The sequence below is a fragment of the Balearica regulorum genome, chromosome 23 (assembly GCF_011004875.1).
Source record: "Balearica regulorum gibbericeps isolate bBalReg1 chromosome 23, bBalReg1.pri, whole genome shotgun sequence".
In the NCBI taxonomy this organism is placed as follows: Eukaryota; Metazoa; Chordata; class Aves; order Gruiformes; family Gruidae; genus Balearica; species Balearica regulorum.
Window position 1 is genome coordinate 2,392,108 of NC_046206.1, and position 64,067 is coordinate 2,456,174.

The 64,067-nt window shown below is 59.2% G+C and overlaps 6 protein-coding genes across 10 annotated transcripts in view; 4 read left to right on the forward strand and 2 right to left on the reverse strand.

Moving 5' to 3' along the window:
• Positions 1-370: 370 nt before the first annotated feature.
• Positions 371-8,951, forward strand: SCN4B (sodium voltage-gated channel beta subunit 4). 2 transcript variants are annotated; one of them, XM_075774536.1, is made up of 5 exons: positions 371-543; positions 4,456-4,619; positions 5,344-5,569; positions 5,816-5,945; positions 6,079-8,951. In XM_075774536.1, the coding sequence occupies exons 1-5, from the start codon at positions 480-482 to the stop codon at positions 6,170-6,172; spliced, it is 678 nt and encodes a 225-aa protein (XP_075630651.1). In that variant the 5' UTR covers positions 371-479; the 3' UTR covers positions 6,173-8,951. The 2 variants fall into 2 exon arrangements, with proteins under 2 accessions (XP_075630651.1, XP_075630652.1); XM_075774537.1 differs by lacking the exon at positions 371-543 and adding an exon at positions 996-1,190.
• Positions 8,952-9,360: 409 nt separating this feature from the next.
• TMPRSS4 (transmembrane serine protease 4) lies at positions 9,361-18,556 on the reverse strand. 2 transcript variants are annotated; one of them, XM_075774381.1, is made up of 13 exons: positions 18,373-18,556; positions 14,494-14,524; positions 14,300-14,413; positions 14,036-14,062; positions 13,714-13,843; positions 12,399-12,500; positions 12,233-12,273; positions 11,486-11,648; positions 11,037-11,203; positions 10,674-10,769; positions 10,358-10,497; positions 10,034-10,183; positions 9,361-9,775 (listed from the first exon to the last, which is right to left on the reverse strand). In XM_075774381.1, the coding sequence occupies exons 1-13, from the start codon at positions 18,379-18,381 to the stop codon at positions 9,764-9,766; spliced, it is 1,182 nt and encodes a 393-aa protein (XP_075630496.1). In that variant the 5' UTR covers positions 18,382-18,556; the 3' UTR covers positions 9,361-9,763. The 2 variants fall into 2 exon arrangements, with proteins under 2 accessions (XP_075630496.1, XP_075630495.1); XM_075774380.1 differs by having other exon boundaries at positions 13,951-14,103; positions 18,373-18,555.
• A 3,099-nt stretch (positions 18,557-21,655) lies between these two features.
• Positions 21,656-26,089, forward strand: SMIM35 (small integral membrane protein 35). The gene is made up of 4 exons (XM_075774382.1): positions 21,656-24,590; positions 24,906-24,939; positions 25,164-25,296; positions 25,953-26,089. Exons 1-3 carry the CDS (start codon positions 24,371-24,373, stop codon positions 25,270-25,272), a joined length of 363 nt encoding a protein of 120 aa, XP_075630497.1. The 5' UTR covers positions 21,656-24,370; the 3' UTR covers positions 25,273-25,296; positions 25,953-26,089.
• A 1,807-nt stretch (positions 26,090-27,896) lies between these two features.
• IL10RA (interleukin 10 receptor subunit alpha) lies at positions 27,897-32,714 on the reverse strand. The gene is made up of 7 exons (XM_010302078.2): positions 32,538-32,714; positions 31,423-31,543; positions 31,123-31,301; positions 30,661-30,827; positions 30,176-30,326; positions 29,871-29,995; positions 27,897-29,740 (listed from the first exon to the last, which is right to left on the reverse strand). The coding sequence occupies exons 1-7, from the start codon at positions 32,599-32,601 to the stop codon at positions 28,751-28,753; spliced, it is 1,797 nt and encodes a 598-aa protein (XP_010300380.2). The 5' UTR covers positions 32,602-32,714; the 3' UTR covers positions 27,897-28,750.
• A 5,295-nt stretch (positions 32,715-38,009) lies between these two features.
• On the forward strand, positions 38,010-49,018 carry TMPRSS13 (transmembrane serine protease 13). The gene is made up of 13 exons (XM_075774379.1): positions 38,010-38,180; positions 43,160-43,331; positions 43,709-43,810; positions 44,614-44,736; positions 44,824-44,953; positions 45,241-45,333; positions 45,416-45,459; positions 45,747-45,906; positions 46,051-46,223; positions 46,696-46,794; positions 47,078-47,220; positions 47,369-47,521; positions 47,654-49,018. The coding sequence occupies exons 1-13, from the start codon at positions 38,160-38,162 to the stop codon at positions 47,666-47,668; spliced, it is 1,428 nt and encodes a 475-aa protein (XP_075630494.1). The 5' UTR covers positions 38,010-38,159; the 3' UTR covers positions 47,669-49,018.
• A 6,675-nt stretch (positions 49,019-55,693) lies between these two features.
• FXYD6 (FXYD domain containing ion transport regulator 6) overlaps positions 55,694-64,067 on the forward strand; it is an 11,733-nt gene continuing 3,359 nt past the window's right edge. The window contains exons 1-3 of one of the 3 annotated variants that reach the window (XM_075774792.1): positions 55,694-56,157; positions 63,757-63,819; positions 64,057-64,067. The exon at positions 64,057-64,067 is cut by the window's right edge and continues 28 nt beyond it. In XM_075774792.1, the coding sequence (XP_075630907.1) occupies positions 55,695-56,157; positions 63,757-63,819; positions 64,057-64,067 (537 nt within the window). In that variant the 5' untranslated portion in view covers position 55,694. Of the gene's footprint in view, positions 56,158-59,230; positions 59,841-62,561; positions 62,859-63,756; positions 63,820-64,056 lie in introns of those variants that run through there. The other 2 variants (XM_075774795.1, XM_075774793.1) reach the window with 2 other exon arrangements.

Here is a 64,067-nt window from a genome sequence, read left to right on the forward strand (position 1 = left end):
ACGGTGCTTTGGCCCGTTCCAAAGCTGGCCCGGGGGCAGCACCGTCCCCACAGGGAGCTTTCCCCCGAGCCCACCCTGCGGCCCCGGCTGCCGCCCCGCCACGCCACGACGCTGGGGCCAAACCCCGCGCGAGGGCAGAAAAAGGTGCCACCGCCGGGGCGCGGAGCTGGGCCGGCCCGGGGGTGTGCGAGGGCAACAGCCCGAGTGCGGGGAGGACGAGCCGGGGTGCGCAGGGGACACGGCGGGGCAGCTGTGACCGAACACCCCCGCGGGCGGGCGGGGCGGCGGGAGGATGCGCGGTGCGGAGGGGCGCGGGGCGGGGGGAGGGGGGCCGCGGAGGAGCGCGGAGGAGGGCGCAGCGCGGCCCCGCCCGGCGCGGCCCCCGCCCGGCGCCGCTCGGCCTCCGCGGGGGCGACCAGAGCCGGGCCGCTGCGGGCCAGCACGGACCGCCGCGCCCCGCCCCGCTCCGCGCCGCAGCCATGGCCCGGGGCTCGCCCGCCGCCCGCCGCCGCGCCGCGCCGCGCCTGCTGGCAGCGCTCCTGGGTAAGGGGCGCGGGGGGGGGCACCGGGCAGCCGGGGGGCTGCGGGGCCCCGCTCCTCCCCGGGTACCGCCGGCGTCCTGCTGCCCCCCCACCCCCGCCGGCTGCCCCCGGGGTGCGCCCTGGGGACCCGCGGGCACCTCCGGCGGCCCGGTGGGGGGTGGCTCCGCGGGCTTCCCCCGGCTTCCAGCCGCCCCCTCGTCTTCCCGAGGCGGGGTGACCCTCGCTAAGCCGCCCTCCCTTCGCGCTCAGCTGCTTTGCATCTGGCCCGCCTGCACCGCAAGGAATCGGACGCTGCCGCTCAGAGGAATTTCCCGTCCACAGGCGCTAATGCAATTATCTCATCTCTGCTCTGCAGACGGAGAGTCCGAAGCACTGAGGATAAGTGACTTGTCCAAGGTGACTTCGCAGCCGAGTTCAAGAGCGGACTCTGAAGTCCTGGGTCCAGCCCCCTGCCCTGCCTGCATCAGTCGCTAACATCGCCAGAGCTTTCTTCTGTGAGCACTGCGGCTGCATCCTGCTTTGCCCTGCTCCGCTCTGCTGCTCTGTGAGCAGGGACCGCTGCTACCTGCCTGCTAACACGAACTGAGAAAATAGCCGTAGGGACGCAATGCACTGCTTCAACGCAGCCACCGGCACGCCTGCCGACAGGTCTTTTTTTTTTTTTTTTTTTTTTTTTACAGTTCATTTTGTAAAACAACCATTTGCATGCGCTTCTCCCCAGCGCGGGGACAAACCCATACTGCAGGGCTGCTGCTTGGAGCATGATGCCCAGACCTGTGTCTGGGGATGCCTGATGTCCCCCAGCTCCAGGGTGGAGGAACGAGTTTGCAGCCGTCCCCTCCCCGCTGCGGCCCCTGGGGCTGGTTCCAAGTGACCTGCATCAGTCCTCATGCACTGGCTCCACTTCTGCTCGTGTAGGTCATCCTTGTGTCAATGGGCATCCAGAGCCTGAAACCAAGGGCTGTCTTTGCAGCACTTGCTGTTGGGAAACTCCCTTGAGAGGCATTTTAGAGGGCATAGTTCTTAAGTTTGTTTTAAGTGAGCTGCAGACACAAAAAGACATGTAAGTACCTGACTCCCTGCAGGATTTGGGTGCTGGTCCCTGGTTGGACGTGCCTCCTCAGATAGATGCACTGCAAGCTGCTTTTGGCATGGGGCTGGCAGTGGGGTGGTAGGAGAGACTTGGAGACGTTGGAGACCGGGGCACTTGAGGGTCTGGGGTCCAGGGCTTGGTGGTGGAAACCTTGTCCCACAGGTTGCTCAGGTGGGCTGGAAGCCTGGAGGGGGAGGTGGGAAGGGGAGAGTTTCTGGGCAGGTCTCTGTTTGTGTGTTTTGGGGATGCCGTGCTCTCCAGGGAGTGGCAGTGGGCTCCTGGCTGCACCAGGGAGCCACAGCACAGCTTTTTCCATGCGAGCCTGGGTGTCCTGTCCCAGAGCACATCATGCCTGGGCTCAGACTGGCCTGGATGCTCCACCCTTCTCACCTCGGTGGAGAGGAGCCTGGCCAGCCTGCCAGGCATGGCGTGCTGTCTGTGCCAGGAAGTCCCATTGATTTTTATGGGCAATGAAAGTTTTTATGGAGCAGCTTTCTCACAGATGGTGGAGGCATCCTGTGGCTTTTCCATTAGGGCACTAGTTCCCAGAGTGGGTTCCTGGCAGGAGGCTGCTGGCAGTCCGTGGGGGGTAAGTCCCAGGCTGCACGCCCAGCCCTACGGCACATAGCTCAGTGGCTCTGGGACCCCTCGTAAGGGGGGTTTGCCCCAGGGGCTCACCCTCTGCGAGAGCAAAGAGCAGACAGCCGAGGGTCTGGCAGCAGCAAGAGTGGCTGCTCCCTGGTCCCCCTTCCCTGTCTGTTGGGGAAAGCTTGTGCCTGCAGGTATGGGAGGTAGCCTGGAGCCCCCAGGAGGGGCTTGTCCTGCACACTGACGGTTGGGTCTCTGGTGGTGCAAAGTGCAGCCGCTTTGGGCATGCAGAAAAGTAACGGTGGCAGCTGGTGTGGCAGGTTCAGTCAGTAATCTCCCAGTGTCTTTTCCTCTGTGCTTTATTTAGTGGTAACATATCACTTCTGTCTTCCTGAGACCACAGCATGACAGGAACAAGATCAGCCTCTGTTTACCCCACACATTCAATTCGGGTTACGTTCATGACATCGTAACAGTGGTAGACAGGATTAAAAGTTTTACAAGCTGCAAGGAATCGTCTTTCCTGTAAGTAACTGTCCCCTTGCAGTACAGTGCCTGCTCAGGCATACCTGCAGAGCCAGGCAGCCCTCTGCTAAGTCTTACTCCAGGTAGCAGCATGATTCCCCGGGGACAATCCTGGCTGCAAAGTCCCCTCTGTAGCATCCCCGAGGCTGGTCTTTGAGCCTGACAATTGCAGGAGACCTCCATCTGGTGGGAACCACTCCCTGACGTTAGCTAAAGCCTCAAGCAAAATGAAAAGTGCTTCTTGGTAAAGTTAAATAACTCGTTCCCTGCAGTGCTTGCAATGCAGTACTGCAGCAGGGCCCGAAGCCCAGGATGCAGGGCTCTCGGGCTTGGCTTGGTCTGCGATGTGCCTGGGGAGTTGTTAGCATGGGCATGTGTGGAAGAATAAATCCGCATCTGAAGCGGCTGCAGAGAGACGCGAATCTGAAGCTGAGGGCAGTGTATCCAAGTTAAGGTGTCAGTGGAGTTGGGGGCCAGCTTGTAGCTGTGGGAACAGCTGTATCCCCTTGTTTTGGTTGTCGGAGTGCCCAGGGAAAGCTCTGTAAGGATGTCTGGGTTCCTTTGGTGGCTGTCCCGTGTGATGGGGATGGGGAGTGGAGCTGCTCCCCTGGCCCGGGGCAGAGCATCCCTGTGTCCTCTGGAAAGGTTCATGTGGACATTGGTGGCTCAGCCCAGTGTGCAGGAGTGCAGTGCCAGTCCCCTGCATGGGACCCTGGGAGCTTTCGGGCATGCCCTCTGCTCTTGCAGCTGGGCTCGTACCTGCTCCTCAATGCATTTCTCCCTGCTGACGGGGAGGAGAGGAGCGGGAGAACTGTTCTGCAGTTTGAAGGTCATCTGTCAGCTACAGCGGGAAGCCAAGCTCTCTGCAAGGCAGGCGTGAGGGGATGCCGCTCCCGATGTCCGCACAGGCGCTGCAAGGAGCCTGCTGCACGGGCTGGCTGAGAGAGCCCGTGGCTGGGGTGGGGGACGGGCAGAGTGGCCGGCGTCCAGGACAGCAATGCTAATTAGTGCTCGAACTCCCTGCTTGAAGAACAGACAGCTCTGCTTTTGCTTTGGGCTTTTTTCCCCCCTCCTTTAAGGTTTAGCTGAAAGTCTTGCGGATAACATGCAAATCAGGGCTTTCATTTGCATACTTTATTTGTGGTGCTATTATGGTTCCCTTTGAATCCGTGCTGTCTCTGTGCATGCCAGCCAGCCCCTGCCCTTCCTCCAGGAGCCAGTCCGCCATCTCTGCCGAGCTGTCCTGGGGCCGGGGACAGGCCCGTTTGCTCCTGCCATGGCAGCCTGCCATGCCAAAGGGGACGAGGGGTAACAAACCCATCCCTGGGCTCTGGGAGGGGAGGAGAGCTGGGCTCATGACCCCTGGGCTGAGGCTGTGGGGAGGAGAAGGATGCTGTGGGCACCTGGCAGAGCCGGGAGCGGGACCGGGGGCGGGGGGGCGATGGCTGAGTCCCACTTCCCCCCCCATGTGCTCCCTGGGACGGGATGCCCACTGTGGCTGATGCTCCAGCCAGAGGCTGGGCTGCAGGGGAGAGAAGTGGTCCTTCCCATGCGCCGTTCTTCTCCCTGCCCCAGCTGCCTTGACGGTGCACGTCTGCAGCAGAGCCCGGTGGCAGGCTGGGCTGCATCATGGCCCCGGGAAGGACGGGTCTGCAGCAAGATGGGCTGCGTCCATGTCCTCACTCTGTCCTCCCCACTCTCTGCCAGGTTTGCATGTCTTTGCCATTGCCTTCGCCTTGGAGGTGTCGGTGGGGAAGACCAACACTGTGATGGCTCTGAACAACTCCAACGTCCTGCTGCCCTGCACCTTCACCACCTGCATAGGCTTTCACAACCTGGTCTTCACATGGCATTTCAACTCGACAGAGATGGTGGGTGGCTCTCTGGGCTTCGCCTCTTTTCCTGGCAGTCCTTTTGTACTTTTCCAGTGCAGACCAGCACTGCAGTTCTCAAGGAGCTCCCTTTCTCCTCTTGCAGGATGCCAGTCCCTCCGAGTGTCTCCAGCTCTGGGGGGGAAGTGGCTGTGCAAACAGGGTGACTCAAATACCCTGGCACATTTGTGCTTTTGGCATAAAGCTGCTCTGGATTTTCTGCTGCCCACAGGCTCATTTCTTTTCATAAATCGGCTGTTTGGGCGTAAGGCTGCACTTTGGGCAAAATAGAGTTAATTTCCTCCTCCTGCGCTTGCTCTGAAATACTGAAGGTATAGATTTGCTTCCTGCTGGGAATATTCTGCTCTTCAACTCTGTAGCAGGAGGGCTGGTTTAGAGCAGGTCTGTCCTCACAGGCTGGCTGGCCCTGGATTGCCCTAGAGCAAAGGGACTCTCTCTGCCCAGGGGTTCTCCCATTGTTTGCGTGGTCTGTAACATTGCTGCAGGGCAAGTAATATTGATAGGTTGCTTCCCCGGCGGGCTGTGCGTCAGGTCCCTCTCCGCAGCCATTTCTGCTTTAGTGGGGTGTGCTCAGATGCTTGGCCATGCGTATCTGTGCGTGCAGAGATGGGGCAGGGCACTGGCAGGACAACTCGAGCCTTTCCCTCACCTGGGGTTGTCGAGAGCCCAGCTGACCCTGTGTCCTGCATCCCTGGCTCTGCAGATTTACCACGGCAAGATAAAGAACAAAGCCTCAGAGCCCTTCCTCGTGGGACGCAACCCACGGGTTGAGTTTGTCGGCTCGACGACCGGGAAGGACAACAATATCTCCATCGTCCTGAAGAACGTGGAGTTCAGCGACGCTGGGAAATACACCTGCCATGTCAAGAACCCCAGGGAGAAGGATGCAGAGCACAACGCCACCATCTTCCTCACGGTGGTCCAGAAGAGTAAGTGCCGTCCGCAGGTCCTGTGCCCCGCGAATGGCACCGGGGCAGTAGGGATGCAAACCTGTGCTGACTCCACCTTGGCTGATGGTTGTGATGGCACACGGGGTGCCCTGGCCTCTTGGAGGTAGTTGGCATCGGTGAAGGGCAAGGCCTCATGCCCCTCTGTGCTGTGTGGAGGGGGTCGCTGCTTTGCGGGGGGGGTCCCTGCTCCCCTCCTGAGGCCCCTCAGCACCTTCTCTCCTGCAGTGGTGGAGGCAGACAACACCGTGACGCTCATCATCGTGGGCGTTGTGGGGGGGCTCATTGGCCTCCTCATCCTCTTCATGCTCGTCAAGAGGGTTGTCCTGTTCATCATCAAGAAGACCCAGGATGGGAAGTGAGTGTGGGTGCTGGTCCTGGCACCCTTTGGCATGTGCTGCCACAGGGCAGGGCTGCACGGGGCCGGGGTCGTGGCGAGAGGGGCTGGGGGGGGGCCGGGAGCTGTCAGCTGGCTGTGTGCTCTCCCCCAGGAAGGAATGTCTCGTGAGCTCATCAGGGAACGACAACACTGAGAATGGCTTGGCCGGCTCCAAGGCGGAACAAAAAGCACCACCAAAGGCATGAAGCAGCGGCGCCCTGAGCCCCGACCCGCCCAGCAGCGGGGAGGGTGGCCGGGGGACAAGCCTTTCCCTTTTGTTTTCTTTCCAAACTGCCAATGCTTGAGACATGTTTCTATTACACACGTGCCTGCAACCTGCACTGCTTCTTGGAAAAGACTTCGGCTGCCGTGGGGACTGGGAGCTTCTTGTGGACTTGGACTGGGATGTCGCTGGGACAGAGGGAGCTGTCTGCTCTGCTCTGAGTGAAGGCAAGAGGGTGCTGGGTGGGCAGGGAAGGGGCCAGGTGCTGGGCAGTACCTGGTCTGCAGCTGGGCAGGGGCCGTGCTGCACACGCTGCGCTCCTGAGGGTGCGGGGTGGTGGGTGGTCAGGGGTCCCGGCATGCCTGGGGTAGAGGCTGCGAGGAGCTTGGGGCGTCTTGTCGACTCTGTTGGTGCTGAGCTGGGCGGGCAGGAGCTGCCTGCCTCACGCGGAAGGTTTCTGGAGCAGAGCAAGGATGCACAAAACGCGCTGTAGAGATAGAGGCTCCTGCCTTTGCTGCATTTCTCGTGGGTCCGGCACAGGAGGAAGGGAGGAAGCAGGGCTGTTGCGACAGGGCTTGGCTTCAGCTCTGCTGTTAAGCACACTTGAAAACCAAATCAGCGAAAGGGCCATTGCTGTCAGGGCCGTCGTCTCTTCCCAGCAGGGGCTGGGTGCCATGCTCCCGCAGGCCTCGAGGTGCTTCGGTTCCTCCTGTGGCAGGGCTCGGGGGACCAGCAGCCAGGGATGGCCATGTCCTGGGGTCACCGCTGGCCAGCAGCGGGAGCAAGGCGGGGTGGAGCTCCATGTTTCGCACGCACTTTGCCCCCGCACAGGGCCGTCCCCTGGGAGCAGTGGGGGGCTTCTCCCCCAGACAGCCTTTTCGCGGGGCACTCCCTGGGTTTGTGCTGCTGCTCCTCTTACTCCTCCTCCCCTCTTTTTAAAGCTCAGCACGCAGAGCAGTGATGCTTTCGATGCTGACTCGTCAAGGCTTAACTCGTTACGTGGATCTTTTTTATATTAGACTCCAGTGGGAAAATGGCTGACTGTGTTTCCCTTTCACCCGAGGAGAACTGTGGCACTCCATCCACGATGCAGGGAGGGAGCACGGTCGAGCCCTGCCAAGGGGAGCCGGGCTAGGGCTGTGCCAGCCCCTTCTCGGGCCTGCCACCAGCCCGCTGGGTGACCCTGGGCAAGTTGCTCTGCCTCTCCATGCCTCAGTTTCCCCATCTGTAAAATGGGGATAATAATACTGCTCTACCTCACAGGGGTTATTGTGAGGCTTCCTCGGCTAACATTTGTGAAGTGCTTGGAGATCCTCAGATGAGGGGTGCCACAGAAAGGGTCTTTGCAGAGGGTACCCACAATGGGGACTCGGGCAACCCAGCCCCCTTCCCAAGGGCTGCAGCAGGTCGTGAGACATGAAGGGAACGAGCTGATCCTACAACTGAAGTTGACAATGTCCTTTACAATGTGATTTGTTCCCTGTTTCTCCTTTATTTGTGGGTATCTGTCAGTGAAGCTGCAGGACTGGCAGCTCCCCCGTCCCCACTCGAAACTGGGAATCAAAGCTGAGCCCCAGCTTCCGCGGCTGTGGGGGCTTGCACCTGGACAGAGGTGCCGGAGTGGAAGGTAGGCGAGGATTTGGTGGGCAAGGCAGACGAGGAAGGGTTAGGAGCTACCTTCTGTGGAGCCTGGTGTCGGAGAGGTCGGACCCCACCTGCCCGCTTGTGTGGGTGGTGGTACAGAGAGCACCTTGCAGCCTTTGCCCGGGTGCACGGGCAGCTGGCCATGCCCAGGCTGGGCTCAGGGGCACCCACCGGAGTGGGGCCTGCGTTTGGGACAGGAGACACGTACAGGCATCTGGCTCCAGGCGGGTTTCCTTGGCTGCTGGTTAGACCAGCAAGTGGGAGTCAGGACCCCGGGATTCCGGTCCCCTCTCTGAGGATCCATGGGACCCTCAGGCAAATCACTTGACTTCTCTGTGCTTCTGTTCCCCCATCTGTAGAATGGGGACGGTAAATCCGACCTACCTCACAGGAGGTGTGAGGCTCCCTGCATCGCTTTGCAAAGCGCCCCAAGATCCTGGGGCGAAAGGCACTCTGTAAATGCAAAGTATTGTTAATGTACCATTGTCACACATGAGAGTCTGGGCAGGAAGGTGTGAGACCTCCCAGTTGCCCCAAGAGACCCCCCAGTCCATCCTTGGAGGTGACCTCCCATGGGAGAGGACAGCGAGGGGAGGAAGGGATTTTTTTTTTTTTTTTAAAAGAACTATTTTTAGCTGTCCTAACCTGTTGGCCTTTTTTAGACGGTATCTGGACACAGTTCCACTTACCACAGGATATGCAATGCTGTACTATGCATGGATTACTCCTCTGGCTTGATGGAAAAAGTCACCATAACCAGTTTTTGAAATGTAACTATATGCATATGTGTGCGGGTGCTGTACGCAGCGCTGGGGGCTCCGGGGGAATAGGCTGGCTTGGGAGCTTGTGCCAGCTCCTGCGGGGTCCCTGCTGTCACAAGGGCTTTGGGGGGGCTGCAGAGGCTTTCCAGGGCACGCGGGGGAGAAGGCCCTGCTGGAGGCGCGGGCTGCAACAGACGCATATGTGTATAAGCATATATAAATACACGTAGGACATACCTGCAAATAAACACAGGATGTGTACAACATGCTGTGTGATGACTTACAGCACATTTTTGCACTGTAGAGGTTTAGTTAGCTTTGCCTTGAATGAAATAAAGTTTATGTTTACTAGAGAAACTCGCTGTAGTGTGGGTTGCTGTGGGCATCTATTTAGGCTTGCCATGAACCCCCTGGGCAGGACTGCTGCATTGCAAGCCCTGCGCCCAGGCAAAGAGCAGCAGCGTTTCCCTTGTGTGCAGAGCGTGGTCTCTGTAGCTGCTTGTCCCGGGTGGATGAGTGCCGCCACGCTGCCTGCATCCTGCTGGAGACCCTGGGGCGAGGCCAGGGTGCTGCTTCCCAGCACCCATGGGCGTGCATTGCCCACTCAAGTCCAGGGGCTGTGGGTGCCTGGAGCAGGCAACATCCACGCAACGCTTTCTGCCTTGTGCACAGGAACGATGTGTTCACAGGAGCCAACAGCTCTGGCACAGCACAGGATATTGCAAAAAATACCCCTGTAAGCAAGAGGGACAAAGCCTTCAGAGGCTGCGTGAAAAAACAAATACTTTCTTTTAATGGGGATACTCCGCAGCACAAACATCTTTGCTCTCTGTATAACAGTAGTGAGCAAACAGCAGCTTCGCCCCACAGGAGCCTTCCTGCCACAGCAGGAGTGGCACAGGGCAATAAATTAATCTCTCTCCGGAAGGGAGCTTGAGCCGGTCAGATTCCTTCACAGTATCAGTGGTCGTCGCTCCGAGCTGCCCTTTGCCTCCTTGGCTGGGCTCTGGCACGCTAAATCACCACCTGCCAGTGAGGGTTTGAGAGGCACCGCTCACCTTCCGTGGCTTGAGATCCATTTCCCAGCTGCTGCCGGAGAAGAGACAGCCAAGTGCGTAGGGACGGGGAGGGAGGCTTGTGGAGAGGGGAGGGTACTGTCCCGGCAGGTCTCAGAGCTCCGACTGGAAAAAAGAAATTGCAAGCTTTCAAAGGGCAGCTGAAACCAGGAGGCAGAGAGTCACATGCTGAAGGAGCCGGCTCAGCTCCCATGCTGCAGTCCCACAGCCCCATCCTCGCAGCGATGCTGTGCTCTGCCGGTGCGGTTCCCCTCTGTGCAGATCCGCCGAGGGGGCCCTGACCCTTCCCCACCGCCCCCCGAAACCTGTGTGATAGAGCAGCCGCGCGCGTTGTTGCGGCGGTATTGGCAGTACGGCACTGACCCTCCGGACGGCGTAGATCCAGTTGAGGTAGGCACGGACGCTGGTGTAGACTCCAGGCGTGCTGGGGGTCCCGCAGCCCTGGCCCCAGCTGACGATGCCCACCACCTGCCAGTGCCCACCTGAGTACAGCAGGGGCCCACCGCTGTCCCCCTGCAGAGGACAAACCGTCTGGGCTGGGGCTGCGGAGCCCCTGGCCCCTGGCACGGTCTGTGCCGGTGCTCACAGCTGCAGCTTGCAGCCATTTCCAGGACAGCTCTTCCCTAAAAGGGGCATGGATAGGTGCGGACCCACCCTCCCCCTGTTTCTGGACCAGCTGCCCCCCACCTGGCAGGTGTCCACCCCGCCTTGCAGCAGGCCAGCACACAGCATCTTCTCGGTGACATCCCCGTGGTACGCGGCCAGGTTGCAGCTCTCCTTGTCTATGAGTTTCACCTCCGCCTGCTGCAGGGTCTCCGACAGTTTGCCTGCACGAAACGTGGCTGCTCAGAGGTGCCCCCCAGCAGCCCCCGGTGAGCAGGGAGCCTGCCAGTCCCGTCTCCTCCTGCGAGCGATGCTGGGGGGGACTCTGCCCTTGTCCCTGGGGGCAGCCGCCCCCTGTTGCAGACAGGCACAGCGCTCGCCCCTGCACTGCCCCACTCACCGTGCTCCTGCGTGTAGCCCCAGCCTATCACCCACAGGGATGTGCCTGGCACCAGCTCGTCGTCGAAATAAGGCAGGCAGATGGGCTTGCTGCTGTCTGGAAGGGAGAGGTGAGGCACAGGAGATGTTTGGGGAGGCTCGTGGGGAACATGCCCCTTCCTGGACTGGCTGGGGCCATGCACCAGCCAGGCACCCAGCTCCCTGCTGCGTTTTTGGTAAGGCACTGCTCACACATGGCCTCTGCACCACTGCTCGGTGCCCACTGAGCATTGCCATGCAGGGCATCGGTCTCTTAGCCCGCTTCCCTGTGCCATCAGAAGACACTCGGGACTCTTGCTCCGAGGAGGTGTGTGCCACGTCTCACCTGAGACATGTAGGGGAGACCGCAGCTTCACCAGGGCAATGTCATTGTCCTTGGGAGATGCAGGCATCGCCTCAGCCAGGAAAACCTTCTCCACAGCAAGGGTGGCAGTGCCTGAGAGGAGGTCAGAGCCAGCCTTCACGCGCCAGCTCTGAATGATGGGGTTGTTCCTGTGCACAAACATGTCCGGTTTTGCTCCCCTCTTTCCCCTCCCTGACGCTGCTGCGGGGACAGGCAGCAAAGCCCTGCGTATGCACTGCGGTGCTCAGCATCAGTCAGCTGCATTGGACCAAGGGGCACAAAGCCCTGTGCAGACGTGTTAATTAGGGGACGTTTAAGCAACACGTGGCTTAAACCCAGAGGGACTTGGCCTGGCCTCAAGGAGCCGACCCAGCCCTGGCACGTCGGTGCTGGCTGACCGGCGCGCGGCAGCGGGGAGGTCGTTGACTCACTTGAAGCAGTGTGCTGCTGTCAGGACCCAGCTGGGGTCGATGATGCTGCCCCCGCAGATGTGCTCCTTCCTGTACTGCAAGCTGACCTGCCACGGCCAAGCCTCGATGGCGGCCGGACTCCCGCCCAGCACGCGTGGAGTCCTTATGCTCTCCCCGCAGTCTTCTGCCAGGCGACGGAGCAGCGACAAAGCAACACGTTAACTGTGGCGGCAGAGAGAGAAAGAGCACCCGCTCTGCCCTTCTCCATCCTTGGGGGTGAGCGGGGACAGAGGGTCCCGTGCCTTCCAGGGAGGGCAGCGTGGCCCAGGTGCCTCATCCCCGCCTTGACACTGCCTGTCACCCCTTTGGGGGCCACTTCGCACACGCCCTTTTGTTCTCTGTTTGCACATCGGTCCCAGGGCTTGCTGAAATGGGTTCACCCATTCCTTGCCTTCTCCAGCCCACCAGGCAGATTAGTTTAATCAGGGTAATTCCTCAGCAAAAGTAAACCCGTCCAGGCAGCTGGTTAAGACTCTCTCAGGTGTTTCATTTCTGGGAGGTTTATACTGGCTTAACAGGAAGGTTAGCAGTAATTAAATCTAACTTTTCTCGTGCAAACAGCGTGGGAACCGGGGAGGGCCAGGGCTCGGGCCAGAGGTGAGCTCTTGCGGCCGCAGTGCAGCACGTGGGGCCATGCCAGGACCGAGAACCTGGAGTGGCGTGGGGCCCTGTGTGCCCGCAAGGTGCAAACAGCCTCATGATACTTACTGGTACAAAAGAGTGAAACAACGGATCCAGAGAGGCATTTCCTGGAAGAGGGAGGAAAAGGGCTGGATTCCATGGAGGAGAGGCTCCAGCTCTGCAGCCCGGCACGGCAGGCTCCCACGCAGGGCAAGGGGCATGGTGGCCACCTCTGCGCAGCCCCACCACTCACCTGCCCGGCTCGGGCATCTGGAGGCTGCCATTGCTCAGCACAACCTCGCGAGGAGGCAGGGGCTGCCCTGTGCCCACCTCCACCGCGTGGAAAACAGGGGTGCTGAAAAACACGGGGATACAGGTCAGGAAGCACACCCTGGGGTGCGCGGCCCCAGGCACGCTGCCAGCAGGGCACAGATGCTGGGAGAGGACAGGCACTGGTGCGGCCCCTGCTCCAAGTGAGCAAGAGAAAGATCCCATAGAAAAAGGGGGTTCCCTGGGACAGGGACACAGGGATGCCAAAAGAGGGAAGTGCCACAGCCCTGAAGGGCCAGGGGCAGGATGGGGGCACTGCCTGCTGAGCCCAGGACCCGGGACAGGAGCGTATGGAAGGGAGACTAGTCCCTACTTAGCATTCAGGGAGGCGTGGGGCAGGCAGCTCCCAGGGGATCTCAGGGGTGTCCCTGCTGTTACTTCTTGTGACATTTGAGGCCTGTGCTCAAAGCCTCAATTCCTGACTTTTTGGAACAGGAAAATACCATCGTGGGCTCAGTGTAGGCTCCTAGAGGGGCTCAAACACCAGAACCAGAACCCATTTTCTCCCTAGTACACCCCTAATTTAAGTCAAACTCTCCCTTAATCCAGGGCTGATACCAGACATGCAGGGCTAGCAAGCTATTTCCCCAAATCTGGGCTTGAAGCAGCTTTAGTTGAAGGCAGCACGACAAAGTTGCTAGCTCAGGGCAGCACGTAAGGTGGACACAGGTGGGTGACATGGAGTTTCATCACCGGTGCAAGGGCTCAGGCCTGCTCACAGCTGTGCAGCACCCACACCCCAGCCCAGCACCGCACCCCAGGCCAACTGCTGCTCTCCTGGGGCTTTAAAAGGGGAGTGCGTGCCCAAGACCTCTCCCTAGGGGAGTACTGCTGGTAGTGAAAACCTGGCCGAGCTCTACGTGTGCCCCAGGAGCAGCTGCTCTGGTGAGGTGGGCGCGTGCGTGCTGTTGGGAGCGGCAGGGCAGCCCTGCTGCGTGGGTGGCTGCAAGTAGGTGGGGGTCAGGCGAGGGGTAGGAGCAGGGCAGGGTGCCCGTGGGCTGGGGACAGAGCGGGGGATGCTGGGCACAGTACTGTGCTTACATGGGAAGCTGCCAGGGCTTCTAGCACAGAGCCCAGCCAGCTCCTAGGGAGTGCTCTGCGTGGTAGGGATGGACTGAAACCATTAGTGCAGAGCTCCGAGTGCTTTGTAAGTAAACAGACTCCCACTCGAAAAGGGCTTTTATGGGAGAGAGATAGATAAAGCAGGTGAAAGAGGCGTGGAGAAAGCAGCCATGTACCTCCTGTAGCCCATTTGCTCGCAGGCTGCTTTTGCCAGCACTAGGTTGAAGTGGTCGTGGCAGATGCAGGACCAGGCTCCGGTGTTTCTGTTAAGCACCTGCAGGATGGATCTGTCTTTGGAAACACGGGCTGGAGACAGACATAAAGGCAGCTTTGTCATGGGCAGCTTTAGCAGGCGGAGGCTTGCTGCAGCAGCCCAGCCCCTCCGGAGCTCTAAGAGGGTGTCCTGGACTCACCACCAGCTGGTGGCCCCTCAGGGACCCACTGGGGACAGTTGGCCTCGTCCTCGCCCTCCAGACAGTCTACCTGCCCATCACACACCTGCTGCAGCGGCACCAGCTTCAGGGGCTGTTTGCAGAAGAAGTAGTGGTAGTCCAGGTAAACCTTGACTAGAGGGAAAGGGGAAGCTCAGTGCTGAGCTCGTGTTGCTTGGGCAGGCTCAGGGCTTGCCTTTGGGGCCTCAGCAAGAAGGTGCCAGGGCCGGTCCCTGCTGAGCTCTGGGTCCAGAGCTGTGCTTGCCCAGCTGTGGCTGTGCCCAACAGCAGCAGGAGGAGGGGGGAGAGGAGAGCAGTGCAGGAGCTGTACCCAGGAACCCGACCGTAACCAGGCAGGCGATGCTGAGCACTGCTGCCAGGACGGGGATGCCGATCCGCTTGAAGGACTCCAGCCCCGTGGAGGTTTTACCTCTTGTGCTGGGACCTGCAACACAGAGGAGCGTGGCCCTGTGTTGCCAGGCCCAGCCTGGCAGCACGCACGCTCCTATCTCCCGTGGGCATTACCTCTGCCGTTGAGCTGCTCGGATGCTGAATCCTGCAAACCAGAGGGGAAAACCAGTTATTGAACTGAAACTTCAGCAAAAAAGCAGTTGGCAGGTGGGAGGGAAGGGTCTATAGCAGCATGGCTAGCTAGCCCCGTGGCGATTCCCACACCAAGCGCATGGCTAACGTGACCAGCCACCCCAGGGAGGGCAGTCCAGGGGAAGTGAAGGATCGGCTAAGCCTGGGCCAGCACAGAGGCTGCTCTTCAGCTTGCTCAAGGCCCACCAGGAAGATTGGCAGGGAAAGTGCCCCAACCTATGTGTCCTGGTGTGAAAACACTCAGCTGTGCTGTCACCTGGGGTCACCGACTGTGGTGTTCCTGTGGACATGACCTGTGCAATCCCAGTACCTGCCTATTAATGTTATAGAGTTACTGCCTTTAATGCACTAGAGGCTTAAAAAATTGTATTATGAAAGAGTCACTTTCTGATGTGCCAAGAAACCCCGAGTCAAAATACACGCGCCTGCAGGGCTGTGCCACCCAGACGTCACGACGGGGGTTATACTCTTCGGATGGCCCAGCACGGGATCAGAAACCAAGTGGCATGGCCAGAGTCCTCCCTCACAGAGTGCTGGAGCTGCTGCAGAAACCAGCCTGGCCCATGGGAACAAGCACTCTCAGGGCGGGGAGAGAGAGTGCTGTGCTGCTGCTAGGACACACAGTAAACACAGCCCCAGTAGCAGTCAGTCCTGGAGCAAGTGATGAATAAGGCATTATCCCGCTTGATCTCTTCAAAATTATTTTCCTGTAACAGTTTCTTGGATGAGAGCTGCCCAACTGCAGTAGGAAAGGTCCCGTGAGCTGCACCAGCCAGCCGTTGCTGAAGGAGCTGCCCCCATCCTTGGTAGGCAGGTTGGTGCTGGGTAAAGATCAGAGCTCCTGGGGGGGAGGTGTTAGGTGGCCACTGTTCGTTTCTGTTGCCCTGTTTTGCAGCTATGCTTGTGCCATGCTGTTGAGCCGCTTCCTGACAGCTTGCGGTTTGAAAGCATGCTCCTGGCCTGCTGAGGCTGTGAAACGTGGCGCACTTCTTGTCCCCTGAATGCCCTTCCAGCCCGGAGTGAGCTCTTTTCCTTTGCTGTTGCTTCTGGACTCTACCACGACAGGTAAGACAAGCTTTTTTTGTAGGGCCTGTACCCAGCATGAACAGAGGTAAGGAAGACTAAAACCTCTGCAATAAACCCACAGATCAGGAGCACAATTCAGGAGAGTTTGGAATTTAGAAGCCTTTGCTCCTTTGGCTGCTGAGCTTCAGGAGCAGCGTGCTTTGCTCTGGGCAGCAGAGGGCTGGAGATGATTGCATTCGTTGCTTCAAATGAGAGCAGAGGCCTCTGTGCAATCTCAGGGCTCAGAGGTTGGCACTTTGAAGAACAGTGGTGCAGTGAGACCAGGGATGCGGTAAGGCTGTACAGGGCTGTGCTCCAGCCCGAGGTGGGTTGGAGGGAGCGGTGGAGCCTTCCCTCTCACAGCCGCTGTGTTTGGGCATGTTTAGCCACACACAAAGACTCTACCAGCAGGATTTTACAGGCAAGTGCCAAGCGATTATTTGTGGGTTAACACACAAAGATAGCTTGGATTTAATGTGCTGCTAGCTCAGCCGTCACTGCCCCTTGCCCAGCCGGGAAATGTTGCCTCCCCATCACAGCCCTGCTGCATGGCTTGGGCTGCCAGTTTCGGCTGCTCCCCAGCCTGGGAACAAGAAGTGACCTGTGCAGGGGAGGACCAGGTCCTGCCCGGTGCTGGCAGAGCTATAGGCATGTGGCTGTGCCCCAGCATGCAGCCGTCTGTCTCTTTTGAGGAAATGCTGGGGGCCTTTCTCTGAACAGCTGGGCTTGTCTGGCACCGATGCCAAGCGTGGGCAAGTCATGGCGAGCGCCTGGCCCCTGGATGGGCTCTGCGGAGCCCCTCGGGTCTTTTTGGCTCTTGTGAGGACACTGCAGCACTACTAGAGGATCCCGGCTCCAGATCAGCTCCCACGGTCACAGAGCCTGGCTCCTGGTGGCAGGGAGTTGGGAACTTGCTGGGAGCTGGAGGACAGGGTCGGAAGGGACCCCCCAGCTCGGCTGCCCTTCCCGAGCCGCTTATCTGTGGTGCCTGGTGCCTGCAGGAGCCCTGGGAGTTTTGTAATGCTGGCCCAGCTTGCTCCCAAACGCCACCTATGTCCTCCAGTGCAGCCAGCTGAGGGCACGTGGGGCCGGTCCTTCCTCATGCTGACCTCTTGTGTCACCGTGGGCCTGGGCTGGGCATGACCTGGATAATGGGATCCTAACGGTTTCCTGCAGGAACGGTCCCAGAGCCCTGGCCGCGACGGCTCCTCCAGGCTCGGGGTGCCGCAGCAGCACGCTGGACCTGCCAGCCCACAAGCTGCCCATGCTTGTGCCCAGCACCGTTGTCTGGTACCGGGCTCCATTTCCACAGCCCTGTGGTGCAGTCGCAGGTGGGAGGGATGATGCTGTGGTGCTGGCCACCTTCCCAGCTAAAGAAGGTATTGCCCATTGTCAATTTTTTTTCTTTGCATTTTCTTCAGTCCATGAACCTCCTCTGTTTCAAACAGATTTGCAGCTTGGAGCTATCCCAGGGGCTGCCTCTCCATGACTGCCCGCTTACTTTCAAAACCACACTGCAAGCCAGAGCTGCACTGGTTAAGTTCAAAGCCAGGCAAGAGCTGTGCCAGCTCCTGCGTGGAGTGGAAGCACATGATTTCCTGGAGAATTCAAGGCTGCTGTAACTAATTGAGCTCCCTTGCCTCATTCTCTGGAAGCATGTTAATGCCACTATGGCCACTCTGCACTCCAGCTGTGCAAATGCCAGCCCATGAGCCATGAACTCCCGATGAACTTCTGCACCCGTGACGTCTGAGCAGGCTCGGGCAGCCGGGGGTGCAGTCGGACTCTCGCCATTTGCCTTCCGCAGCGTGTGACTGAAAGGTGCTGCGGTGCACTGAGTAGCTGTGCCAGCTGCTCGTGAATGAGGGAAGCCGGGATGTTCCTGTGTGAAACCCAGCTTCAAAGGGTGCGGGGCGCTCGGATCTGGGGCTAACTCCTTGGCTGCGGGAGATCTAACCCATGGGTGCGTGTAGCTGGTGCCTCTGTGCAGGGGGGCAAGTTTCCCACCCTGGAGGGAACGATGTCCCGGTGTGTTGCTGGTGGAAGGTTTTATGGTGCCCAGCAAGCTGAACCGTACGTGGCTGCCCTCTGTTAAGGAAGCCTTTTCCTCCTAGGGAGGGACTGCATGCCAGGCTGGGGTTTGGTGGCCATGGCTTTGCTTGCAACAGGCAGTGCAGGAAGCCGAGCGTGTCCCTTGTGCTGAGCAGAGGGACTGGCAATCCCATAGCTGGAGCTGTGCTGGGGGGGCAGTGGCACTGGGATCTTGGCCAGGCATTGCCAAGAACCAGTGCCTTTGGCAGGGGGGGGCGGCAAGGATAAGACTCTCCAGAAGGGCACATTCCCCTTGGAGAGTAGACTTGAGACGCACTGCCTTACTTGTCTGCTTCGCAGTCTGGGAGAGGGCCAAGGCAAGCCACAGAAAAATGTGGGAGCGAGAGCTCGTGGGGATAGCCAAGCGCTGTATCCAACAGCCACGGAGGGCTGTTGAGAGAGAGAGAGGGGTAAAATCATTCCCTGCCTGGATATTGTGGGGGGCTCAGGCCAGGGAGCAGCAGCTCTTTTGAGCCTGGGCTGCCTCGTGGCCAGTAAATGGCTCCTGGCAGACCTGGGCTGCGAGTGCAGCCAGACGCAGGGCAGTGCGGGAGCCCAGCACGGCTGCCTGCTCCTGGGGCAAGGGGCTGGGGGCTGACGTGCAGGGAGGGAGCAGAGCGGTGGGCGAAGCTGTCGTTAACTCACCATGTTCATCAAGCTCTGACGTGGTCTTCTACCTGCAGAAACCTGGCAAGTATCCTCCGGTCTGGGACGCGGGGAGGCTGTGGGTGCCCCGATACCCAGGGAGCCCGGGCTGGTGATGCTCCCGCCACCCCTGTGCCTGCGCTGCTCTGCCCGTGCTGTACTAACACTGGGGCAGGACCGCCCAAGCGCTCCTTAAAACCCGCAACAGGAGTTGTGAAACAGGAATTATGATTTGTATTGTAATATAACACCAGTCTATCAGCAGGACCATCGCCTGCAATAATCTCCTGAGCATCTGCCACTGGAGGGTGACTCACCTGCAGAGCTGCTGTCACAAAATAGCTTATCAGGAGTGAACTGACTGACAGAACTGGATTTTTGCTGCTCCTCTCCTGATGATAAGAGGAACCACAGCTATCCCGCTCTTTGTCCGTGTCTTCCGTGTTGCACTGGGTTGTTTTTAAGCAGAGGTTTTAGTAGGTGGAAGAGGAAAGGAGAATTTACGCGTGAGGTTACGGGGCCATTACGTGCTCCTCTCGGGTCACTCGGTCTGTGTGTCCCTGCGCAGCCCCAGGTCGTAGCTGGCTAATGCTCCTGGCAGTGGCGGAGTGAAGTTAAAAGGAAAGTGAGCAGGTGCCCATGGCTGGTTACCTCTCAGGCTGCCGTGCAGGCTGGGGGAGCATGGGCGGGTGTCTGGCTGTGTGGGACTAGCTGGTGTCCTGGGCAGGGTGTATGGAGTTGTTACTCCCCAGTAGGAGCAGGGTGCTTCCCCCCTGGTCCAACAATTGTAAGAGTGGGTGGCCTGGCAAGCTGGGCAGGGCAGAGATTTGAGCACGGCCTCTCCAGACTCCTTTACCTGCTCTCCAGGACAAACCTTCCTCTTTCTCCCCAGCTTTTGTCCCTGCTGTGGTACAGCAGTGCTGTGGCAATGCTGACTGCTGATTCCTACACCACTGAGATGCTCCTGGGCTGTTTGCAGAGATTTACAGCAGCCCGCTAACCACGTGGATGCACTGGGCCTGGTGCTGAGGCTGGGTGTGCAAGTAGGGGACTGCGGTGTGAGCTCAGGGATGGCCATGCAAACCCCTGTCCCTTTGCTGAGCAGCTGCCCTGGGTTGGATGAGCTCGTTGAGGTTGCACAAGGTGGGACTGGCAGGGGTTGGTGGGGAGAGGGGCTTTTACAGCCCCTGAGCCCTGTTTTGGGAAAGTGCTATGCCTGTAGCCAGGTGCTGAGCCTGGTCGTAGAGCTGCGTGTGTCTCTGATGCAAAGCTGGTCTATGTGTCCAGGAATAATCACTCTGGGATGAAGAGCAGCTTGCTATAGCCTGCTGCTGGGCAGGATGGGCATTCAGGCTTGGGCATGGAGGAGCTGCTTGTTCCAGCTGGGCGAAGGCCAGTGCAGGGAATGGGCTGGGGTCGGCCCTGCTGGCCCCTAGCTGGAAAGCCTGGCCTTGTGCAGACTCACGCTGGAAGTGGTGGGTGTGCAGGATTTGCTGATCAGCTAATTACCCTCCCCTACTTTTGTAACCAAGCTTTTCCAATGGTCAAGGAGAGCTGCTGTTGCCAGGTGCATGCACCGTGTCAGCGGGGAGACTGTGGTGCGTCCCAGACCTGCAGCTCCTCAGCCGGGGAGCCGTGCCATCGCTGTGCCAGCTTGCCCCTGCCTGCTCTTGGGAACAGGCAGCATAACCCAGCAGCCTGACCAGGGATCTTGGCACCTGCATGTGGCCCTGCAGGTAAGGGACACCCTCCCCACGCTCACTGGTGAGGATCCAGCCCCCTCGGCAGGCAGCAGTCTCAGCTCCTGCCTGCATGGACAATGTGATGCCCGGAGACCATGGGATGGTGGCAGCCAGCGGGTCCAGCCACACCCTTTGCACAGGAGGGTGCCCAGCGCTACTGTGGGAGCTTTCAGCTTGCAAACTGATTTACGGGGCTGCACGCACACAGTGGGGAGCTGGCCAGAGAGCTTGTGTCCCTGGTATGCCGTGGTCGGTCCTGGCTGGGGCAGCACAGGGAACTGGCTGTGTGGGCACCTGATGCAGTGTGAGATGCAGCATGGCAGAGTGAGCTCTCCTGTCCAGTCTGGGCATTCCTGTCCCTTGTCAGGGAACAAAGTGTGATTGAAAAGCAAAAGCAACTTGAGAGATGGGCCCTGCTGGGCCAGCAGGGATCAGGCAGAGGCTGTGGAGCGATGCATCCAATGCATCCAGCACCACATGAGCAGCTGCAGCCCTGTGCCTTGCCACAGAGACCCCCTCGAGCCCTGGGCAGCCTTTCCAGGAGCATCCCAGTGCCAGCCCCACATGCCTCACAGCCTGCCCCTACTGCCATGGAAGGGAGAGCAGCCCAGGAGCATCTGTGGGATGGGAGGTAGCGTGGCGGGGAGCGGCTCTTCCTCCTTTGAGGTTAAGTGAAGGCTTTGAGGAAGCAGCTGAAGTTTGCAGATGTTATGTCACAGCTCCACGTGCCTTCAGGGCTTTGCTTCCTGGAGTGTGGCTGCATTTCCAGTCCGTTGCCCTTCCCTGGCCTCTTGTGCGCATAGCCCTGGTGTCATGCAGGCTTCCGGGCACCTCGGCTCTGTCTGGAGTCAGGCAGAGGCCAGGCAGGGCTGGCCTGGGGCTTTGCGCAGCCACCAGCCTCCCTGAGCCACGTGGACGTGCACCCTGTCCCTTCCTTCTCTGCTGCCCTGCGAGGAGCAGTCCTGGCTTCTCTGTCCGAGCCAGGTGCTGCTGGAGCCTCAGGGTCTGCAGTGCACATCATCCCCTCTGCATCCCACTGGCTCTGCGTCCTGCTCTTCCCTGGCCAGCGTCCCCACGTGTCCCAGGCATCACCCTTGGGTCTCATTGCAGAGGTGCTTGCTCCTGGGGAGGACTGCTTGGGGCTTGGCTCCTGCCCTGGCCGCTTGTGTTGGGGCACGGCACAGTTGGAGGCTGTGCCTGGCAAAGCATGCACAAAGAGGTGTCCGGGGTGGGAGAGGTTTTGCCCCTGGCTGCCCAGTTTCCAAGCTGTTAATGGTTATCCCTGTTTGCTGTCTTCTACCTGCAGGCACGGGAGATATGTTCCCCTTCTTTCTGCAAGCAGGCAGTGATTGCCACCTAAGCCTGTGGTTCAGGGCTTTGAGAAGATGATCAAATACAGCTGTAAGTACATCGCCCTGGGAAGTGTCTGTGACTGGGGGCAGCGGGTGGGGGACCCCTGTCACCCTGGGGTCATGCCCTCGCCCCGCTCACCTTTGTGAGCAATGCCAAGCCTGGGCTCTGCGCCGGACCTCGCCCCCCCCCTCCCGGCTGCTGCTCTTTGCCAGGAGGTGACAGTCAGAGGACACAGCCGCTCGGGCGCCTCGCCAGGGCTGGACACCCCTGTGTCCACATCGTCCCTGCCCCTTGGGCTCCCAGAGCTACCAGTTCAGCCTCTGCCAGGGCGCCTGTCCCCGCCAGCAGCGGGAGGGCAGAGCCGCCCGCCTGGGCAGGCATCGCACCTACTCTGTGCGGGTGGGGAGGCTGCGCTGGGAGCAGCCATCCTGGGCTGGGGCACGGGTGACGTACCGTCTGTTGCGTGAGGAGTGATGTCTGCCAGAGCTCCTCTGCTTTCTCCCCTGGGAACCAGTTGAACCGGCAGGTGAGGAGCAGTGCCCGGCCTTGCCTCTGCACGGGCAGTGAGGCGGCTGTGTCACTGGGAGAGGAGGGGACGGGTGGGACGTGCCAGGCTCCAGCGCGCACCGGGCTCTGCTGCAGCAGCTCCCAGCCTGGGCCAGCCGTGAGCGGCTCCTGTGACACGGCGCTGAGTGCCAGGAGATGGATCCCCGGGCAGGTGAGTAGGTGGCATTTTTCTCCACTTGTGGAGCAGAAGTGGGGATGTTTTATGGCACAGGTAGCGGCTTGGTAACCTTCCCTTCCCCTCTGCTGTTTGAGGAGCTGGGGCTTGCTTGGAGGCGTATCTCTGGGATGCGAGCACATTTGCTCCAGAGGATATCAGGGCAGAGGACGCCTCCCACGCGCAGGCTGGGGCTGGGCATGAAGCCGTCATCCTCCCACCAGCGGTAGGTGTGGTGAGAGGGCAGTTTCGGCAGCTGGCTGATTCAGGGAGCCTATTGCACAATGCTGCTCTTGTCCCGCACTCCTGCTGCATGAGTCACTCCTGCAGCAGACTCCCTGACCTCACCCACGTTGGCCTGTGCCTGGGACCTGGGGTTCAGGGGCTCCTAGGTCATCCCTGGCCCAGCGGAGGCAGGGTGCATTGGCTGTCCATGCATCCTGGTCTCCTGAGCCTTGCTGTGAGAGCCTACCAGAAGGGAAGGGCAGGCTGGTCCTGCTCATCTGCTGTGCAGCTTGGGAGCTGGCAGCGTGGTGCTTCATGGCTCCCTGGGTGTTTGCCGGATCCCATCAGGTAGAGCAAGTGTTGTGGGTTGCAGGATGACCTGGGATGTTGCTCACTATGTAAACACTGTGACCGCAGGGGAAATGTTCTCACTCCACGGGCATCTGTCTAAATTTAGCTGCTGTTAGGTCATCCTTTTCCGCTGCCTCCTCGCTCCTGATGCTGCAAGGCACAGAACCCACCTCTGTGCCAGGTGCTTGCCCCAAGCCCTCCGTGTGGGCAGGGGAGCGCTGCGGGGCGGACCGTGCTCTGGGGCAGCGGCCAAACCCTGCTGTCCCCTCCCGGGCGCAGTAGCCCCCAGAGCTGTGCCCATCACCACCCTAGCCTGCGTTTTGTTAATGGGCCACACTGGGACTGACTAGGCAGTTTACTGGTCAGGGAGGCCCCACAGGTGCGTGGGGATGCTGGGATGCAGGCAGGTGTGCAAGAGGCTGTGCTGCCTGTGAGGTGGGTCACGCAGGAGCCCGCTGTGACATGGGATGGGTTTGGGAGAACAGGAACCAGTAGCAGCTGGAGAGAGGGGTGATTAGCTGCCCTGTGCTGTACATTGCAACAGAGTTGTGCTGTGAAGCAGGCAACCTGTGGTCAGCAGAGAAATGGCTACTCGTCAGCTGTGCTGTGCCTGGGCACGTTGGTGTCCCCTTGACAATGGCAGGAGCATTGACTGGCACTGGGCCAGACTCTACAATGTGGATGGGAGGGATGGAGGGGGTGCGGTGCTGCCGTAGATGTCCTGCGTGGCCCTGTCATCGCCCGTTCCCAGAGCAGTGCCTGCAGCAGGAGGCTGCTCGCCCTGACAAATGCATCCTCTAGAGGGAACTACCTGTCCAGAAATGGGTCTGTGCAGCTGCGCAGGGATGGCTGTGGGGACAGACTGAGGTATGGCACTGCACGGCTGTGGGAGTGCTGGGGCAGCCGGCACTAGTGCTGCAGCTGTGGTACCTTGCTGCGCTTCTGGCTCTTCTCCGCTCAGCCGGGTGCTGCCAGGGCATGGCTGGCAAGATGCACCAGAGCTGCAGGAGACCTCAGCTGTGGAAGTGACAGCCAGCGAGTGTCTCCTTGGCCACAGCCCTACTCTGCTCTCTCCCTGCCCTGCCTGCACTTTTGCTGCCAAAATTACAGATGAATTGCATGGCTAAAGCCTGCTGATGGCCAATAGCTCCCTGTGCAGCTGAGGAAGGTGCTTCACCCCAGAAGAGTGTGCATGGGACCAGGAGTGGGGATACAGGCATCATCAGGGTGGCCAGCCCCCCACCCCCAGTACAATGTGATGGGCCCTGGGCATGGCTGAAATCTGCTTGGGGTCTGGGCGAGCTCCTGGCAGGGCCAAGAGTGGCAATAGCAGGGGGCCCTGCTTAAGGGGAACGTGGGCTCCTGTTTACAACCATTCCTTTCGTGTTTAGGCTGAGGTTGCCCACACTCCCCTCTGGGTTCCCTTCCCAGGTCACTGTCCTGCCCACCAGCTTGCCTGGGGACAGTGGAGGTGGCGGCTGTGCAACCAAGATCACAAGTCTCCAGCATGGGTCTTTAGGGGTAGCAAAAACCTCCCTGCCACAACTCTCAACAGCCTCGTGGAGTGTAGTCCCTCCACACCACAGGGACAGCATAGGGTGGAGGGATGTATCCTAACCCCACAGAAGTCCTGTCCCCACCAGGGGATGATCAGAAGCCCCAGCTTCCCAGAGTCATTTGTCTGCAGAGCCCCTTCTTCTGCTTTGCAGGGCAAGAGTCCACCAACGCACTTGGGATTGTCTTGGGTGTCGGGCTGGCCTTGCTGATCCTGGTGCTTTTTGGCTACACCTGCATCCGGTGGTACCAGAGGGGCTGGTGCTGGTGCCGTGAGTATGGGCAGAGCAGGGGGACAGGCGGCAGCAGCAGGGCAGGGAAGGCTCAAAAGAAAAGGGCTGCAGGGTCTGGGATGTTGGGAGCATGCCTGACGCTTGCTGGTCCCTGGGGGCTGGGGAAACCTGAGTGTGTGGTGGCTCTGGGGCAAGCTGGGGGGCGTGTGGAGGTTGAGGAGGGGGATGCACAGTGATGTCCCAGTGCGGCTGGCTGTCCTGCCCATCCCCATGCCACCGCACAGATTTGCGGCAAAGCGAAGGCGAGTTCATGGCACCAGATGGCTCTGACACCTCTCCTTCACACCTCCCCAGGGCCAGACTTCGTCTTCAACCTCTACCACACCTGGTGAGTGAGGCCATGTGGGACCTGGGTGGGCTGGGTGCTCCCTTTGCACGGTGCTGAGGTGTCGCAAACCCTCCAATCCCACACCCGTTGAGCTCTGCTGTTTGCAGGTGCTGCCTCCCCAGGACAGATGCCTTGGGGGGAGCCTCAGCTGTCCAGGGGCAGCCCCCATCCCGCGGGCTGGAGGGGGGCAGGCCAGCTTGCTGATGTCTTGGCTTTCCCTGCAGCGGGCTGGGGTCGGTGGCGGTGGAGCTGGTGCCGCCACCATTCAGCATCAGTGGCTCGCTAAGCGGGGCGGGGAGCAGCTACGTGCCTTTCCACAACGAGGGGCTGTGAGGCGGGAGCTGGGCTGGCGTGCAGGTAGGACATCACCCTGCTCCTCCCTGCCTGGTGATGGTCCAGCGGCTCCCTGGCTGTGTATGTCCCCCAGCACAGCACACAGCAGCGGTGCCATGCAGCTGCCCTAAAGTGCCTGTGAGCAGCCAACGCTTGGGGCTGCTGCAGCAGCCGGTGCCTCTGTGGGGAGCCCAGATGCTGCGCAAGTGCTGCATCCCAGAGCCTCCGTGCTTCCTTGTAGCCCCTGGTCATTGCAGCTTTCCCTGGGATAGTCCCAAGGTTTTTTCTGCAAAAGTCCTTTCCACACCTGTGGGGCATCAGGGGCTTTCCCTGGGGGTTTTCTTTCCCCCTGTGCAGGCTTTGGTTTGCATTTCCTTCCCTGTGCCGTGCTGTCCTCGGCCTGGGACTGGGTGCATGTGACTGGGGGTGAATGCAGCTCGGGGCTAGGGCTGGAGCTCATGTGCTCCCTGCGCCACTTCCCCATGCTGCTGCACGCCCACCTTCCAGCAGTGACAGAAAGAGCAACCAAAACCAGCCATGGGGGAATTCCTCTTTTCTTGCTTCTTTATAAAAAAAGCCCCTGAATATGCTGGATTTCTACTGAAACTGGAATGGTATGGTTTCTCTTTTTTTAAAAAGAGCTGCTCTGTCTGCTCCCTGCAGCTACGTTTCTCTTGCAGGTCCTCCCTGGCCATGGGCAGCACTGGAAGATGCCTGGGGCCAGCTGCCATTGCCATGCCGGTGCGCTGGCTCAGCCTCCCCTTGCTTGAGATGAAAAAGGAGCTGCCTTATCCCAGGCTTCCTCAGCACACATCTGGAAAGAAAAGATGCCTTCCCCAGGAATCCCCATGGCTCAGGGACACGCCAGCCCTGCGTGCCCAGGAGACCTTGGGCCAGGCTGTTGGTGAACAGGGCAATGGAGTGCCGGAAACCAGCTAAAAAGCGCAGTGAGCCACAGGACTGGATGACTGGTTTTGTGCAATAGGGGAAAATGCCACGGGGAAATGAGACTGCTTCAGATTTCCCTCAGTCAAATATCTGGGCCAATGTGGAAATCTGTCCTCCGCACTGATAGTGCAAGCAAACACCTCGACCCCTGTTGGCTTTCTCATGCTGGCTGCCTTCAACCTCAGCAGAGTAACCGGCTGTGGAAGTGTCTGGAGCACCACAGCATCCCTGATAAAGTTGCTGTGGCCCTTGGAGAGGGGTCCCTGCCTGGCAGGTGGGAACTAGTGAGGCACAGGAGCTTGGGACTGTTTCTTTGCAAACTGTTTTCTCTGAAGGAAAAGGAAGGGAAACTTGAGACACCACGCAGCAGTGTGTAGGAAAAGTGGTGAGGATGGAGCGGAGAGCCCCGGTCTGCACCCTGGCTCCTCTTGTGCAAGGAGAATGGGAGGAGTCAGAGCTGAACGTCCTCTGCATGTTAGCCTGTGACTTAATTCAGGAAAATATGAGCATCTGGGATTTCCTGAGAGTTCGGGGACTGTCTGTGCTCTTGGCTATTGAAGCGAAAGCGTGTGGTCTGTGGCTTTCTGGCAAACTCATCTGGGTTTTGTTGAAAGGAGGGCCCTGGCTGCTTACGGGGCAGGGGGGAAATGCTGCCCCTCTCGGCCCTACGTGCTGCCTCTGGACGCTGCTGGCTGGAGCGTTTTGTGGCGAGCAGGAACTGGCAGCACCCAGCACTGCGCGGGATCCGGCCGCAGGGCTTGACGTCAGGAGCATTTGAGAGAGGAAAAAAAAAAGTCACGCTTAGTTTTGATGACTCCGCTTTTCAGAAGAACTTGAAAAAAAGAAAGCAAAAACCCCTAACCCCCAAAATACCCAGAGGCAGAAGAGATGGTGGAAATGGAAGGGCGGGAGGATGCACGGCACTGGCATCGATGGTACTGCTGGCATCGGTGGCACTGCTGCAGCAGCGGGGCGCCCACCACAGCCAGCAGCCAAGCCCTCTGTGTGACGCAGGGCATAGCTGAAGTGTGCAATCGGATGTAATAGAAGGAAATGTGGCAATGCATCAACAACTCTTCTCCTGACAGCAGTGATTCATGTTTTCACCTGGAAAAAGTACTCCTCAAGCTGGATTTCCACCAACAATTTTAATGGAACTATCCCACCATGAAGGTTCTTGGAAACTAAGTGACTTGTGGAAAAATTCTCCGGTGACCTGGCAGTAGTCAAATGTAGCCCACGGTAAGTCGTTTGCATCTCATGCTTGTTTCCATTCTGACAGAAACTATTCCCACACTCCCTGGTTTTGACTTGTTCTGCTCCGCCCTGGAGGTGTTCCTGTCCTTCCTGGTGTGCAGTCCCCGAGCTGCCACCCCGTGGGATGTGCTGCATGCCTAGTGCATCCCTGTGAAATCTCTGCAGGCTGCCCAGGTCCTTTTCCCTGCATGCTCCCGCAACACAACACTTGCCTGGGACAACTACCCCAGTCCTCAGATGAGTGTGAAGTTCTCAGTGGGCTGGCTTTGTTCTCCTTTTTATTTTTTTTCAGTTGTGATGTGGAAATGCTCTTCCCTGTGTGAGGCAAAAGCATGTTGCCCTTTGCAGGGGAAATTCCATATCTGAAAATGGAAAGCATGCTTGACCTTAGAAGAGGATGTACAGATGAATAGACCAAATAAATAACACCACATCCTTTCTGTATTTACAAATTAAATAGAATAAATAATGTCTGTATGCAATAGTGGCAGAACATGGACCATAGTGTGGGCAGGGCTGCCCTGGCTTATGCTGCTGCACGCATCCTGCACCCTGTTGGAGGTAACCAGCGCCCCAGGTCTCTGCCATAGGGGTTGAATGCTGAAGAGCATCTGTAGGGTCAGGAAAGTCCATCGCTCCCTCTAAGTGAGGCCAACCAGGGTGAGAGCTCCACACTCCCAGGAGTGGGATGGCTGATGTCAGGCCACTCTTCACTTTCAGTGTCTGTTGCAAAAGGTTTGGACGGCATCGGTGGCACGAATGTCAGTTGGAGGAGCCCGGCGCTCACCTGTGAAAGGGTGAAGTGGGGAGGGGAAGCGCAGGGCTGGTGCTGGCCCCGAGTGTGGCCCTGACCCCAGGTGCTGCGAGCCCAGTGCTGGGCTGCTGGGGAGTGCAGACAAGGCAGGATCACCCTTTGGAAACAGCTGGGTGCGTATCTTTTGGGCTTGGTGGTCAGCGGAGACAGGGGCGAGCCCCTCCAGTACAGCCTGTCCCCATGTCTTGTTAGCTTTACAGGGGACACTGGCTGGAGGGCAGGTGCAGGGCACGCTGGGGGCTGGCTGCAGCGGTGGTGGGGCCAAAGCAGCCCCCGAAGTAGCTAAGCCAGTGCTTCTCGGGTGAGTCTCGGCCAGGGCACCACTCAGCTGAGTGCAATAACATTCAGGGGTCGGCGGTAGCTTATCGGAGTAGCTGCTCCCCATGGGCAGTGGTTAGAAGAGGTAGTTGGGTCAGTGTGCGGTGCTGGCGGGCACCTGCTCCCCAGCACGGGGATGGCTCACAGGCGGCTGTCCTTGCTGTCCCCGTTGAGCAGGCTCAGGGGGTTGATTTGCAGCGTGAGCCACTCATTGCTGCTGAGGCTGGAGGTGATGGGCAGTGTCCCCAGGAGGTCAGTGTTGAAGATGCTCAGGTCAAAGGGAGCTTTCAGGAGCTCACAGCTGGCTTTGGAGGCCAAGGGAGATCCTGGAGCCCCATAGCTCAGCTGAATGGGGGCTCGGGGCCCCAGCTGTCTGGAAAAGTCCCAGGCAGTGGGCTCCTGAGGGGCTCCCCGTGGAACGAGGTCCTGTGCGTGGCTGTGGGGATGCTCAGGAGAGGACTGCTTCAAATATCCTTTGGCCACAGCCAATTCAGAGCACTCTACATCCAGCGTGATGTCAGTGCTGCCCGTATCTTGTAGGGATCCTGTGCAGCCAGAGAAGGGCATCCCCCTGTCTGGGTCCTGCCTTGGCTCCACCGTGCCCTTGGACTGCTGCAGGTACCCACGGAACTCCACGTCTTGTTGGCCGTCCTGGCTGGCGGCGGGGGAGAGGCTGAGTTCACCTCTGTGCGGCCGCCTGGCCTCTGCGGGGCTGGTGCTCCCACTGCTGGAGGAGCACGTGGAGGGGGGGCAGGCACTCTCCAAGCCCATGCCGCTGTCATCGCCTGTGGGCAGCTGTTGCTTGTAGCCCTGGGGCTCGGGGCCCGAGGAGCAGCTCAGTTCAGAGGAGGAGGTCTGCAGGCAAATGCCGCTGTCGGTGCTGGTGCAGCTGCTGTCTCCACTCCCCATGGCCCCTGGCTCCAGCAGGCACACCTGGTCCTCGGACCATGCTGGGAGCTTCCAGCCCTTCTCCAGGGGCTGCTGGGCTGTGCCGGTGCTGCCGTCAGGGCCACTGTCCTGCTGGGGCTCCTTCTGGCCCAGGAACAGCTGCTGGATGGGGTCTGCATCTAGGCTTCCCGAGGATGAGGACTCCTGCTCCACCCAGAGCGAGCTCTGCTTTATGAAGGACTTCTGGGAAGGACAAAAAAAGAGGGAATTGAGCTGTGCTTCCTTCCTTCTTGTTGTCTGCCTCTCCCAACAGCTACCTGAGCCTGTACCCTCGTGCTGGCCGCATAGGATGCGGCGTGCCCGGCTGCCTTACCAGGACGGACGGCGGCCTCATGGGTTTCTTTACGTAGATGCACACCAGCAGGGCTCCCAGGAGGCTCAAGAGCAGCAGGGTGATGAAGGAGGAGCTGATGATGCTCAGGATGAGCTCTGAGCTCCCTGCAAGAGAGGAAGTGCCCAGGTGAGGGGGGAGAGGCAGAGTCCTTGGTGCACATAGCACAGAGCCCCTGCAGCAGGGGCATGGAGCGACCGCCCTAGTGCAGACTCCCATGCCTCCAGGGCCAGGAGGTTGAGGAGAATCTGTGCCCTACCCCCTTTCCTGGCTCCCCCACCACTTACTGTCTCTCTCGCCAATGGTGACGCACTGCTCATCGGTGTGCATGGCGCGGGTGTGCCGGCTGGCCACGTCAGGCTCCACGCTGATGCAGTACTCCGTGTCCCAGAAGAGGTTGCTGATGTTGAACTCTGGGGTAGTCTTCACCACTTCATACTGAAATGACCAGAGCATGGGCTGGTACCTCATAGCTCCCAGCTCCTGCAGGATTGCAGGGCCCTGTGCTTTCCTCCCTCCTACTCCGCTGTCCCCTGGGGAAAGTCCCCAGGGTGCTTAGCAGTACGGCTGATGGCAGCTAGACCCAAAATCACAGCAAGAATTGCGGGACTTACTATGATAAAACATGCAGAGCCATCTCTCTGTGATGTTGTGGCTGTGAGACAGCTCAATATTAAGTTTTACAGAAGACTACTTTAAAAATGTGTTTTTCAACTTGAGCGGCACTGCACGTGATAGATGGAGACAGCACCAGACCAACAAGTCCTCTCACCGTCTGATTGTTCTGTGCCCTCCTGATGTGCACCCGGTATAGTCTTGCATGCTTCTGTATGTTGTCGTATCTCACGGTGAGGTTCCCCGCCCTGAGGAGCAGCTGCAGCTGCACGTGGATGGTGTTGCCCATCACAGAGAGGCTCTGGCCCGACAGGCGCAGGCTGGCTGGAAACAAGTCAGTTGGAAGAGCACGTTAGGGTTTTCTCCTGTGTGCAGCAACAAGAGCTGTTGCAGCAGCAGGCTGAGCTGTGACTATCCCTCGCAGCCAGCGCTGCCTGTCCTGGGTTTGTCCTATCCCATCCTGCGGCCTGGCTGCCCTCCAAGAAGGTATGGAGAGAGAGACAGATATCCCTGCTCTCATCTGTCCCAAAGTTCTTCCCAAGCAGTTTGGCACCCTGACCTCTGCAATCCCCAAAGCTTCCTGCCCCTGGCTGCATGGTGGAGGTGACACCCGACCCACCTTCTTGTGGGGAGAAAGAATTGGTCCTTGTCCACGGGGACGTGCGGTTTCCGGACACGGCCCTGACCCGTGCGTAGTAGCGCCGAGCGGGATCCAAGGTGTAGTACGTGAGGTCGCAGGAGTGCTCAGAGATCTTCATACAGTTTGGGATAGCCATCCAGGAGAAATTCATGCCGTAGCTGCAGGGAGAAGCGCCTGGACTGAGAGCAGTGCGGGCAGGTGCCAGCAGGTTGTCACTGCTGTCGGTATGAGATCCCAGGCAGGGACCAAACCCCCTCACGCCCCCATTGCCCTACTCACACTTTGTGCTCCACTTCATAGCGGACATCACGGGGGGGGTTTTGTCCTGGCTCCCACTGCAGTAGGTGATGCGCTATCTTTGCAGCAAAGCGCACCTGTGTGGGCCTTGCCAGCTTCTCACCTGCGGGACCGAAGGTGAGCATTAGGTGAGGCTATGTGGTGTCACGTCCCGCTGGTGCCCACAGGAGACAGGCAGAGCTCCTTGCAATTGCCTCCTCGATGGCTCCCCTGGAGCTTGACCCTGTGCGTTCAGCACTAACCACCCACCTGCCCACCCAAACAGCTTCAGGCTCAGCCTTTGTGCAAGGATTTGGCCAGGTCTGTCTCACTTCCCTGTTTCAGTGTTTGCTCATCCCCCTCTTTCCCTTCCTCTCTTCTGGGGAGAGCCCAGTTCAGCCTAGCTGAGAGGATCTCGGTGCTTTTCCGGCCCGAGAAAGGAACCTACTGTATTTGCATCCCTGACCGCCCCTGCCATTTGCTAGTGGCTCTGTTTGGATTCAGCTTTCCTGTTTTGCTTATCTGCCCTCTGGAAGAAACAGACTTTTTCACACCTCCTGCCTGAATTTCGGTATTGTCACCTGGCAGCAAAGCATCGCTAGATAACATCTGTTACCCTTTCTATGCTGGCTTCCTCGGCAGCTGCTGTCTGACAACAAACACCAAGCTGCGCCGCTGCCTGGGGGGGGCGGCTGTCGGCAGAGCACCGCAATAGCGACTGGGGCGTTTCACCGCAATACAAGGCACGGTGGTCCGCGCTGGTGGAGATAAGCGAGACTGATGCCTGAGGACTAACACAGCGTTTAGGTTCCTGAACAGTGAAGAAAGGTGAGTAGTGAGCAAGGAGCCCTGGCTGTGTCCTGCTCCAAGCAGGCAGTAGCCTGCAGGTACCACCAGCCTGAGCCCTGACCAGCCAGCAAAGTTGTGTGAGCTGGAGCTCCAAACCACAGCAGCTCCGCTCGCTGCCTGTCCTATGTGCTTTCCCCCGTCTCGCTCCCCAGCCCAGAGCTGGGATTTCAGGCACAGAGGGGAGCAGAGCAGCCAGCCAGGAGTCATGCGGCTCAGACACAGCGAATGGGGAGCCGAAAACCAGCGCGGTTCGGGCAAGAGAGACTCACCGTCCGTCCGCAGGGCGAGAAGCAGGATCATGCACAGTGCCAGGGCTGTGGTGGAGAGGGCCATGCCGGCTCAGCATCCTCTGTGGGTGCCGGGCTCTGCTCTGGCGGGCTGCTGAATGCTTGTTTTTCCCCTGGAGGCTGGCTCAGTGACGTCTCGGAGGCGTTAGCGCAGCGGGAGGAAAGTAGCTGTGTAGCAACTTCCACTTTTCTTTACTGTCCACCCACTCATTGACAGCTAATCTATCAGCCAAGGCTGGGCATTTCCTACAAGCAGCCTTAAAGGAAGAGCTTTGGGGGCTTTTCTGAAGAATGGTACATCGCTGAGAAAGGGAAAATAGGAGTAAATCGTGCATCTGGCTTTGCTGCTTCATTATTAAATGAGATGTTAAAAGCACAGCACAGTGGGCAAGCATTAGCACCTAGGATGACCAGTCGCAGGGATTTTACTGAGGACAGCACCCGCCCAGCAGCGTCCCCTTGGGCTAATGCCCTATCCTGCCAGTGGCTAAAGCTGGCCACGTCATAGCCAGCCCTAGAGACCCAGGAGAGGGGTCTCACTTTCCCTTCCTTTGGTCTCAGCCTGTACCCTCCTGCTTTAGCCTGCAATTTGCCATTCCCCGTTTCTGGGACCAAATGCCAATCTCTGGGCTATTATGTGTCCTGCAACCACCTACCCATGTGGGTGGCAGCGCAAACTCTGAAGTTGGGTGCAGCAGATGGGGCTCTAAGCTGTCCCTGGGGCTCTGACAGCCAGACCCCGGGCCCTGGTACAGCCGTGATGCGCATGACTGTGGGACTCTGCCCCATGGCGATGTCCCGCCTGTCTGGTGGCGCAGGTCTCAGGTGCTAAGATCTGAATGACCACCAAGCGGACTGTGAGTCCTCTGATGTGCCTTCTGGCAGGCTGAATTACAACAGAGCTTGCTTGATGGCTTTCCTGGGACTTGTGCAAACCCAGGGGCCCTCATGTGATAGCAATTTGTCTCAAGAAGAGGAATTTCCCACTGTGGACTTGGTTTCTCTTGCTCTTTTTATCTGTGTCCTTTCCACTAAGAGTGCTCTGGACAGCCTCAGAAAGTTTCAGAGCAGTCCCTGGCTCAGTGGGCACAGAGGACCTCGGGTCCCTTTGCCACAGCAAAGTGGCTCCTCAGAAAGCCATCTTAAATGCCCAAAGTGGGAGATTGCTGCTGCTTCCCCTGACTCTGACCAGAGTTCATCCCTTGAATCATCCTTCCTGCTAGAGCCCACAGGCTTCCACAAACTCTCAGCCTTGCCAGAGCACCAACAAATTTGTCAGCCGCAGGGTCAGTCGAGTGGTGCCGCTGAGCCTGGCGGCAGGACCCCGGGCACGGCACGGTGGTATGCCTGGCTCTCGTGGCACCCAGGGACATGCAGGCTTCAGCTCCGCTCCGCTGGGGCCATGGGACATACAGGCACGGGGAGAGGCTCTCCCTCGCCGACAGCCGTTCCTCTGCTGAGGGCCAGCCATAGAGGTGGGCAGGGGAGGACGGCTCCAGCAGCATATGCCCCCCAACCCCCGGCTTCACCTCAGCTTGGCTTTATTCTCCCCTCTTTGAGAGACGAGTTGATGTCCTGTTGCTCTGCTATCAGCTCATGAGTCAGATCTGGCAACCACTGAAATTAGGAGTTCTGAGATGAAGCACAGCCCATCCCACACAAAGCCACAGCTTGTGTTTCATGTAAAGGAATGAAGATCAAAAGCAATGGGACCAAAAATGAGGAAGGAGGGAGCCTTGTGGAAAAGACAACGTGAAGCTGGCCCTGTGGGTGAGGCAGTTCAGAGACTAGGGAGAAATGGTTCACAATTTAGGGGAAAATGAAACAGGCTGAGGAGAAACAAGGGTTCTGCTGAACACTCAGACTGTGAGTGGCACAGCCCCACTGCGGTGCTTATGCTGGCACCTGAGCTGCTGCATGGGTGTGAGCATTGCCAGGTGCTGCGGGAGGAGCTGGGGGGGGGCAGCGCGGTGGCGTGCCTGCATGCTGTCCACACTGCAGCTCACGGTGCAGATGCTTCCCAGGATCCCTGTCTTGTCAGTGCTTTCCCCTCATCCTCCATGAATGACGCTTGGCATCCTCAAGGCTGCAGAATTCGTGTCTCCATACCACCTTTGCTGCCACCAGCTCTGCTGTGAGGAGCCCGGGGAGGGAGCCGCTGTCCTACAGGGAAAGGGGGGCAGAGCTGCCTTCCCAGCCCGAGGCAGGCGGGCACGGCAGCCCCTGCCCCTGGCTGGCACGCAGTCCTGTCCTGTCCCATGGCCACGCGCCGTGCTGAGGCACCCCCTGGCCCCTGCAGCCCCAGCACAGGCAGGGCACCGGGCGATAACCACGTACGAGCTTTGCATCAGATGTTGCTGACCACCCGAAGCACCGTGTTAAAACTAAAGCATCACAGAAAAGAGCAACCCTGTGTTTTCAGTGTTGGCGGGAGAGGTTTTGAGTTCACAACTCAAACCAGCCCTTGAGAACACTGCTGAGTGTCCTTTTCATCTTAAAAATAATTGACTAATCTTTGAGTAGGAATAACCATGTTTTTAATAACCTGGAAATCACCTGAGTCAGAGCTGCACAGCATGTCTTTCCCCAGAGCCTCTGCGGCTCCTCTCCTCTCCCAGCTGGGAGCTGCAGCCACCTGGCCCCGTACCCGGCTCCCACCAGGACCCTCCTGCCAGCTGCTAGCCCCAGGCACCCCTTTGGTGAAGGGGCTGCCATGTCCACGAGGCAGGCTGCAGGGCAAAGCACGTCTTCGGCCTCGTCCTCCCACCTGCCTGGCTGCCGCTCCCTTGCGCAGCACCCACATCCTGGAGCTGCCGCTCTGTGGCTGGGGCTGAGGTTGCCACAGCCTCGGCGATGCCAACACCTTCGATAGAGCTCGGGACAGAGGGGGGCTGGGATTTCCAGCAGCCCACAAGCCCCGTGGGTGATGTAGCCCACCCTGAAATACCCCTCGTGGGCCGCTGTGTTGGCCAGGCTGGGTGACACCACTGCAGAGAAACCTAACACTGTCCTCCGTGTGACTCAGGGGGCCCAGGGGCTCCACGCAGTGCCTGAGAGCCTGGAGAACACCTGGCAGAGCTGGTCTCTGTTCTTCCCTGTGTTCCACCACTGCAGACCTCGGGGAGTTTTGCACACGGAGGCAAAACTCCGGGAGCTTGCCTGGAGGGGCAGGCTCGGGCAGTGATGCTGCACCGTGCAGCACAGGGCTCAGACTGGGACCAGAGGGCTGGTTCTGCATCGGCACAGCCCTGCCGCAGGACAAAACGCTTTGCCTGGAAGAGCAGAGTTTTGCTCTTCCCTTCCTCATTCCCTCATGCCTGGATGTCGGAGCAGAAAGCGGAGGAGCCGCTGGGCTCTCCCGGGGTGGCAGTGCCGGCTCTGGCTGTGTGTGCTGTGTGCTTTTAGCACCTTGTTTGCTAGCGGGAGGGCGGGAGGGTGCAGCACGACTCATAGGAGCGGTTTCCAGCAAGAAAGTGTGAGGATTTCACCCGGGAGGTGTTGCACACACATGACATTTAACATCAGGTTGCCGGGGTCAAGCCCAGACACACGTTTCTCTGTAACTTGCTTTCTGTAGGTAGCTTTGTAGAAGCAGTCATTTCTGGAGCTGCCACCTGGAGCTACTTTCTGAGAATCCCTTTTCAGAAGAGGACATGGCAGCTCGCACAGGCACGTGGGCAAGGCCAGCTCAGGGCTGTCCAGGGACGCAGCTTGGTGCTTGGCCAGCTCCTGCCTCCCTCTGCCCCTGCACCCCAGTAGGGCTGAGCCCTCAGAGGCACAGGGCGCCTGCAAAAAAGCAAATAGGATGCTGTTCGTCCTGCGTGTGACAGCTAAGAGGAGTGTGCTGCAGAGTGAGGGCTGGCTCAGAAACCACTCTGAAAGCAGGGGATCCCCAGAGCAGGTGGCCTGGCTTATGGCCACCACCACGGGAAGCATTTGCCCCGTGTACTGAAGCACATGCGCTGGACCTGCCTAGGCAATGAGGTCCTGAGTGGGCGTGCTGGAGAGAGGCAGGCAAAGGGCTTGACAATGACCTTGCCATAAGAAAACAGGGCTAAACACCAAGATCAGGATGGACTTGGATGTCGGTCTTCTCCTCCAGGCTCCCCAATCCCCCTCTCTGGCTGGCCGGGTTTGGCCCCAGGCTGTGCACGGGAGAAGGGCAGGAATTCACCCCTCTGGGAAGGGACAGGTGGGGAGCCCCGGCACAGGGTGGAGGGGATGGCAGGATCCCAGGCTTTTCAGCCTTGAAATCAAGGGGGTTTTGAAGCAGGTTTCCTCCAAGCTTGGATGGCCCTGCTTGTCTCCTGCCCTGCCAATGAGCAGGTGTGGGTGGGGAGCCGGATGAATAAGGGACTTATGCTATGAATAATGCCGGGAGAAATGTGCCTGGAAAATACAGTGTTGGGATGGGGCTCATGGGACGCAACGTGCCACCAGACAGAGCCTCCTGGGACTGGGCCATCGGAGAGGCTGTACTCCTCCCTGCCGAGCCACGTGCTTCCCTCGCACCGCCCGGTGCCAGCCCTTGCAGGCAGGCAGGAGCGCGGCCATCTCTTGCAACGGCCTCTTATCCCAGAGGCTGCTCATCCACACGCTGGCTGGAGCTGGGAGCAGCCCAGGTTACGCGAAGCACTGGCTGCATATCTGGAAAACCATCCCACCTCTCTGCCGTGGAGTGCAGAGCAGAGACCACAGTGCAACCCCAGCCAGCGAGGAATGCAAGCACAGGCTCCCCGCAGCCTCGTTCCTCTGCCCCGCAGCTGCTCCTCTGGCAGCCGGGGGCTGGGGGCGAGCAGGGCATGTGGCACTGAGGGGCATGGGTCCGGGGTCTGGGCATCAGAAAGCACACAATGGAGCTGGGCATTTTTCCTTTTAATCTGGATATTTTTACCTCTCCCAAATGTGAGTTCTGGGTTAAGCAAAGCATCTCCTAGCTCATGCCCACAGAGGAAGTGGGAGACCGCTGCTTTCTCCTTGCACAATGTGAAAGCATCCCTCCATTAGCAAAGGAGTGAAAAAGCCCCTAGACAAACTAGAGTGAAACAGTATTTCATTTCCATTGAGGCCATTCCGGACTGCTCGGTCATCCGGAGCGCACGAGAGGGTTTTTGCTGGGGTTGGACATGGCTGCGCATCCCCTAACCTCCTATCCTCAGCTGGTGCTCACAGCCCTCCGAGGCACACAGTGGAGAAGGGGGGCCTTGGGTGGGCAGGCAGCCGGGAGAGCAGCAAGGACCCCCCCGGTGCCCGGGATGCTGCTCTCCCCCAGGGCCAGACCTCGCCTGCTCTCAGACCTTTGGCTGCAGCCGAGGCTCCTGCTGCCCCTGCCCAGCGTTCCTCCATGCCTGGCTGGGGTGACCGGCAGCAGAGGCAGGTATTTCACGTGCTGTGCCTGCAGCAGTTGGGAAACAGGCAGCGGTGGAGCCGGGCAGCAGGTCGGACTGGTTTCCCTCCGCACCCGGCGCTGGCACTGACGTACGAACCCGCTCGCCAAACAGATTCTGCCCCGTCCCCACGGACCTGACTTCGCTCTGCACCGTGCTGCGCAGCGAAGGATGGCTGTGCCGAAGCTGTGACCCCAGCCCAGCCCTGCAGCGGCCGATGGACGGGAAAACCTCTCCGGTAAGGCGTGGGCAGCTGCCCCAGCTCTGACCCAGCTAGGAGTACCAGGGGCTGCTCTGTGGCCGTACAGACCCCCTTTCCTCCGGGTTTGGTGGAGGGCCCGGTTTCTCCCTCCTGCTCTCTGGGGCGTTGCCTTCACAGCAGCCTGTTGCTGCCGGCGAGGAGAAGGACCTGGGGCGAGCTGCCTGTGGGGCTGCTGCCTCCGGCACCCCCTCGGCACATGGAGGGAGGAGAACTGCTGCAAGCATCCCCGGTGTCAGCCCCGCACTGGCAGAGGAGGTGTCAGGGCCCCCCGGCACTGCTGCTTTTCCACACTGGAGCAGATTTGCAAATCGGGGGGACTGGCTGGTGGGCAGGCTGGTGCTGCCGGTGGGAGCCTGTGCCGCTTGGCGTCCATGGTGCTGCACGTTCCTGAGCCCTCCGGCACCTCCCACCAGCACATCAGTAGCAGCAGCAGCAGCACGCTGGTGGCCCTGGCCCCCACTCCTCTCTCTCACCCACTCTCCTGGCAGTTTTCCCTGTGCTCTTTTTGGGCTGGGTTAACCAGGGCCTGCTTGATCTCGGCTGTGGGGCCTTGCTGAGCATCCTGTCATGAGGAAAACATCCATCCCCGGCTGGGCACTGGGCTCAGCCCGCCCGGGCGAGGCAGCGGGTAATTACCATGCCGAGTGCTGCCGGCTGTGCCAGCGACGTCCGGAACGTGCAAAGCCGGCAGTGATGGGGCAGATGGAGCTTGAGGGGAGGCAGGGCCAGCTGTAAAAGCCACCTTCTTCCTGCCCCTTGGCGTGCGGGTGCCTCAGAGGCAGCCAGGAGCAGGGGCAGAGTGGGCTCGTGCCAAAACCTGGCTGGGTCCCGAGGGAGGGGCAGCCTGCCCCCAGCACTGCTTCGCAGCGTGATCCCGGCTCTAGGTGGCCCTGAAAGTGAGCAGCAACACCACATCTCTGTCAGAACAGGGCAGGAATTGGGATGCCCACGTATGGAGACAATTACCCAATATTGGGCATCCCCACTGGGCCACCTTGGCTTTGTTGCTTGGATTAAATGGGCCATTAGGAGTCCCAGGTGCCACCCTCAGCTCTGCAACTGCAGGAGAGTCGCTTCATCTTTCCGTGCCTCGGTTTGCCCATCCGTGGAAGGGGGTGAGCAGCGATTACTCACCCCCTGGAACATTTTCTGATCTCCACCTGAAGGGCCGCTCACACTGGCATAGGGCAACCTGTCCCTGGCCGGATCGGGCTGACTCAGTCAACACAGCTTGTCATCTGTGCTTGTAAAATGGCCTTTGCATGCTTTGGGATTTCACTTCCCCACGTGTTGTCCCTTTACGGCATCCAGGTCTTGGCAGCATCCTCCCGCAGCTCCTGCCCAGTTTGTCCCCAGGACTGGGGGTCTGCCCCCTCCCAGGGGAGGCACTGCCAAGGCACTGCTCAGCTGAGGCGCTCGAGTGGGACGGATGTCACCAGGAGGGAATGGGGGCTTTCACAAGCTCGTGAGGGTTTTGTCCCAGGTGAGCGCGAGGACAATGTCGCTGTTGTGTGCTTGCTGAGCTAATCTGCCACCGACAATCAGCGCTCCACAACTAGGTGAAGGAGCCAGTTCCCTGCCCCGAACAACAGGCTGTGAGCAGCAGAGAGGGGGCGGGCTGCCAAGCTCAGCTGGGAGAGATGATCACCTATTTAGGCAGCTACTTTCAGCTTATTTAAGCTAGGCTGCCTTTCTTCCTTCTTGATGCTCCATGTTTTGGGTAGCTGCTGTGCCTTTCTGCTCTTCTGAGACATGGCTGGGCCCTGGGTCCAGTTGCAACACCCGAGGTGTTGCCTGGCTTCTTCCGCTCTCCCTCCCACTCCGAAACTGCGTGTGACTGACTGCTGGCTGGTTTCCCTCCCCATCACGCGTGGATCCGGAGTCTTGAACCCAGCCCGGACCGCCTTTCCCCTGGTGACTGCCTTCTGCTGGCATGGATTTGGTGGCCGTCCCTCCACGGCAGGGAGTGGAGCTGGAGATTAGTGCACATGGCAGCTCACGGTGCAGAGGGGATGGGCTTCTCTGGTGCTGCTGGCTGTGGCTTAGGTGCCTTTCCCGGCTCTGCTCAGAGCAGAGCAAAGAAGGACCGAGGTGGTGTTTACACTCACGACAAGTTCAGCAAAGGGCTCGTGCTGCAGACCGGCATTGTCCGCTTGTCCCCCAGGCAGCCTGAGCTGGGCCGGGTGCGAGAGGATCAGAGCTGGCCAGGAGTCCCCCCGTGTCCCCCCAGAATTCCTCCTCCCCTTGTTGTCTGAAAGCCGGCACTGCCATGGAAAGGAGCTGGTTGTGCTTCCCCTCCCCGCACCTGACTTTCAGGCGCCAGCCCACAGCAGGGCTTAATGCTTTTGCGGCTGGTGGAACATTTGCAGAGAGGACGTCAGAAAAAGGGCTCAAACCGCAGCCACGCGTGTGAGAGAGGCATGGCTCCGGGTTTGACTTTTACTCAAAGTCAGCAAAGGATGAGTAAAGGTTTTGTGGGCAGAAGTCGCAGCTCGCTCACTGGGGTAATGCACGCTGCTTAACAGAATTATTTTCGTAAAGCTGCTGCTGTTTGTTCTCCGCTTCAGTGGCAGTACAACAGCAGCCAGTTGTGCTGGTTACCAGGAGCGGGTGGTAAAAGTTTTGTTTGCTTCTGTGATAGACCTAACAAAAACCCCAACAAAACAACAAATCAAAACCAAAAACTTGGACTTTAGACTTTTAAGGAAATAAGTAGCTAATAGTTCTCCTGAGTGTAAGAAAGGGCATGTGTTTCCTGTTAAGGAATAATAAGAGCAATTTAACCTATAGTGAACCGAAGCATTAATTTGAAACGTTTATACACTGGAGGTAGAAATGCTTTAGCATCCAGCATCATTGGTGAAGCTGGGCTGTGTTTTCTGGTACAATGGAGAGGTTTGTCCTTAACAGCGTTGTGATTCTGCTGATCTGATAACTGAAGGGTTACGCTTGCCTCAGGAGGAGACACATGAAATATCAGACATGTGGAGATAGCATACAAATGCCAATGTAAATGATACTGTCCAGGTATTTGCAAAAACCTCATTTACACAGAGAAGAAAAATTCTTTTCCTAGGAAGGGTTCCTGGTATCTGCTCATTGCTTTGTTTCTGCAAAGCAGCGGCACAGGACCCGCTGCAGCTCTGGCTCTCTTGCTGATCATGTGTGCTTTCTAACAACGGGCACTAAGGATACCCAGGGATGTTTCACAGTGTGGGCATGCAATACTTGCTGCAAGAACTTGAATCCTCTTGGTGTGACTGCTCACAGTCCTTAGGGGAGGACACTGCTGGGGCACTCTCCAGCCCTCCCGGCTGCTGTGCCAGCCCAGCAGAGCATGCCGAGGGGCTCTCCTGGGCTCCCCAGCATCTTTGGGAGAGATCACGAGGAGGCAAGCCTGCAGCGCGGCTATCCTGGGCTTGCCCACACGGCTGCTGTGAAATTCAGCCATAGGGAAAACTGGCCTTTGGCTGCAGGCTGAGCAAATTCAGGCTTGTTATTGCTGCCTGGGTGATGCTGTGAAACAGAAACTGCCTCTGTTCCTCCCTGTGCGTGCAGGAGGCAGGGGAGCTGCTCGCTCAGTCCGGCGCTGAGAGCCTGTGCCGGGCGGTAGCCCTGCGCACCGTGCTGCTGGCCAGGGCAAGTGGCCAAGCAGCTTCCCTGGGAGCCTGGGGCGCCGTGCCTGCTGGCTCTGAGGCTGATGTGCCTGTGCTGCGAGCAGTTACCAAGGCACAGTTCAAGAGATAGTGCGTCCCCGATGTTCAGCTGGGGGCTTGAGGCAGACCCTGCGCAGGGAACGCGTGTGGCCATGCCGGGGTGCGTGACTCACGGGATAATGCCCAGGAAGTTACACCACCGCATTGCAAGAAAGGGCACAGCCGTATTTATAAAGCGTGAGCCTCAGCAGGCTCCTGATGTGCTCGTTAGAGCTCTTGATTCCCGGCAGGAAACACAAGGGTAGAGAAAATCCAGCTGGAAGGTGGCAACTTGGCGGCTCCTGCTCTGCCCAAGGCCCCGTCATCTCTGCTGGTTCCAGAGCCGTGCACCGACCCTGGTGCTGCTTGCTGGCTTGGCAGGGAGAGGGATGTTCTATGGTTACCGGGAAATACGATCTCTTGCAGCTGCAGGGCCAAAAATCTGAGACAGGCTTCCAGAGGGGTGTGTTTGAGCCCACCTCTGGGTCAGTAAGCTGTCCTCTGGGCGGTGGGCTGGGGTGTCTGTGCCAGGCTGGCTGCATTCTTCTGCCAAAGGACGGCGGCTCCGCTTCCCCCTTGGGTGCCCCTTCTGTGGGACCCAGCGACGTTGTCTGTAGGGACAGGCGTAGCCTGGCTTCCCTTGACCAGCCCTGTGTAAACGTGGTCGGTTGTGGCTGTGCGGCATCGGGAGCGGTGCCAGGAGCCAGTGGGCAGTGTGGTGAGGACCTGCTGAGAACGAAGCTCGGGCCGGACTGTCGCTGCCGTGTGCTGGCTGGCGATGCCCTTGCAGTTCCTGTAAGGCACGCAGCCATTTCTTATTGCCAAAGATATCTCAGTTTTCAGAAATGGCAGAGGAAACAGCATTTATTGTGGGCTTTGTACCCAGGTCCTCTCTGAAGGAAAATGAGAGGCTCTCACTTCTGTAGCTGATTTAAGTTGATGGAGTGCTTGAAAGAGTGTGTCTTGAGGAAAGGAAACAAATACATATTCTTTTGCGAATTCATGGATCAGGAGTGACACAACTGCAGAACAGCATTCCAGGGTGCAGGACGTTTCAGGGCTTGGAAAACACCAATTATTAAGTATTACTAAATAACAGCTGGAAATTGCACTGTATTTTTCAAATGGCTAATTAAGGACAGATGCATAAATTGGGGCACTAGCCCCATGGAACTGGGCCACAGCATGACTGACCCAATACCAAATACCCAGCTGACTACTCTGATCAAAGTTGCGAGTAATGGTCTCCTCTGCTCACAGACCACGGCATCGCCCAGCAGTGTCCCTCCCAGCCTCCATGCCTCTACAGTCAGCAGCATCTTCAGTGCCCGACCTCCACAGCCTCGAGAAAGTGTCCTTGGCATTAGCTTCAAGCCCTACAGCCCGGAGTCCAGCCCAGCCCCGGCCCCCTGCACGACCTGTGAGAGCACACGTAAGAGGATGGTGCCGAGGCTGGTCTCTGGCCACCCTGGCCCTGGTCCCACCTAGGGTGGGGAGGGATGGAAGGGAGACAGGGAACGGGTCCTTGTGCCCACTGCTGGCATAAACCTCAGCCACAGGCTGGTGTTTCCCTGGGGATCTGAGGAGTGCTGGGAGCAAGGGAGAGGACAGTGACCATGGCAGGATGGGAGGACACCATGGGGAGATGCAGGATGTGTGTGGTCCTGCTCCCCCACATCTCATGGGCCCTCTGGGGAGCGGGGCGCGCGGGGAGCCAGGGAGGTCCCGGCAAGTGCCGACGGGCAGCAGGGTCCAGGCACCCTGGGGAGGCAGCCGCTCCCCTTGACCCTGCCTCTGCCCTGCTGCCAGGATCCTCCATGTTCAGAGCTCCCTGCATGAGCCAGCGACGGCTTGCACTCATCTTCTGCATCTCTGTCCTCATTGTGCTGCTCATCGCCCTCATCCTGCTGTGTGAGTGGGGTCCCAGCCCGGGGTGGCTCGGGGGTCCCTGGTGGGGAGGTCTGAGGGGCTGGGGGTCAGCAGAGGCTGGGGAGACCTGCGCTGGGAAGTGCCACAGGGAAACCGCCGGGCCGGAAGGCGAGCGGGCAGAGAGGTGCTCATCCCATTTCCTGAGTGTTCCTGACATCTGGTGGACAGGCAGGAGCAGGATTGCCGGGGAAAAGAGAGCTGCCGCTTGGGCTCCCTGCGGGGCGAGGGGCCTGCACCGCCTTCTCCTTCTCCCGGGCTTGCATCGGCGGGTGGCGGGGCACCCCCAGCAGCACCCGGGCTTGCCCTCCCTGAGGTGCAGGGTTAGCAGGCAGGACCCGTCAGACAAAGTGCGGGCTGTAGTCGGAACAGGCACCGACACCGGGGGAATGGCTTTAAGCTGCCTGACACCTAGCTGCCAGTCTGCCGGCTGCCGTAGGTAGCTGGTGGGCTTGAGGCATTCGGCGGGCTGCAGGCATCTTTCTGCAGGAGCAAGTTAGAAGTGGGTGAAGGGAGAGGGGCTTGCAGCGGCCAGGCGGCACGCTGCCGGGTGGGCATGGGGGGGTGCTCAGGGCTGGCCAGTCCTTCAGCCCCGGATCGATCCTGCAGCTCTTCAGTCTGGGCTCAATCAGCAGCCCTGCACCCAAGCTCACGCCTGGTGTTTGGGAGTGCCCCTGCGTGTGGCAGACCTCCTCCAGACTCCCATCCGGGTGGGCCTGCTGCACCCTCACCCACAGCAAGCCCCTGCCACCAGCCCTGGCCTCACCGCGGCGTGCACTTGCTTTCAGTTATGTTCTGGCGGTCACAGACCGGCATTGTGTACAAGGAGCCTGCCGAAAGCTGCAAGGACAGCCCTGTGCGCTGCGACGGCATCATCGACTGCTCCCAGCGGAGCGACGAGCTGGGTTGTGGTGAGGCACCAGGAGCCGGGGGCGGTGGGGGCAAGGGGAGCCCCCAGGGCACTGGGTACCACTGACCTGCCTACTCCATCCCCGCAGTGCGCTTTGCATTCGATGAGTCTTTGCTCCACATCTACTCCAGCGCTGAGAGCCAGTGGCTGCCAGTATGCAGCAGCGCCTGGGACGACTCCTTCTCCAGAAAGACCTGCCGGCAGCTGGGATTTCAGAAGTAATTCCCCACGGATGGGTGGTTCTGCTCGGGCGCTGGGGCCCTGCCAGCCCCCTGGGTATTGCTCTGGCCCTCCTGCCCTGGCCAGGTGCACAGTCTGCTGTGCTTTTTTCCCCCCAGCATTATGCTTTTCTGTAGCAAGGTTGTTTGTCCAGTGCTGCTCTGGGTGTTTCGGTCCTTCCCCCCTCCCAGGTTTGGTGTGCAGACCCTCTTTGAGAAGGCAGGGACTGGCTGCTCAGTGCCCAGAGAGGGGAGACCCTCACTGCCTCTCTCCTCTCCCCTCCCAGTGCATCACAGACTGAATACATCCCCCTGCACATCTCCGGCAAGAGCCTCACCGTGACTGACCAGAGAGAGACCATCCAGCAGAGCCTCAACAGGTACCAGGCAGCGTTGCCTCCTGGCCCTGGCTGGTGCCACAGGGCCGGGGCTGAGGCTGCCTCTCCCACTTCTCTCCTGCAGCTCACAATGTCTCACGGGAAAGTACGTCTCCCTCCGATGCACAAGTAAGGGGGCTGGCTGGCAGGGCATGCGCCCAAGGGGGGGCGAGGCCAAACACGTGCTTGGGAGCGCTTTCCTCCTTTCTTTGCACAGGGTTGGGCAAATAGGGCGTTTTCCAGCAAACTTTCTGGGTAATAGAAAACTATGATGGTTGTATTCCCATGGTCTCCACCGGCCCCTACGAATGTACTGAGCACCGCTGGTGCCTGCGGGTGGTGGGGATGTTTTGCGCATCCCCCTCTGGGCTTGCCTCCTCTCTCAGCCCTTCACTCAGCCCTGCTCTCCCCTCCAGCCTGTGGGCAGAGGATTTCTGGCCGGATCATTGGAGGAAAGGAAACCTCCGTGAGCAAATGGCCCTGGCAAGTCAGTGTGCAGTACGGGCCGATCCACATCTGCGGCGGCACCATCATCGACGCGCAGTGGGTCCTCACCGCAGCCCACTGCTTCTTCATGTGAGTGCTGCTGCAGGCAGCTGCCCGCAGCGCTGCTGTGCAGCCGGGGGGCACTGGCTGCAGCTGGCAGCCCTTGTGCAGGCGCTCAGTCCAGCCCCACACCCTGCGTCTCACTCCTTGCTGCCCCCACCTCTCCGTGCCCAGGAACAGCATGAAGATCCTTGATGACTGGAAGGTGTACGGCGGGGTCTCGGACCTGAAGCAGCGTGCGGAGGGCATCCCTGTCTCCCAGGTCATCATCAACTCCAACTACAGCGATGATCATGATGACTATGATATTGCGCTCATGAAGCTCTCCAGGCCACTGACGCTCTCAGGTGAGGCCTCTGAGCTTGCTGTGCCACAGGGCTGGGCTTGGCTGGGGCTGGTGTTTGGGGAGGACAGAGAGAGCCTGGGGATGTGCAAGGGGCAGCTCGGGTCCCCTCGGAGCCATCCCCTGGGCTGCATGGGGCTGCTGCCAGCTGGAGCATCCCGCTCTGCTGTGGCCACACCACTTTCCCCTGCCTGTCCCGTGGTCGGGAACTGGCCCATCCTCCCCTGGCAGGGCCCGGTTGGTGCACACGCAGGCGTGGGCTCGGCTGTGCAGCTGGCATGGTGCGGCTCGCTGTGCCCCACGTGGGCAGTGTGGCGGGGGGCCGGCAGAGACCCTGCCTGGGTGGGCGCAGAGGGGAGCCTTTCCTGCGTGCCCCGCTCCTCCCTAGCCGTGGGGCTGGTGACTACAGTGGCTATTTTGCTCCTGGGTGACTCATCCATCTCTCCTCGCCTGGTTTCCACCATGTCTCCCTCCAGCTCAGGTTCGCCCAGCCTGCCTCCCCATGTATGGCCAGCGATTCCAGACTGGCAGGTCCTGCTTCATCACTGGCTTTGGGAAGACCAGGGAGAACGAAGGTGAGGGAGGATGCTGGCTCTCCACAGGCAGCTCCTGCGTGCCACGGCCTGACCCGCGAGCACAGCGCGTGAGACGAGCGAGCGTGGCTCTGCTGCTGTGTTTGAGAGCTGTTCCCACAGGGGTGACTCCTAGCAGTTGCCCTCCTGGCTCTGCAGAAATAAGACCTGCGAGACATACCAGCTTCCTCCCTCACTGCTGCGGAAACATCTGATGCTGCGGAGGTGCCCGGGGGCAGTGGGGGGACGAGGCCCACCCTGCCCCACGCCTCCTCCTGCCTTGCAGATAACACATCCCCGAAGCTGCGGGAGGCTGAGGTGAAGCTGATTGACTACAAGATCTGTAACAGTGACAAGGTGTACGAGGGCTACCTGACCCCACGGATGATGTGTGCCGGGTACCTGCAGGGAGGGAAAGATGCGTGCCAGGTGAGCGGGCGGCACGGTCCCCACCAGGCAAGGTGGTACGGGACCGGCAGGGCTGCCTGCTTTTCCCGCATGCCGGTATCCCCTGGCTGGGTACCAGCAGAGGGGCGTCTCCTGTCTCCTCTCCTCACCACTCTGCCCCCTGTGTCAGGGTGACAGCGGAGGGCCCCTGGTTTGTGAGGACAATGGCCGCTGGTATGTGGCTGGGGTGACGAGCTGGGGGACAGGATGTGGCCAGAAGAACAAGCCTGGTGTTTACACTCGTGTGACAAAGCTCCTCAGCTGGATATACAGCAAAATGGAGGTGAGGTGGCATGGCAGGACTGTGCTCGGGCAGAGAGACTTATCAGGTGGCCATGGGTGCATTGAGAGGGGCAGCATCCCCCCAGCCCAGCCCCTGGCACCTCACCCTTGCTCTCCCCTCTCTCCCTTGCAGAGCGAGAACGACTAAGACTGGGATGGACGCTTGGCTGGGCTGTGCCTCTCCAGCCGGCGTGGGCCCCTGCCCTTGGTTGCTGCCAGGGCGTGATGTTACCAGCACATCCCTCCACCTATCTCTGGACTGTCCACACAGCCAGGGACCTGTTGCTGCCCCCAGCCTCTGAAAATATGGCACCTGCAAAGTGACTCTGCCCTTGCCCAGTGCAAGGGAGGTGGCCCGGCAGCGGCTGGGCAGAGCACCCGGCCAGCCCCAGCCCAGCAGCACGCAGGGGGCAGCAGCCTGTGCCGGTGGCTGGCCATGGGGGGCACTTCCTTGCCCTGTGACCGTGGTTCTTATCGCGTAAATAGACGTGTCCGGACAGGGGTGTCGCAAGTGCTTCCTGGCAGGACTGCGGCACACTCGGTGGACGAGGGGCTTCTAGCACTGCCCATAGATCCAGTGGAGGTGGTGGATGGAAGAGAGAAGCAGAAAAGCTGTGGGGTGCCCATGGCGAGGGAGCACTCCCCTTTGCACGCTGCTGCCAGGTTGCAGCTATGCTGCCTTGGGGTGTGGGATGGGGCTCAGCCAGCACGGTGCAGCTCTGTGCCACGCCGCCCTGACCTGCGAGGCCACGCTCCCTGCTTTGTCTAGGGAGGGCTGAGGCCTGGGGCGCAGCTACACCACCATCTGGGAGGAGCAGTAGTTGCTCTCACATTTGCAGATAGGATTAGGAAGTGCCTTTTAAATGATGTTTCTCCCCATGACAGAAATACCCGTTTGTTTATTTTTCCATGCTGTGGATATGGTCTGAGCAAGCACTCGCTCCCAGGACTGCGTGCAGCCAGTCTTCGTCCCCCCCTACCTGCTCTGATGAGGATTTCGGCAGTGGCGTGGGGCAGGTCTGCACTCTGGGGGTGGCTGCAGGAGGTGTGACAGAAGCCAGCAGCAGCCAAAGGCCAAGGCAGAGTGTGATGCAGGCCAGCCACCCCTCCCAGGCAGTGTGAGCCAGCCCCCGGATCTCACAGCTGTTTGTTCAGTGGATTGCTTCCTCCTCCCTCCGGCCGCTGAGCACGCAGGCGTTGCGTAGCCAGCCTTACCCCCCTGGCCACGCCAGAGCGGGGACACATTTCCCCCCAAGGAAACAAGTGCCCACATCTCCCTGTGGATGCTTTGAGGCACACAAGGTGCTACAGGAGATCCCCAGGTTGGCAGTGCGAGCTCCTGTGGGGAGAGCAGAGGCTGGCTGCCCCTTGCCGAGGCTGCGCTCCTCTCCCCAGGCATGTGGTCAGCTGCAGAGGGGTCCTGGGGAGCCTGGCCACCCCACGCTCTTCTCAATAAATGTTTTGGTAGTGCTCCACGTCGACATGACTCTTTTGAACTGACTGGAAAGGAAGCTGTCGAGCCCTAGTGCCCAGGTACCAAGGGAGTCCCAGGGAGTGGGGAGATTTCTGCCCCCCGCCCCAGGCTCTGCACTGGGCCCTGGGCACGGCCCTGGCTGGTGGCCATGCTATGATGCTCTGGGGCTGTCCCCGTCCTCGTGATTCTTTGGCCCTGGCAGCAAGGCCATGCATGCTGTGGTGGGCCCGTGGGACTGGTGTGCAGTGATGGGGGGGGTGTCTTGCAGCCGTGTGCCCCCGTGCAGCCTGCAGGATGTGCTCAGCACCCCAGTCCATACCCGCTTCTGAGCTGCTCTCTGGCCATTGCCGCTCGCATGGGCGGGTGTGATGGAGCGGCTTTTGCAAAAGCCCTTCCTCCCCTCACCCTCTGGGTTACTGCACATGACTGGGAGAAAGGGGGTGGTTTAGATCTCATGGGGGCTTGCCAGTAGATGCTCAGTGATGGAGGTAACATAGGTATGGGGGGCGGTGTGGGGGCAGAGCCTCCTGGGGAGGATCCATGGGCATGAGTCCAGGGGAGAGCCGTATCAAAATTCAGCTTGTGAATGCTGTGGACCAGAATAAAACGCTTTCCTGAGAAGGCTGCATAGCCTGTATAATTGCCCCATGTTAGAGAAATGGCAGTAATGAGCGTTTAGCCTTGAATTTTCCTTGGGAGCAGGAAAGATTACTTGCACTGGTTCTTTGTAACCCATCTTCTTGCAGCCAGAACCATTTAAGGAGGCATCGGTGCTTTGGGGAGCTCACTTGCTCTCTTTGAAATAGTCCAAAGCTGCCTCATGAGTCTGTCTCTGCTAGCTCCAGCCGCAGTGGCCCCTTCTCTCCCCAGCACAGAAGCATGACGGCCACCCGCTGCAGCCTGCTGCTCCCTCCTCGGGAAGGAGGTTGGTGTGGCACGGGGACGGCAAACCGCAAGCAGAGGGCTCAGCGCTGTGGTGTCTAGCTTGTCCTGCAGAGGAAATGGAAACATCGGTTCCCCGGATGATGTGAGTACTGGACTCTGCATGGGCCAGGCACCCTGGTTTCTGACCCACGTCACTTACAGCAGGGCCACCTGGCTCTTTGTGGACTGGGAAGACTCATTTCCTATAAGCGTGCTGGAGACTGCCGACTCCAACTGCGCACAGGCTCGGGAGATGCAGAGGCTACATGCAAAGTCAAGATGAGAAATTCTCAGGGTGCGTGGGCTGCTGCAGGCACGTCCCCTCCTCACCTCCTGGGAGCATCTCCCGGGTTCCCAGAACTGGCTGCCTGCTGTGGAAAAGGTTAATCTGCAGGCAGAAAGCTGCGGGTTTGCATTTGAATTTTGGGATAGCAGGTCTAGTCTGGCTCTGTGTGTGCAGAAGCCACCTACCTGTCCCTGGGACTGGGAGCAGGCTCCAGCTCGCAGGGCGGTGCTTGGCAGCAGCTCTAGACCTGCACCAAGCAATAAGAGTTCTTGCCTTTTGGGAAACATTGAGTCAGCCTGACCTCAAATAGCTTTTCAAAGAAGTAACCTAGAAACCTCCCACAGCGTGCGGCAAGCCTCCTGTGAAGGGGGGTGCGGAGGCCAAGGGACTGTTTTCACTTTGTAATGTCTTTGCTGCTCAGTGAGTTTAGGGGGGAATAACCTCCTGCTGGCAATAAGCCACACATAGCTCAGGCTGGAGAGGGACCTTGTAGCTGTGGTGCAAACCCCAGCCTGCTCAGGCTCGGGCTGTTAATGGGGCAATGACCTGCTAGAAAGTGCAGGGTTAATGGCAGCAGCAGGAGAGCGAGCAGAGCCTCACCGGGGGGTGTGTGAGGAGGTGTACGTGCTGAGCGCCACTGTGCACACGCAGCTGGAGAGCCGTGTAGGGGTGTAGATGATGCTCTGCAGCTGTGCCCTGGGTTGGGGTGAACCTGACATGGGTGGGGGGGTCAGTTCCCCAGCCTGACATGGCTGGGAGGGGTTAGGGACTCAGGGGTGCTGCTCAGCTGGGAAAACGCTGAGCCAGAACAGAAGCTTTGCTGGGCACTGACACAGCTGGCGTTGCTAGAATAGCACTGAAAGCCGCATCTAAAGATAGAAGTATGAAAAGGGCCCGGGACAAACCTGCTGCAGTGGTCGTTTGGTCGGGGTGTGCAAGGTGGGGCTGCTGTGCTGGCAGTGTCAGGCAGGCACTGCTGCCTGCGCGGGGTGAGCTGCTCTGCTGGCCCAGTGAGCCCGAGGTGTCCTTCCCAGGAGGGGGTGCTCGGGTGCCCCTCGGGGCTCTTCGGGAGAGCAGGTGACTTGGGGAGGCTGGTGCCTCACCTGCAGCTGGCTGCAAAGCCATCAGTCTCCCCTTTCTTTGCAGAGCTGCAGGGCACTGACCTCGGGGAAGTGGCAGCGCTCATGTGAGAGTGTTCCTGGCCTGGCCGGTGTGCCGCGGCTGGTGCTGCCAGCCATGTGGCTGGCGTCGGCTCGGGTGCCTCGGTGGCACTGCTCTGCCACCTGTTTGCCTGTCCTGCTTGGAGGCGGCAGAGGAACGGCTGTGGCTGCAGGGTGGAGGCTTTCCTCCCGTAACCAGGGACCTGCCAGAGCAGGATACGGGCTACTGCTGCGGGTGACCCAGCTCTGTATTAGGGGCTAAGTGTCACCTCTAGCCCTGGTCACAGGAGAGACACCAGGGAGGAATGGGGGCTCTTGCTCCCGGGCGCATGGAGGCACTGCCTCTTACAGTTGAGCAGCCTACCTGTGCAGCAGTGAAGGCAATGGTTTTTTTGACAAACAAAAGCAATTGAGATGGAGTAAGAGTAGGGGCCCAGCATGACTTCTCTGGTTTATGTTGGTTTGATTAAATTGTGAATTCAGTGGGTCTTAAGTCACTGACCCGGTTTACGTTTGTCCAAAGGCTCTCTGGGATCTCAGGGTTTCTGTTCATAAAAGTCATAGTGCGCACAACAGAGCGGCAGCTCATAACGTTTTATTGCTGTCTGAGATGGCATGGTGGAGAAGCAGATCTTTTGAGAAAGAATAAAACAAAAAATGGAACCTCATAAGAGCTGATCTTGCTGCAACTATGTTCCTGGTAAGTGCCATTTCAGCGCACAGAGGACCAGCTCCTCTGCTGTGGATTTCATCTCCTCAGAGGTTATTGCTCTTCTGCTCTCTGAAATACTCTCCTAAAGCAGAGAAATTATTTCAGTCCCTAATACAAATCTAATTTATTTCTTCTAAACCTGACTTCCAGTGGTCCCTCCTCTCAGACCCACTGAAAGGTACGCTGTGTTTTCCCAAGGGCTGAAGTTTTCTAACCAGATTAGAACCGACTAGTTTCTTGTGAAGCTGCCTGGCCATGGCTCTGCTGTTCCTGAAGACAACACCGTGCAGATGAAGCAGACGTCTCGGACACTGCTTCGCTTCTGCTCTTGGAGCATTCGAGCGAAAAGGTCCTGCTGCCCGTAGCCCCTGGGGGAGCACAGCCCCGAGGAGCCTCTCAGGACCGGCCCAGGCCGTCGCCTGCAGCTCTTGAAAAGCACCCTGTGCTTGGCACCCTGAGCAAGGGGCAGGCACCCCGTGGGCGATGCCTTTCCCTGCCCTCCCCTCACAGCCCTGCTTTGTGCAGGGCCCCGCTGGGTGTGGGGTTTGCCTCTGCTTTGGCTCCTCTTTTGCATGGAACCGCCTTTCCCGTGTCCAGCTAGTCGGGAGCCAAGGGAGGAGGCGACATTGGAGTTTGGGTTAATGCAGTTCATTTTGCTGATGTCTTTCTGAGCCGCTCCCAACTGCGGTGCTGCTGTCCCTTGCGTGTGTTTTTGGCAGGCCCTGTCTGTGGGGGAACAGCCCACAGCAGGCAAACGCCCACAGCAGGCAAACACCCCCAGCAAGCTGTGCCTTGCTTGGCTGCGTACTGCTCTAGGGCATCTTCCAAGCCGAGGGGTGCTGAGTGTGGCCCCACATCTGGCCGGGCTGTTTCCATATTCCTCTGTGCTTTGGAAATCATAGGCCAGTGTCCCCAAGGAGTATAAATTACAAAAATACAGTCTGGCGGGCACCATGTGAATGACCGCCCATTAGTGGTGTTTTTCCCAAACTCTCCTTTTATAGCTCTTTGTTCTGTTGTGTCAAAACTGATTTGTTTATATGGTTTCAGAGATGATGTTTCTCTACAAAAATGTTTTCCCCATAGTTTCGGATTGGTTCCCTTCTGCAGTTAGTAACATCATCACTTGGCATGGAGTCACTGAACTTCAGCTTGTGCAATATCCACACTGGCCGTGCTCAATTAGCAAATACAGTTCTCGGCAGCTTTAGTATAGTCTGCTGTTGTGTCATTTGCTCCCAGGGGAATTTAGAGCAGGAGGGATGACTTAGGCCTGATGCAAGATGATATTATTGGGTTAAATGCAGCCACATGGCTATGTACAACTTTTGTCACTGCTCGGTTCTCCAGTGCCCCTGACCAGACTGAGGGCTGTGTTGCCACCGAACGGGCAGTTTGCAAACATTTGCAAGCTTGGCATTACAGAAAAGGGAAAGACCTTAAAACTGGAGAGGAAAGTTCTGAGGAGCAAGTGGCTCCTTTCCCTACTCCCTGCCAGGTCTCGCTGCCCTGAGAACACAGGGAGCAGATGCCTGCTACGCGGCTGCTCCAGCGTAAGATGACACACCGAGATGAAATCACGGAGCTACTGGCAGTGGTCCTATGGACCCAAATGTCATGAGGGTATCACCCCAGCCCCTTCATTAGCATAAATCACTACTGTGTGCCTGGCCTCAGTGCTGCCAGCCTGCAATACACCACCAAAAGATTTGGCCCAATTTTGCCAGAAAAGAAACTGTTACTCGGTACTGTTCTTTCCAGCAGCGTGGCTCTGTGGAGCAGATGTTTACCATTAGTAACTGCTGGAGCTGCTTTCCGTCTGTGGGAGTAGCACAGCCAGCCCTTCACTTACTACGTTCACAGTGGGGCCTCAATTTTACCTGAGTTTGTACAGAAAAAAGGCTATGCTGCCAATTTTTTAGATTCTACTTGCTTTGGGCAGCGCCTTGCAAATTTGCAAGTAAAGAACTAAAGGAAGGAGAGCACGTAGCGCAGCCAGCCATGTGTCCCAGCCGCTGCCTGCATGGGGACTTTATGTCTGTGCCTCCGCAGAGACCCACCAGTCCCTGGGGGCATGATCACGGCATCAGAATATTTTTACTGTATGCAGTGGATAATAACAACTGAGGACCGGGTAAGGTCAGAGAAGCCTGAAACTTGATTATGACTGCTTGATCCCTGCCTCACTCACTGTAGGGTAACTGACAGCCTTATCATGTTATCCCTATGCATTAAAGAGACTTGATGTTGTCCAGCTCCTCTGCGTTGGTCTGTATCTCTTGACCCTTCTGAATAATTGCCTTGAAATGCCAGTGCTGGTTTATTTTCTTTTTATATTTTACTGGAAACTGGGAAGTGAGTATACAATGGACTATATGTCATTACTGTCCATGAGGCTGATTTCTATCTAAGATGCATTTGAGTTATTAGGGGATGAACCAGTTCAGTGGTGACAGCATTGCTAAGGGGTTTTTTCAAGAAGAAATGGCTCTCCAGAGCAGGAGCCAGGCAGACATGGGTGTGCCAGCCTGGCACAAAAGGGAGCAGTGCCCTGCGGTACTCAGCAGTCAGCTACTGCCCAGCAGTGCTCTCGGCTCCCTGTTGCCCATCTGACACAGTGCCCAGGCTGTGGGAAGCTCTGGATTTGTGTGGATACCACTGAGCAGTTTTGGTGCTGTGGTTTGCACAGAGCTCAGGGCAAGTCCCCAGCTCACTGCCCTCAGGCTGCAGATGCCTACAGCCACAGGGTGGTGGCCCTGGGCGCCTCGATGCCTCCAAGCAGCTCAGGACCACAGCTGCCCTCCCTGCTGTGGCTGCGACCAGGCTGCTCCCAGGCCACAAGCAGCTCACCAGGCACAGACATTCCCTCTGGGAACTGGGTTGCACTCTATTAAACATGTATCTCACTTTTGGATCTTGCTCCTCCCAACGTGCCCAGCTGTTTGATGGGAATAAACTGGTTAGTTGCCACAAAGCTCTGTGACAGGGCGTTCTTTCACAGCAGCAGTGGGCCCAGCCCCCTTCTGTTAGCATTTCGCCTTGACTGTCTGAAGCGTGTGCTGATTTCTGACCTGCTCTGGGTAAAACCCAAAGGGTCTGTTTTTCTGCAGCTGCTAAATGCTGGCAGATCTGGGGGAGTCAATGCAGTTAGCAGGTCCTGAGCACACCTGGTGCTCCCACCACCGAGCCAGGCCAGGCTGGAAATGGCCCTGCTGCCCCCTCTCCGGCTGGCCCCCCGAGATCCGACTGAGCGATGTGATTTAAGCCCTGTGAACTGGGCCACCTGGCAGTATGGCATCCCCTTTCCCAGCTACGCCTTTCTGCTCTTGGGAGGCAGCAAGCAAGAAAGAAAAGCTTCTGCACCGTGTTTACCCGTTTGTAGGTGTTCTGTTAGCCTCAGAGGAGCTCTGGCAGTCTATTGCTTGCTCACCGTTTTGCCTACTACCTCCACACCAGGTGTGCAACGTGGGGCAGAGTCCACGCCCGCTCTCTGGTGCGGGAGGGGATGTTTCAAAGCCCGGTGTGTTTCCCCTTCGCAGCTGCACCCTGCTGCCGTGCCGTGCCGTGGGGTATCTCGGAGCACTTGATGTAGAGCAAACCACGCTTCGGCACCACCCTATGAAGGGCGCACACGCTCGGACCCCGACTACAGCTGGGCGATCGGGGCAGAGCCGTCTGAGCACGCCCGGGGGCGGTGGCGGCGGAGGGCCGGGTCACTCGGCTCCCAGCCCGCCCCGGCTCCTTCTCCTAGGCGTTGTCCCGGCCCTTCGCGGGGCTTTCGGGAAGCGGCGGACCCAGCTTCGCTCCCCCCGGGCATCGCTCCCCCCGCCTCCCCGCGCCGGGCCGGGCCGGGCCGGCCGCGCTCCCCCGGGCCCTTCCAGCTCCCCCCGCCGGCGGCAGACGCCGCCCCGCCCCGCTCCCCTTTGTGCGGCAGCCCCGCCCCGCTCCGGCTCCGCTCCGTTCCCACCCGGCACCGCCCGGAGCAGCGGGGCGCGACAGCCCAGCCCGCTCCGCTCCGGCTCCGCTCTGCCCGACGTTGCCGCCCGCCCCGGCCCGGCCCGGCCCGGCCCGGCGAGCTCAGGTGGGTCCGGCCGACGCGGTGCCTCCGGCGCGGCTGCCTGGGGAAGGGGCGGCGGGGCGGGCTGCCCGGCTTCGGGTGTCCTGCCGCGGCGTGCCCGGCACCGGGCGGCTCGGGGGTGCGCGGCTCGGGGGTCCGCGTACCGGCGTGTGGCGGCGTGGCGCAGCCCGGTTCCGCCGGGGAGGCCGCCGGGGCACGGCCCGGTCCCCGCCCCGCGGTGCCCGGGCTGGTCCGGTGCCCCGGGGCATCGCCCTGCGCCTCGAGCCGCCCGCATCCCCGGCCCTGGCGGCTGCCATGGCAACGCCGGGTACTATGGTTTCCCTCATCCCGCCGTTGCCTGGTTACCAGCCCCCCGTGCTGGGAAGGATGCTCCGGCTGACCGGCCGTCCCCACTGGAGACCACCGTGGGTAGACCTGGGGCACGCCCTGCTTCTCCCGGACTCCCTGGGCTGGCCGGGCTCTGTGGCGTGTGGGGAGCCCGGGGAACAGGGAGGTAATCCTCCTCTCCGAGTAGCTGGCAGCGTTCTGGCTTCTGTTGTTAAATATTTTAGTAACACCGTAGCGATACATAAACAGTCAAGTGCTTTATCCCGGGAAGGCGTACCAGAGTAAGAGAAGAGCGTGTCTCTTGGGGTGTGTAATTAACGTTTCCTAAAGAAACAGATATCAGAGTCCATGTGGTGGAACTCGGATCTTGCAGGAATATTTCTGTGGGAGGGAAAGTGACAGGTGGTTTGTGTGGATGTGAATAAGCTTTGCAGCATGAAAGAGCAGCCTCTCGGGAAAAGCTGCGTGTCGATTGGGACTTGAAGCAGTTCCCTGCACCCATGTCAGCGGTGCTCCAAGGTGCCGTTGGGTCCTGTTGAGATTTGTAGTCCCCCTGGGTGGTTTCACTCAGAGTTTGAAATGAAGGCAAGCCCAGAGAGTCCCTGCCCGCGCGCAGCAGGAGTGTGGCTCTGAGGTGGAGTGATGGGGAGCGCGCGAGGGAAGGCTGCCAGCGTAAAGTGCAGTCGCTGCACAGCCAGGCCACCTGTTAGAGCGTGCTTGTGGGCCTGCCAGAGAATTTTGCCGTGCTTATGAGGTGTGGGGCTGGCTGCGCCTTCTTCTCGTCCGGCTTGTGTTTCACGCTTGCCTCAGAATTTTAGCTGCCTCCTTGAAACTTAATCTGTGCGGGTAACACATCATGGAGAGTCACAGTTTTGCCAGGAGTTTAGACTTTAGTGTTGAGGACGACTCCCCAGCACAGCAAACTGGCAGCTTTGTGTCTGGTTGTTCCCCTGTGTTTGCCTTTTGGGCTGTTTGTGTGTTTCCAAAGCGTAAAGAAGCCACTGAGCTCCACGGCTGTCGTATCGCCATGCTGCCTAAGCACGGAGCAGGCACCGCTTGCACCGGGCAGCACGGAGCCGTCCTGCCGAGGGGCTGTACCGCCTGGCTGTCCCTCCTCGCAGCATGCAGCCACAGCAGTGCTGGCAGGGGCAACGGCCGCGCCTGGCGGGGACTTCTGCCTCGTGTTCGGCAGTGGTCATGACTGCTGGCAACAGCAAAGGAGAGACTGGAGAAAATGTCCGCTCTTTGATTCTCTGCTGAGCCTGGCAGTATTGTGGCAGCCCGGGACACATGGGAGCTTGAAACGGCTTCTCTTACGCTGCTAATTCAGTGTTTTCTGGTGATCTGGATTTGTCTTGCATCAGGACCTGCCAGGTAACCTCTGCTTTCACCGACCTGTTTGATTCCCGTTGTGCTCATGCCCGGCCGTGCCCCACGCAGCGCACAGAGCCCGGGGTTTAGCCAGCGTGCAGCGATGGCTGGGGAGCGCTGGGTGTGGTGCAGGACAGGACAGTTTGGGCAGGTGCACTGGTTAGGTTTACAGCACCCAATTATCTCTTAAGCAAACGAGGAGAGAACAGGAGCAGCAGAGTCCTGGCAGGAGGTGGTGGTGGTGTTTACTGCTTCCCCTGAGCTGAGGGCTGGGTTCTCTGCCGGCTCTCCCGAAGCCGGTGCTGCCGGGCGGCCATTAACTCGGCAATCATTGTGATGGAGGTTTGCTGCAAATGAAGGGCTAGCCTCGCTGTTTCGTGCCTGCTGCTTCTCGTTTGGGGAAACTTGAATCGTCGGGGTGGGCCGGGGACTGCGCGTGAGCCAGATGTGGCCAGGCAGCTTTGGCTAAAGCTCCTTGATGTTTTAGGGCCAGTTGCCTGAGGCTGGAAGAACCCCTTCAGGAGGGAAGTTTAATGCTGGGGTGCAGGGGAGAAATGCAGCACAGGGTGCGCTCCGAGCCTTGCTTAGCCGTGTTCAGCAATTCCCTGTGATCGTGTGTTCTTGCAAGTATCGACGCGGTCAGGGCTGGTCCGTGGGGGCCCGCACGTGAGTCTCGTTCAGCAGAAGCAGGGCTGCAGTTTGAGTTCCTGGGGCTCCTGGAGACGGTTTCCTTCAACTATCCTGTGCTATGGGGACATCCCCCAAACACGGTCTTCTATCCAGTCAGCCTTTGAATTGGCACCAAATTTGGGAAGTGCCGTCCGTATCAGAATGGTGAGGGCTGGAAATCACTCTTTCTCTCTCATTTAGGAACATGAGACACAACAACAGGCACATTAATAGCCAGATTGATGCTGATGTGAAATGGCAGAAGAGCACATCTATGCATAGCTGGAAATGTCCATTCACACATGCACACTCTGAAGTGCTCCAGGCAACTGAGCACTGCTGTCACGGTCTTGGGGGCTTTGCGCAGAAACTAGAGACTTTAACTAGGTCTGATCTTCAGGAGGTGCCCTGAGGACTCCTGACGGAAGGAGGAGGCTGCCCAGCGTTGTGCTGTGATGGTTGAGACTTGACAGGGCTGATCTATGCAAAACCATGAAAAAGAAAACGGGACCTCAAGATTCAATGCTGTTACAAATTTACCTGCCTTGCTCTGGCATGATTTGCTGTGTTAGAAAGAGTTAATCGTTGGGCAGGAGGGACTGGGTCTGTCTGCCAGGATTTCCCCTTGCTCCTCTCTCGCACACACACACTCCACGCGCGCACACACGCTAACCCAATAACATGCAGAATTGCAAGGAGGGATTATCCAGAAGCAGGAGGCTGAGGGAGAGCTGTGACTGCGCCTTGCATGGAGCAAAGCATGTTGGCTGCGCGCTTGGTGGGGAGGAAGCAGGACAGTGAATCGTCTGGCCAGCTCTGGTGCCTGTGAGCTGCGCCCGCGTGGGTATGGGTGGCTCCCAGCTCCGGCTGCCTGAAGTCCAAGCGCAGGCTGGGGAGGGAGCGGTGAGGGTGGCCGTGGCGCTGCCGCCCAGCCCTGACTCATGCTCACGCTGATGAGCTGCAGCCCCTGCGTGGGAACAGCCCCACAAGGCATTTCCGCTGGCTGCGCTGGGCAGAGTGGGACCGAGCCCCGGCCGGGTGCCGCCTGTCCTGGGGCGCTGCTCCAGGGGCTGCTGGCCCTGGCTGGTAGCCACAGGGGCCAGGCTGCACCAAGGGGGCAGCTGCGGCTGCGTTGGCTCCTCTGGCCCTGGGGCAGGGAAGGCATCCCGGGGCAGAGGGCCCTGCCAGTGTGCAGGGCGAGGGAGGCTGTGTGAGCGCCCTGGGGCAGGTCCAGTCCTGGCTGCCTGTGTGGCACAGGGTTAGTCCCTCAGCCCGGTCTCGTCCCTATCCTGCCAGAGAGAGGTTCAGTGAAAGCACAGGTAAGCCCCCAAACAGCAAACTCCACGTACTCCATCGGTCTGTGTCGTTGCCACCTTCACCTGGGAGCCTCTCCCAAATGCCTGATGTCCCGCTCCTGGCACCTGCTCTCGCTCAGCCATGCAGATGGGGACGGGGGTGTGTGTAACTATTTGGTTTTCCCTCTTAAAACTGCAGATTGGGTCGGGGTGAGAGGAAAGGAGAGCTCTGGGCACCACTGCCCTGCTTCCTGTGCTGCTCTGCCTCTCTCGATATTAAGACAGATCTCGCAGTTTTAACAGGAAAAAAACATGTTTTGATTCAAGTCGCATGCAAAGTGCACTGCACCGCCTGTTCCCCATGGTGTGTATGGCTGCTCGGTTTGGTGACTGCAAACTTTGTGTCACTAATGGGGAGAAAACAGGGCAATTTCTGCCCAGCAGCACCGTGCGGTGAGGAGCAGGCTGTGCCCGTGGGGCTGGGCGGCGGGGCTCCGTCGCTTGTCGGGAAGCTGTTATTTTTCCGCTGCTTTTGTGCAAAGGCACAGCTGGTTTCAGTGTGAATGGAGGGCAGGGAGCGCTACCTTCGTGCCTCGAACACTGCGGTCTAAAGACACAAGCGGGGAAAACAGCAAAGCCTTTGCAATGTTTGCTCTTCTCACTTTATTTCAGCTTCAGGAAAAAGTGGGTGGGCCAGCTTGAAACAACCCAAAAAACCTGTGGCGCTTCGCAAAGCATATGCTGCCTTGGAGGAGAACTGGGCTCATTTGCACTCCAGAATGCTGTGTTTGTTTTTCTAGCAAGGACACCGCCAATCCTGATGGTTAACTCGTGCGGAGAGAAGTTTTAGCGTGCGGAAGTGTGTGAATTTTGAGAATTGAGTTAGAAAAACAAAGAACATATGTGTGCTGTGTGCTTGGCTTGGCAAAAAAAGTGAACTCTGCTGCACTAAATGCAAGGAGCCAAAAGCTGAGCAGAGGACTGGAAACAACGTCTGTGGCTGAGCAGGGCCCCAGCGCTGGCCCGCTTCCTCGGGCGGCTGCGGAGGGCTGGCGGCGGCTGCGGGAGAGCGGGGAGCGAAGCCTTCGGCGGGTGCCGAAGCTGGGAGACATTCACTTTTGTTAGTATTGGCAACACACCCAGCAAGCCAGCAACGTGGCTCGTGCGTTTTCAAAGCCCTGCTGGGAGCTCTGGCCTGCGTGTCAGACACTGTTACCGTTGCAGGCAGGACCGTCCTGGGCGGTAAAGCACCTTTCCAGGCGTCAGTGGGAGCACCCCGAAATAGAAGAGGTGTGAGGGTGGATGGCTGGCGCGTGATGAGTGACTCAGGCTGAGGGCTGCGGGGCGCAGGGTGAGAAATGCTGCCTTCAGAAGTGCCGGGGCTGACTGGTGCGGGAGGGGAGCGTGCATGAGGTGAGCGTGCCCGGCCGGCACCCCTGTGCGTGCATCGGGGCTGCGGGCTGGAAAGCTCGGCCCCGGGGAGAGGGTTCCCACAAGCCTTGGCTGGGGTGGCAGGGCTCAGGGCAGACGGTTGTGAATAATGCAAAATTCCCGAGTGTGTGCTCCAGGGGATGTCACTGTGCTGCTGCTACAATAGTAGTGAAATAGTGACAAAGGAAACAGTAAAAATCTGATGAATGATTTGTTCAAAGAATAAAGGCATCATTAATACGCTATAAGAGCCAATCAATACCGTTCATCTAGCAATGGCGTGTGCTGTATTGCATCTCCTTGTGCGCATACAACACCCTCGTATTGGGTAATGACACTGATTTTGTGCTGGCAGCCTCGGCAGTAAATAGATAAAGGACATAGGAGAATGTGCAACTAGAAGTTACTGTATCACCAGCTGTTGGGTTCTTTGTACGTGTTTCTAAGACCTGGTAATTATCCAGAATTACGTGCCTCAGCAAACGAGGGGGCTTGTCTGGGCACAGGGAGGCAGCGGCACGCTCCAGCGCGGCGTGGCAGCGCAGCCCTGCACTACACAATGGCAGCGGCAGCTGCAGGCAAGGGAAATTAAACCCTCCAGTGTTCAGATAAAACACGTTTACTTCAAAATGACAAGACAGGGAAGGGGAGGGGAGGACGTGAATTATCATGGGATGCAACTTGTTATGATGAATAAATTGGGTTCTGGAAACGTGCTCCCGGTGTTTGCGGAGTCGAGCGCGGTGCTGGAGGCTGCTTCCTCTGCAGGCGCGATGGGAGCTGACGCCCGAAGGCAGCGCTGGGGACCACCCGTGGAGCGAAATGCTGCTGGGGCCAGCTTTGGTGGGCTGGTGGGCACTGCTGAGCCCACTCCATGTGTGCCCTTCCTGGGCACCTTCACAGCACAAACTGGGACGAGGGGCCATGGCAGGATCTGGAGGACAGACCCTGGTGCCTCCAGGAGCCAGCCTGGGGCAACTGAGCTGCCTCCGCCCGTTGCTGGCAGCCGGGGTGGGCTGAGATGGAGGTTGCATCCGAATCAGGTCAGGCTCTGGAGAGGCTGGGGATCTGCATCCGTCAGCTAGCTGAATTCCTCCTCTGCCGAGGGCCCCTTTCTTATCGGCACTAATCCAGCGCAGCAGCTGCAGCAGCTCTGTAGCACTCGGTGCTATCAGTGCTGTGCAGGGCGCCCGATAACCCCCCCTCCCTCTCCTGCGCCAGCAGCAAGCCCTCTTTGCGCTCCCGCACCATGTACGGCCACCGATCCCTATCCTTGGGGCGCGTAGTGACTGCCTGGCAGCAGCAAAACACAAACAAGCAGAGCCCTGCGTGCGGGCGGGCGAGCGAGCGAGCTGCGGGCGGCCAGGGAGGCAGCACCCAACCTGCCTCTGCACTCCTGAGCCCCCGGTTCGCTCCGTCGAAGGAGGCGCGTCTGCCAAGCGCTCTGCTCCTGGCAAGAGGCATCCCCGCACGCATCCACCCAGCGGGAAGGGGTGGCTGGGTCCACAGCGCCCTGTGCCAGCTGGCAGGACGGAGGGCAGCCGCTCCCCTGGCCTCTGCCTGCGCCCTCGGGAGGAGGAGAAAGGATGCTCGGACGGGGCTGGTTAATAGGTACTGTGCGTGCTGGCAGGGGCCTCCCTTTGCAGAGCAGCGGTGCCTGGTGTCGGCTGGTCCCAGCAGCAAGGGTGACCATCCCAAATGGGTGCAGCAGCAGGAGCTCGAGGCGTGGAGATGTGCAGCCCCAGCCCGAGCTGGCAGGGAGTGTCACAGCCCGGCCACGGCGTTGTTACACCCAGGCTGGCATCCCTTGAGAAGGAGCCGTGCGCCGGCCGGGTGCCCCTGCACAAGGGCAGTGTGTCGGTGCTTGTGAAGGGGCAGGGGCATGCTGAGCTGTGAGGGGGCACCGAGGGGTATTTATGGTCTCTCCTTGCTGCCGCAGGTGAGCGTGGGGAGCTGGGAGGGGCAAGTGGGGCCATGAGCTCCTGTCCCACCAGGGCTGCTGGCCTCATTGTAGGAATGTGCTGTAATTGCTATGCTAATTGGGACAAATTAAAGTATGCTCTGGGTGAAGGGCACAGTATTGACCTTGATGGAGAGATCACAGCCCTTGCGCTGGCCCCATTGCCTGCAGTGCAACCTTGAGACTGTGCCGAGATCCGTGCCAGGAGCAGAGGCAGTGCTGCAGAGGTGGTTGAAAATATACCACAGAGCCCCACAAAATGTCTGTCTGTCTGTCTGCTCAAACCCTTCCCCTCTTTCGTGCCTGTGAGCTGCCATGTCCCGTCAGGCTGGTGCAGCTATGGCACCAGGTATCGTGGCCGGGCCCCCGGGTGTTTCCTGGGGCCAGCCTGGCTCCTTCTCCCAGCGTGGGCTGCGAGGGCCGTGCAGCCTCGCCTGCCTACGCGGTCGGGCGCGGGTTGCCTGTAGTCCCTCCTGTGCACCCCAGCCCCATCGCTGTGCCCTCCACCTGCTGCCCGGGTGCTGAGCCTGCTTCTCCCCTGTCTCGCAGCGGCCATGGAGGCAGTGCTGATCTTCCTGTGCTCCCTGCTGGTGCCGGCGGCCGTGGCAGACGGTAGGTGCCGAGTGCTTCCTGCCTGCAGGAGGTGGCAGGGGCGTGGGGAAAAGGCTGCAGGGTGCCGGAGGACAGCTGCTCCTCCGATCCAAGGGGGCTGGAATGGGGTGTGGGGCAGCAGCCCTGGGAGCCTGCAGCCCCAGTGGGGAGCAGCGGGGTGCCTGCGCTGGCAGGGGGGCAGTGGGGGCTCAGCCGGGAGGCTTGCTCACCTCACACCCCTTGTCTGCTTACTTCCAGTGGCCACCCAG

What these genes read in the sequence shown, in the direction of transcription:
- IL10RA (XM_010302078.2), bottom strand. Translation starts at nt 32,601, where the DNA reads ATGGCCCTCTCCACCACAGCCCTGGCACTGTGCATGATCCTGCTTCTC. An exon ending in GGGCACAGAACAATCAGACG is followed by an intron (nt 30,327 to 30,660) that starts GTGAGAGGACTT and finishes TGGTCATTTCAG; the next exon opens with TATGAAGTGGTGAAGACTAC. An exon ending in TGAGGCCGCCGTCCGTCCTG is followed by an intron (nt 29,741 to 29,870) that starts GTAAGGCAGCCG and finishes TGTCCTTCCCAG; the next exon opens with AAGTCCTTCATAAAGCAGAG.
- SMIM35 (XM_075774382.1), top strand. Translation starts at nt 24,371, where the DNA reads ATGTATCCTAACCCCACAGAAGTCCTGTCCCCACCAGGGGATGATCAG. An exon ending in GAGGGGCTGGTGCTGGTGCC is followed by an intron (nt 24,591 to 24,905) that starts GTGAGTATGGGC and finishes ACACCTCCCCAG; the next exon opens with GGCCAGACTTCGTCTTCAAC. An exon ending in TTCAACCTCTACCACACCTG is followed by an intron (nt 24,940 to 25,163) that starts GTGAGTGAGGCC and finishes CTTTCCCTGCAG; the next exon opens with CGGGCTGGGGTCGGTGGCGG.
- TMPRSS13 (XM_075774379.1), top strand. Translation starts at nt 38,160, where the DNA reads ATGGACGGGAAAACCTCTCCG. An exon ending in ATCCAGCAGAGCCTCAACAG is followed by an intron (nt 45,334 to 45,415) that starts GTACCAGGCAGC and finishes TCTCTCCTGCAG; the next exon opens with CTCACAATGTCTCACGGGAA. An exon ending in CGTCTCCCTCCGATGCACAA is followed by an intron (nt 45,460 to 45,746) that starts GTAAGGGGGCTG and finishes TCTCCCCTCCAG; the next exon opens with CCTGTGGGCAGAGGATTTCT.
- SCN4B (XM_075774536.1), top strand. Translation starts at nt 480, where the DNA reads ATGGCCCGGGGCTCGCCCGCCGCCCGCCGCCGCGCCGCGCCGCGCCTG. An exon ending in CCTGCTGGCAGCGCTCCTGG is followed by an intron (nt 544 to 4,455) that starts GTAAGGGGCGCG and finishes ACTCTCTGCCAG; the next exon opens with GTTTGCATGTCTTTGCCATT. An exon ending in AAGAAGACCCAGGATGGGAA is followed by an intron (nt 5,946 to 6,078) that starts GTGAGTGTGGGT and finishes GCTCTCCCCCAG; the next exon opens with GAAGGAATGTCTCGTGAGCT.
- TMPRSS4 (XM_075774380.1), bottom strand. An exon ending in CGAGCAGCTCAACGGCAGAG is followed by an intron (nt 14,414 to 14,493) that starts GTAATGCCCACG and finishes TCTGTGTTGCAG; the next exon opens with GTCCCAGCACAAGAGGTAAA. An exon ending in GTCTCCCCTACATGTCTCAG is followed by an intron (nt 10,770 to 11,036) that starts GTGAGACGTGGC and finishes TCTCCCTTCCAG; the next exon opens with ACAGCAGCAAGCCCATCTGC.